Genomic DNA, 71,607 nt, shown 5'->3' with positions numbered 1-71,607 from the left:
CTGCGGAGCACAGGCTCTGGACGCGCAGGCTCAGCAGCCATGGCTCATGGGCCCAGCCGCTCCGCGGCATGTGGGATCTTCCCGGACCGGGACACGAACCCGCGTCCCCTGCATCGGCGGGCGGACTCTCAACCACTGCGCCACCAGGGAAGCCACCAAAAAGGCATTTTTAAGCCAGTAAAGGTAAAAGGTAAATTGCATTGCAGATGGCAGAAGGAATATATATTTTGCGATATTTTGAGAAAAGGAGAGTGTTGGGCGACACTCAGGGAATTGGATTAACTCAGAGAATGATGTGGAACCTGCCAAGCGAAAGACAGGAGCAGGGAGCAGGCAGTGAGATGTTCACAAGGGGAGGCATGACCCAGGTTCACTGATGCTGTCCATTGGAATGGCATTGGCTTCATAATTGTGTTGGCACTAAATGATATATTTATTTGATTTTATAGTTGTATAAGATCTGCAAAAACTGAGATTTCTATATAGGTTTATATTTTTACATATTCATATTAAATATAAAAAAATTTTAATATAAAAAAACTTAACTGAGGGCTTCCCTGGTGGCGCAGTGGTTGAGAGTCCGCCTGCCGATGCAGAGGACACGGGTTCATGCCCCAGTCCAGGAAGATCCCACATGCCGCGCAGCAGCTGGGCATGTGAGCCATGGCTACTGAGCCTGCGCGTCCGGACTCTGTGCTCCGCAACAGGAGGGGCCAAAACAGTGAGAGGCCCACGTACCGCAAAAAAAAAAAAAAACTTAACTGGGTCTCCTGAATTCTTTTATTTACACACAGAAAAATGGGTTTTCTTATCAAATCTTACCATTCCTCTGAAACCTTCTTATCTGCCTTTCCAACAGATTGGCAGAGCAGGGACATTTCAGACAATTGCTAAATCATGACCAAAGCTGGGACCCCTGGCCCACATTTGCTGGCAGAAAATACAGTCTTGCAATGTATTCTTAAATATATAGATTTTTATCCAACAATATAATTGCTTATGGCTCTCTGAACAAAGGTTTCATAATGTGTGGCTCCAGCATTACAGCAGTAAAGAAAATAAAATTTATCATACTGATTTAATGTATTCGTTCATTCAACCATTATTTATTAAGTATACAGGACAGTGTAGTGGGTTCTGGAGATGCAGTGCTGAATTTTAAAGCAGCACCATGGCCTCTGCCTTCATGGAGCTTATGGTCTAGTGGAGAAAATCATTCGTAACCACACAATCACGCAGCCTACAAAGTAATAACCAACTATGGTATGAGTTCTGAAGTCACCTACTGCTGCGAGGACGTTGCACAGATAACCAAGACAGGCCATCAACCTGATATTCTACTGCCAAAAAGGGGCCTTTGCTCTGATCAGAAAGTTGATGTAGACTAGATTTCTGGCTGTCAACACAAAGAACACAACCTGAAAAGTCACACAAGTCACACTTTCCATAGTTGTTCTGAAGACCCACCAGTTGTCCAGGGACTTAGTTGACCTGATACTGCAACTTGAACAAAAGTTTCCCATTGAGGAGGAAGAGGAAAGAGAAGGAGAAGGAGAGAAAAGGGAGAAGGAAGGAAGGAAGGGAGAAAGAAAGAAAGAAAGAGGCTTCCCTGGTGGCACAGTGATTGGGAGTCTGCCTGCCAATGCAGGGGACACGGGTTCAAGCCCTGGTCCGGGAAGATCCCACATGCCACAGAGCAACTAAGCCCTTGCGCCACAACTACTGAGCCTGCGTTCTAGAGCCTGTGAGCCACAACTACTGAGCCCACATGCCACAACTAGTGAAGCCCAAATGCCTAGAGCCCGTGCTCCGCAACAAGAGAAGCCACCGCAATGAGAAGCCCGCACACCACAACAAAGAGTAGCCCCCACTCGCCACAACTAGAGAAAGCCCGCGCGCAGCAATGAAGACACAAAACGCAGCCAAAAATATAAATAAATAAATTTATTTAAAAGAAAAAAGAAAGAAAGAGGGAGGGAGGGAAGGAGAGAGAGAGAAAGAAAGGAAGGAAGGAAGGAAGGGAGGAAGGAAGAGAGAAAGAAGGAGGGAGAGAGAGGGAGGGAGGGAGAAAGAAAAAGAAAGAAAGAGAGAGAGAAAGAGGGAAGGAAGGAAAGAAGGAAGGAAGGGAGGGAGGGAGAAAGAAAGAAAGAAGGAAGGAAGGAAGGAAGAAAGGAAGAAGGAAAGGAGGAGAAAACTGTGCGACGCAATGAACAGCATCTTCCACACCCACGCTCTCCATCGGCTCCCATCTCATGAAGAGTGAAAGCCAGTATCCTTCCAGAGGCCACAGGCCTAAGTGAACTACTCCCCCAGCCCCCAGCCCCCAGCCCCTCGCTCTCCAGCCACGCTGGTCTCCTGGCTATTCTTGGAAGCCACCAGGAGCCCACCCGACCCCAAGGCTTTCGGGGAGTGATCTTCCCCTGGATATCCGCTCCCCCCGCAAATCTCGACTGCAACACCACAGGGGACCTCTGTCTTTTAATGTCACCCCCGTGTGGGCCAATGACGGCACACCAATGTGCAGTTAATAACTATGTTAAAATAGTTTTTGAAAATATATTGAGTACTTGCTAGGGCTCAGGCACTGTGCTAAATGCTGCGCATGAATTATTTGTTTAAGTGGTGCCGACACCCTGTCAAGGGTATTCTCACCCTATGCTGCAGAAGGGGAAACGGAGACTTAGAGCGATCAGGTAACTTGCCAGCGGTCACACAGGCGGCAAGGGGAATGACCAGGATTAGAGCAAGGATTCAAATCAGGAACACCCGTCTCCGAAGGTCAAGCTCTCAACCACTGTCTTATACGGCTCGCCCATTTAGGAAACGGAGCTCTACAAAACACCAAACGAATGCGGTGTGTGTGGATAGCACATCAGTGGGCCACCCAGTCCGAGAATGACTGCTAGGGGATCTAGCAAAACCTAGGGAACAGGTGCATTGCGTCACCTTTATCATAATAATAACAAGGAGGAGGAAGCAGATGAGAATGACAGTGAGTGCAAAACCTTCCACTTATGAAGGATTTCCATGGGAGGTACCGAGCATCATGCTTCAGACATACTCCTATAAATATTACTTCTTGGTTTTTATAAATATCGGTCAGCAGAGAGTTTGGGGTTTTACTCTGAGAACTATCTGAACTGCAGATTACATATTACAAAGTACAGGCAGGTCCACACCCCTTCACTTTGTCAGTTGGCTTGTGGGGGGCTAGGTTTAGAGAATAAACTACAATGTGCACAAGCAGAAGGTCGTTCTCTCTACAAGGAGGCAGCCCTGGAGGCAGCAGGAGACATGGTCTTCCCCAGAGGGCAGTGCTAAGTCTACTTCAGCCTGCAGACTAATGGACCCTTAAAGTCAAGTCGTAGGCCATGAACACCCGCGATAATTCTCACCAGGCAAGTGTCTTTAATGAATCTTACCAAACACTGTTTGTAGCCATTTTTTAAAATCTTAGTAAAGAGCTAGAAATGGCTTGAAACATTTTAACTTTCAAGAAGTTTAAAGCAATTGAGCTATGTAGAGTCGTTAGCAACAAGCCTTGAAAATGACAGTTTAGGGACTTCCCTGGTGACACAGTGGTTAAGACTCTGCGCTCCCGATGCAGGGGGCCTGGGTTCGATCCCTGGTCAGGGAACTAGATCCCACATGCATGCCACAACTAAGAGTTCGTGAGCTGCAACTAAGAAGGCTGCCTGCTGCAACTACGACCCAGCGCACCCAAAATAAATAAATTAATAAATTAATTAAATTTAAAATAAAATTTAAAAAAATAAAATGACAGTTTAGATTTTCAAAGAGACTATCTTATGTTCTCTGACAATAATTAGATGTCTATTAAGACAGCTCCTAGTTATTGATAATAAAACCATGTCATCAGCCTATGGGATAATGCTTTCTATTCCACTTTCCACAACTAAAAACATGTGACATCTAAGTTGAGAAAAATGTTAGACTAAAATATGAGAAGAAATATCTAAAGGAAAGAGCGGTTGAGGTTGACCATTGCTAGATGTCAAGCCCTGTCATAGGCATTAGTGATACAAAATGAATAGAGACCGATTGCCACCCCGGATAAACCCCAAGCCTTGTGGAGAGAAGAGATCTAGAAGCAAATTGTTACAATATAGACCAGCGAGTACCAGGACCGAGAGAGGGGCAGATAGAGGGCAGGGGAATGACCAATTTGGCCTAAGGTGTCAAAAGAAGGCACCATTACACTAAATCTTAGAGAATAGTGGATTTTCCCAAGAGAAATAGATGGAGGGAACCGAGACATAGAACCTGCACAAATCTGATTACCTTCTCGTAGAAAGAAACTCCTTGGCAGGAAGTGGAGGGAGTCAAATCGAAAAGCAACATCATGGTTGACACCCACGCACGGTTGTCCTCAACTGCAGTTGGTGAAAATGTCTGAAAACTGAATATGGCATCCCGGTAACCTAAATAAATCAGAACAAAGGATTTGAAAAAAAAAAAAAAAGGAAAATGAAGGCTGAGCTCTTGCCTAAAGGGAATTATTTTGTTGTGAGTAAGAAAGAGAACTGCTAACTGATTGAAATCGGCATACCTTAAAAACTCGCTGCTGGCTAATTTAGAGGCTTCCTGTCTGGAGCCTCTACAGGACTCTGCATGTAGGCTAAATACTCTATCCATATGGATCAGATTCGCGAACAAAGAAAGGAGTGTTCTTCCCTGCATCACCATTTCCACAGGCTCTGTGATGCAGGGAACTTCTAACTACACCGTGGCAGCTTCTAAGGGAGGGAACATGATTACTCGATGCAGTGGTCATTCTGGACTGGGTCCGTCTGCCGTAGAGGGCATCACCGGAACAAGAAGTGAAACTTGAACGGTATCTGAGGGTTACGCGATAGTGACGCACAATTGCCAACGTTCTGACTTCGAAGGCCGTCTAGAGCGTGGAGGAGGTGCCCTTGTCTGCAGGAAACACAAAGTACTCGGCGGTGCTAGCACCTCATAACAGCAACTAACTCAAAATATTCTGAAAAAGCTAAGGGCCTTGTACTATAATTGCAACTTTTAGGTAAATTTGAGATGGGTTCAAAATAAAAAGAATTTTAAAGTTTAAAACTTTAAAAAGTGAAAGATTATCTGTTCTCAAATGAACAAAACTAACAAGGTAATGGGCTCCTTTGGGGTGGGGAGGGGAACCCTTAATACTGTTCCAACCCACTCTGCTTTCCCATAAGTCCTGTTTATAGCAGAGCATGGAGGGGAGAAAAGCATAGAAATACTGCCACCTACTGGTGTAGAGCAAATATATTTAGGGTAAAAGAAAAAAAATCCTGAGGCTTCCTCTGGACAGGGGAAGAATAAAGCTTTTTATGGGGATTGACTTTTAAAGGCTGTTGGAGACCGAGGCAAACAGGCCCTTTAACCTTGAGGCCTGCGTTAGAATTAAACCTGAGACTCAGAGCAGATGACAGATGGCTCTTTGGGTTTCAGATGTGTCCTGGGCGAATGGGGAGTTTAAGAGGAAGGGATACATTCAAGGGGTACAATAGAGACACAAAATTTTTCACTCCCCATCCCAGCAAACTTGGAGAAGATGAATTTTCTAGGAAAAAGAAGAAATAGGGGAGCTTCCCTGGTGGTGCAGTGGTTGAGAGTCCGCCTGCCGATGCAGGGGACACGGGTTCGTGCCCCGGTCTGGGAAGATCCCACATGCCGCGGAGCAGCTGGGCCCGTGAGCCATGGCCGCTGAGCCTGCGCGTCCTGCGCGTCTGGAGCCCGTGCTCCGCAGCGGGAGAGGCCACAACAGTGGGAGGCCAAAATTAGAAATTAAAGCCACACACGCTTTCCCATCTGATTGTTGTTGTTTGGTTGGTTGGTTTTGTTTTTGGGGGGTAGGGGATGGGGGAATCTCACTTTTGGCTTCTCCCAGGCATTCTCACAGAAAGGCTTAACCAAATAAAAATAGGTTTTTTAGGAAAAAATTGCTTTGTAAGCAGTTTTCTGTTTTGGTACTGGGGAGGAAATGAAAGGGTGTAATTAAAACATGTAGATGGAGAAGTAAATCAAAACATTGGTGGAATTGCTTTAACAGATCTGGGTATTTCAGCTCTTTCCTAAATGAAGACACTTCCCCCGGCCCCGACTTAGAACGTACACATCAAGGTATTCTTTCAGAATATAACGCACTGTTGTGGAAAGCACACTAAAGCAGGTAGAGGACCCCAGAACAGGCCGCTAGAGTCCCAGGTACGAATCTGTCCCTGAGTCTGTATCCCCTCTGCCTTCCCTGCAGGGTGGCTGAATCAGACAAGATAAAAATTGAGAAGCCGTGTAAAACAACTTCTATGATAGCTATACTTAACAGTGCTCACTTCATGCCAGACCCCGTAAACTCACAGAAACCCGTTATGGTCAGCTGAGAAGCTGAGGCACAGAGAGGTCAAACAGATTGCTCAGAATCCCGGAGCAGTAGAGAGACTGGCTGTTTCTTGTCCTTTCTGGGCACAGGAGCAGAGCTAAGCTCTCTTCCCAGCCTTCCTTGTGTTGAGGTGCACTGTGGTCGCCAGTAAAACAGCAGACACACAGGCGCCACCTCCAGGCCTGGCCCATAAAACTTCATACACGTGACCCGCATGCTGGTTTGCACTCCACAGGCTCAACGACGGTGACATGAGCTCCTCAGACGGCACTTACTGGGACGGCAAAGCAGTAAAAGGTAAAGAGCCTGGACCCCCGAATCACTGCAAGGAGGAAAGCTCCGGCGCCAACCAGAAACACGTATACACTTTCCTGAGTGAAAAAAATCTATTGTATTTGAGCCATTATATATTTGGAGTTTGTTGTCAAAGCAGCAGTTTGTTTGTTACCCAAATTAATTCAAATACTAGGACCTTGAAGTGGGTAGTCCCAGCCAAAAAAAAAAAAAAATTCAGGGCACAGTGGTTGAGGGTCCGCCTGCCGATGCAGGGGACGTGGGTTCGTGCCCCGGTCTGGGAGGATCCCACGTGCAGCGGAGCGGCTGGGCCCGTGAGCCATGGCCGCTGGGCCTGCGCGTCCAGAGCCTCTGCTCCGCAACGGGGGGTTAGGGGGCACGGCAGTGGGAGGCCCGCGTACCGAAAAATAAATAAATAAATAAATTCAAACTATGTGGCATTGGCTTAGTGGCCACTGAGAAAATTGGTATCGGGAGCTGAAAAGTTGGAAAGCCGTGTTTCCCAGTGGCACATCATGCGGTAAACCTGCTTCCTGCGGTAACGTGAAAGGCACAGCCACTGCAGCTCTAGAATGTTCGAGAAGAACCAGACTGACCCTGTGTGTTGGCTTTTATCTCCCCCTTTAGCAAGATGTCATTGGTGCCTTCAGGAAAGAACTGGCCGGTCTGCAAGCAGAAATGAAAGGAAATACAGTTCAGAAATTTGGGTCCTGAAAGCCTGGGAAAGCTGACTACTTCTAAATCCCAAACAGTAAAAGACGTTAAGACTGAAAAAGGCTTTGAGCAAATGCTCAAGTCTCAGCCCCAAAGCAAAGATGAAGGACGTGGGCTTCCCCCACGAGCTTATTGTTTTAACTACCTTTAGCTCAAGGTAGCTGCTCTTACGCTGATGGGGTAAGGAAGCAAGGATAAAAATTACTCACATCTACGTGGATGGACCTAGAGTCTGTCATAGAGTGAAGAAAGTCAGAAAGAGAAAAACAAATACCATATGCTAACACATATATATGAAATCTTAAAAAAAAAAAATGGTTCTGAAGAACCTAGGGGCAGGACAGGAATAAAGACACAGACGTAGAGAATGGACTTAAGGACACGGGTAGGGGGAAGGGTAAGCTGGGATGAAGCGAGAGAGTGGCATGGACTCATATATACACTACCAAACGTAAAACAGATAGCTAGTGGGAAGCAGCCACATTGCACAGGGAGATCAGCTCGGTGCTTTGTGACCACCTAGAGGGGTGGGATAGGGAGGGTGGGAGGGAGACACAAGAGGGAGGAGATATGGGGATATATGTATATGTATAGCTGATACACTTTGTTATAAAGCAGAAACTAACACACCACTGTAAAGCAATTATACTCCAATAAAGATGTTAGGAAAAAACTTACATCTAGGATATCTAGTAAAAAATTTTCATTGTGGATGTTTATTGTGGATATCGGCACATAAAACTGGCTGCAAATGGGTTAGAAACCCACAAAGTTTTTAAGGCCAATGTATTGCCAAAGAAACGATAGAATCAGACTAAAAAAGTTTTTCGCCGTTTGAGTTTTTAAATAACCTTCAGACCTCTCAAACTTGTACTGGTAGAAATCAGGCCTTGAAAGCTATGCATTCTCCAAGTAGAGGAAACTGCCCATCACCTCCCCTAGATGAACCATGGAGACCCTCCAAATGAGAGCCTCCAGAAGGTGGAGCCACAGTCATGAGAACCACGCACAAAAGAATTCCTCCCAGAGGTAGAATTCATAAGCCTTCTGGGTTTTTAGAGTACAATTTCACCTACCTATTATTTATCATTCCTTTCCTACAGTAAAAATGATAAAGCACTGCAAGATTATAAATGTTTTTGACACACACACTTAATACAGACCTCCTTTGATGGTTAACAGATTCTTTTATTAATAATCAAAAAGCTTCACACTTACAATATGAAAATAAATGCTTCTTTAATGAATAATTAAGTGAAAACGCTCCAGGACCTTACAGGATTTTTAGTACGTACCATGCGTACCTTAGAACAGAGGGCATTAGCTTGCTGGGATCATTAGGGTGTGACTGAAAAAGAGAGACAGTAATTTATAAAGCAGTTACCGAACAGCTTTCCCAAACAGTAGTTCCCCTGAAATTAAAACAGGAAACAAAATTTGTATTTATACCTAGTTTTAGATATGACTGACAACACACATCAATCTTAATTTTATGATTTTGATGTTACTTTTTAAAGGCACTCCACAAAAATTCAAACCTCATTGTAGAATCATGAACCTGAGGTGTGTAATAAAGTTGTAACTTCTCAATATCAAAGTTTAATTATTACACAACAGTTCGAGCAACAGATACTATTTCACAGACAGTATTTGTTCTGCATCCTGTTCCCCTGCAGCACCAATCATGCTACGATTTTTGAAGCACGTCTATGACTACAGCAGGCACTGCTGATTCAGTCAAAAAATCCTTCCTGGGTGAACAGTACTTGCTCTTTCCAGAAGAAACGGTTGTTTTACCTTTTCTGTTTCTTTTCTATTATGAAAAACAGGGCTAAACAGAATCTTATAGAGTCTCATTTTCTGCTGGATGATTAAAATCTCTACTCTGTATGTTATCCTAGTCTCTTAAAATCCAAAAGTGCAGTGGAGGACAGTATGCTTTCCCTTGTTCTCACATGATACAATCAAAGCAAAAATAGAGCCCCATAGAAATTTCAACATTGATTTTTTTTTTATCTTAAAGCTTAATGAATGAGAGTCCAAAAGCTTTATATAAGTCAGTAGTCTCTGCATATCTTTGTTAGTTCATGATCTAGAAGACTACTTGTATTCAAAAGCCCATCTTTCAAAAAGGTCCTATTTTCTCAATGGTCTGTTTACAGAGTTCACTGCCTTGTTTATAATATATAGGCATATATATATGTGTGTATAGGATATACGTAAGCAGCGGTCACACAGCTGCCTTGTTTATATACACAGGCATATATATGTGTGTATAGGGTATATGTAAGTAGCAGTCACACGGCTCTCAGCTGTGCCCCATTAAAGCCATTTTACTGTGGTATAGAAAGGATGGCAATCATAGTCTCTGAAGTGTTTTCAATCCACAAGCACACACACATACACAGTTAACACTAGTCTCATCAACGCTGTGGACAATTCAGAAAGCCTAAATACTTTTCTAATTGAATTCTAAAAGAAATGTGCCTTGAATTTAAATTTTTTTTAAAACTTCAGTCTTTAATATTGAAACTGCTAAGTCACTCCATTTTTCCATGAAAAAAAAATAGGATAATAAAGTTAGGGGGAAATTTTTTTAAATGAAAAAATAAACTTGAGAAAACACCCTGTTACTAAAATAGGTTTAAGAAAAAAACCTACATAGAGAAAATATTCCAATAGAAGGTAAAACCTGTGTGGGGTATCAGAATAGCATTACCTGTAATCGTCAGATTAGAAACAAATGAAATCTTCAGTGACAGAACTGTAAAATATATTAGGAAATGTCCAGTTGATAAAAAAGGAGAGAAGATGATGAAGAACACGGAACACCCGACACTGTGAAGCCAAGTACAGAAAGGACCCTGCTGCACTGAACAGCTCCATTCGCAAAAACCCAACAGGAATGGAACTTGACTGCCCTGTCACTATATTAGGGATACGGTTTTCCCTTTATTGGAAAAACCAATAAAACAATATAAAGCTTCTATAGCGATTGTACATTTTCTAGAAGAAACAAAAAACATCAAAATGGATGAAATAACTCAAAAACAAATCTTTGAAAACAAATGTTCCTCACAGAGGCATGCTCCTGACTGCATCCTGAAACCAACGTGTCTTTCATTGCTTGGCAATGCAGGCCCTGACCCAGGTCTGGTTCTCTTGAGAGGGATGCTTCACGAGCAGGCCCAAAAGAAGAGGGGCAGGCGTCTGGCTGGCAGATGTGTGGCCCATCCCTATCATTGACTTTATTAACTAGGCCCTAATTTGTCCACTTTGAGCACTTAGACAACACACATTTCTATGTTTGAGGACAAAATTTCACAAAAGTCTTTTTCTGTCCACAGAAAAATTCAGAGGCACTACTATTTCCTTCTCATAATAAAGCAATTCGCAATTAGCAATCAAGTTATATATATTTTTAATGACAAAATGGTTAGTGTTAACCCTGTAGAACCTGTGATCATAAGTAACTAAAGACCACTGGGTGACGCCCACCCGAAGTAATACTGGACAGAGGATTACCTACAAAAAGAGCCATTTTCAATAGAAAACTGAGTATTTCCCTTGGGAAATAGATTTAATATTTTATTATTAAACAAATGGGGCAAAAGACCAGATTTTCTGTAACTGCAATAGAACAGGATTAGAAAGGCTTCCTTAGACACCCCAACAGTATAGGGATGAAACATCCTTCATGGTTTTATGATGAAAATTATAATCTCCTAATTATTGTAGCTCTCTGAAGAAAATGTTCAATCAAAAGATTAAATTATACAAAGCATTTAACATTTTCAAACAGTTGCCTAATAACAAGCTTTTAAAAGAGATTATTCACAGCAGTAAATTATGTTTATCAAATATTTGAATAAGCCACACTCAGAAACACTACAGTGGAGCAGCTTACTGGTATGCGTGGTTCTCTGCACTACTACAAACATAGTCATAAAGAGCCTGATGCACTCAGGGTAAGGCTGACGTTTCACTTTTTGCAGGCCGTGTATCTCGCAGCTACATTCTCCCAGCTGATTACATTCCAAATGGCTTTCAGATAATCAGGCCTGACATTTTTATACTGAAGGTAGTAAGCATGCTCCCACACATCAATTCCCAGCAGTGGAATAAGACCTATTGGAAAGAAGGGGAAAGAAACAAAAGCTATGAATTTCACTCTACAACACTGCATCTTCTCGCTTTAAACTTTAATTCTCCTATGCACACAAAACTACGCTTTACAACATTCTCATCCATTTTTCAGTTTCTTATGTAAATAGAAAATTTGCATAAGAATAAATATCCTAGAAAAAGATTTTAAACTTTACTCTTTGGAAGAAAATGTGATAACTAGTAAAAATAATTAAAACAGACTTGGGAAAATCAACTAACCACAGTATTTTAACAGCTATTCTTAAAATATCAACAGATTTATCCAAGAGCCAATTCTCAGTGGTCCTCACTAGGGTCTCAGGAAGGGTGTGTTCTCTTTGTGGGTGTGGCTGAGGACCTTCCAAAGGTGTTGAGCATTTGGGGGAGTCTATGGAAAACCTGCTCTGCTCCCCTGGGCTGATGTTAGTCACAGAGAATACAAAGCGTTTACGATTATACACATGTATAGCTGAGTCCCTCTGCTGTAGAGCAGAAATTAACACAACACTGTAAAGCAACTCTACTGCAAATAAATAAATAAAGAGCGTTTATGAGACATAATAAAAATTAACAAGGAAAACTGAGTAAGGCTTAAGAAAAAGATACATTATTTAGTTTCTGAAAAGTGTGTGAAGAAGTAGTTAAATCTATAAAACATTCACTTAAGAAACCTCTCCAACTGAAAGCGCTCCGCTAGGAAAACAAGCATCAACCAGCATGTCTAAATCAACTGTGAGGTGCGTCACTAATAACTTATAGTTAAGGGAACAAAATTTATACATGATTTTCCCCCTAGATAAATCACCATAACTTTCATTTATCTTTATTCCAATGGGCTTTCTTCAAGCAGGAGAGAAGAAGGTGTTGCTAGGACTGACCTGCCAATCACAGCCTCCTCGGTCAGGTACGTGACTCTTAGAGCACTCAGGGCTCACACATCTTTGGTTGCCTTTCCAAATTCTGTGGCATCTCACTCTCCCTAAAGAGCTGTTTAGATTCTGGCTAATCTGAACATATCCAGGTTAGTGAGTCTCCGGAGACGTGTAGAGGTAGAAAACATGGCTGAGACCTACTGCTGACGGATGCTAAGGTATCACCTCACATCAAAGTTCCAGCAAACTGCTGGATCCTTATGACTATTTCCTAAAGAGCTTCTACTTCCATCTGGCTCAACATAAAAAAGGATTTGGTGAGCCCGGCCTGCAGCTTCTAAGCCCAATCTTTCCCTACGCCAAAAACTCCTCAGGAACGCAGATGTCTGGAAAGCTGAGCTCTGGTCCCAGTTTAACCACAGCTGCTCAGCAGAGGAGTTGAGAGTCCAAGCTCTGAAGTCAGACTCAGACTATGTGTCTTTTCCTCCTTCCTGTTGTTTATCTAATTTCAGTTTTTTATTCTAGTGCATATAATTATTATGTAGGCTGATACGAATTCTCTGTCAAATGAAGCAGAGTTTATGTTTAAAACATGTTTTGTTAACATATCTGTAAAACTACACGTGCTCATTTTATAAAATATCAAGGACTTGGAAAGATTTTTGCTCCCACAAGACTCTGGGTATCATCTACTAAGATCTGTTCAATTTAGTACGTGCTCAGGTAGGTTTAAACACTGCTAGTCTTCCGTATTTCACGGTAAATGCTTTACAGTGAACCATCTCTCCCGAATAAACGTGTAATAATTCTTAAGCCTAACCTGTTGTCCCTTGCAGGGGATCCTGGTTAGAACAAGCAGCAATCTGTAAGCGTCCCTGTTCCTTACTGAAACCGAGCCAGCCCCAGCCTGAGCCTTGGACACCAACAGATACGGCGGTCAACTTCTCCTTAAAGTTCTTGAAGGAACCAAAGTCATGTTTGATGGCTTCCAGCAACTCCCCTATTAAAAAAAAAACCCCAAAACCACTCACAAATGAACAGATGGCAACAATTACAATAAAATCTTTTATTATATAAAATATGTCCCAATATTCTTGTCATATGGCCCCAGACACAACTAGAAACACATGGAAAACACTACATGACCCAGTGAGCCTACAAAACAGTGTTATTCCTGTCCTGACACCAGGGTCATAACATCTCACAATTTTAATTTACATGTTTGTTGCTGAAACATGTTAGAGGGATTTCTTCACTCACAGTGCTGTTTCCATAAGGAAAGAAATAATATTTTTCATTAGCTTTCTTTTTTCCCATCAACAGAAGATTTTACTTTGACTTCTACCCTACCTATTCTATGTTTCAATTTGGGAATAAAATGTTATGGGTGAGATTTGCTTCTTCTCCAAGGCAGCCTAGATCTTTCCTATCTCAATTATATCATTTTAAAAAGAGTGATGTTGGGGCTTCCCTGGTGGCGCAGTGGTTGAGAGTCTGCCTGCTAATGCAGGGGACACGGGTTCGAGCCCTGGTCTGGGAGGATCCCACATGCCACGGAGCAACTGGGCCCGTGAGCCACAACTACTGAGCCTACGCATCTGGAGCCTGTGCTCCGCAACAAGAGAGGCCGCGATAGTGAGAGGCCCGCACACCGCGATGCAGAGTGGCCCCCGCTTGCCACTAGAAAAAGCCCTCGCACAGAAACGAAGACCCAACACAGCAAAAATAAATTAATGAATGAATAAACTCCTACCCTCAACATCTTAAAAAAAAAAAAGAGTGATGTTGCCTATTAATGAACTAAGGGTGCACTTTAAGAGTTACCACCCTTTTTATTCTGTAGCAATACAGAATACAATTCGAGACTGAGCACATCAACTAAGTCAACTAGGCCCAAAATATCACTTCTCTTACTTTACTGGCTTAAAAGTAATCATCTGTTATAAGCACAAATGATGGAATAAAGTGGTACCAGATAACACAAAATGGCAGAGTACCAAAACCTGTTGGCTGAATACAGGCGTATCTGGTATTCTGGTAACTCACAACACCTCAAAAGTATTAAGTCACGGTCTGAAGACCTAACTCAGAAAAAATGAATTGTTCAGCTTCCCATACTTATTCCCCCATTCATCTTTACTTCCAAATGAAACTGCTTATTTCAAGTGCACAAGATGCCTTCTAGAACATGATTAAAAACAAAAAAATGCCACAGAAACTTAAGGTACTTGCCAGAAGAGCAGAAACAAAGGAGGAGAGCTATATTTGCACCCCACACCTTCCCTGGGGTGGGGAGGATAATTAAAGTTCTGGGTCTCTGCGTGCTCCACAGGAGGTCAAGTAAACAAGCAGTGGACAAGATCACCGGCTCTGTACTCCCTTGTTACCTGCAGTTGTCCTGGAAAACCTAATTTTCCGGGACAACTGACTTTTTATCAGTTAGGAAGAGTAGTAAACAACAGCAAAAGGCACTATTCTATAATAACACTTAATTTTTAAAACAGCCCTATTATTATCCCCATAGCATACAGATGAAGAAGGTAAGGTACAGAATGGCTAACATCTTGTTCCAGGGCCTAGAGCTAGTAAGTGAAAGCTCACCTTTTCTAAAAACGAAGTTTCTCAGTCTTTCCCTAATGTACAGTACGTTTCAACAGAAAGGTGACACTGTATGTGATACTGTGCGTGTGTATAAAATCTGACGATATAATTCCCTGAATGTATTCTCCACTCCTGCACGTGTCCCTTTGAAAGTTACAACTTTGTCGTACTGCTTGCTGTGAAACACATGCCATTATGACACCTCAGGGAGAATTAAAGGTAACTTAAGAAAATCAAGTCATTCCTATCGTGCACAAGACATAGCTAAGGTTGCACCAATCTAAACCAACCTTTGGGTTCTCCACCACCGTTAGGGCTCAGATTTGTCCAGAAAATGCTATGATTGATGTGGCCTCCGCCGTTGAACTTTATTGCAGGCTGTAGAGCTACCTGAGCTGTAACATCACCTGAAAGGTTAAAATAAAAACACATTTTTTAAAAATTCTTACTTTTTTGACCATTCTATACACTATTTTTTTTCTTTGTAAAACATTAGATAATTGGACCATTGTAACACCCCTATTGGTCCCAAAATTTCACAATTTCAAGACTCTACCCAAAAAAAAACCTTCCCCAAAATATTTGTCCCAGTGGATTTTCAGTTCAATTAATAATGTACCAAACAACTAGTGAGAAGCCAGCAGGGGTGACAAAGCTAGTAGAAAATTCACTCCTGGGCTTCAAAGAACTCGGGTCTCTTGGGTAGAAAAGATTTCAATAAATGAAATAAAAAGACAGAAAATAGTGGAATGCTATAAAATAGATGGTTCCATATACAGACCACATGGAAAATGCTCAACTCCCATTTTTTAGATAGACAACCATCCACTGGGAAATACTTCAACGTTACATTAACAAAAAACTCAACTTGTTCAAAACTGAACCCCTGATCTTCAACCCCAAACTTACTCATCCAAAGGCCTTCCCCACCTGAGTGAGTGCCAGCTGTTTTCTCAGGACATCTTTGATGACGCGGTCATTCTTCACGCTAGTCCTCTCACACCCCACATCAGCCCACCAGCACACCCACCAGCAAAGCCAGCTCCGGAAAACACCCAGCACTTCACCCCTTCTTCCTGCCCATGGTGCCACCAGCAGCACCTCCGCCCTGCACTCGTGCCCCTGTCTCTCACTGGTCCCCTGCTTCCACTCCTGCCGCTACAGTCTATTCTCAACAGTGGCCAGAGGGCTCCTCTAGACCCCCACTGATCACGGCACACGTCTGGTCAAACCCCTCTGCAGGCTGCTCTTCTCAGAGTGAACCCCAAGTCCATACGATCGGTACAGAGGTGCACGTCATCCGACCCTCTGCACCTCCTCGCTGGCCCAGCTCCGGCCACCACAGCCTCCTGGCGCTTAGGCGACAGGCCTGGCATGCTCCCGGCTTAGGGCTTCCACTGACCACTGAGGCCTTTGCTGGAACACTTCCTGGAGACAGTGTCACGGTTCACTGCCCCATTTCTCCTTCAAGTCTCCACTGAAACGTCAACCTCATCAGAAGGCTTCTCTAACCACAATGTAAGATGGGCAATCCCCGCCCCAAGCCCAGACCACTTCCCCTACTTTGTTTTTCTGTAGGACTTCAGCCCCGGCACGCTCCACATTGACTTGTTCACGTGTCTCCGCTAGGAGGGAGGCTCCAGCAAGGACAGGACTTTTGTGCACTGCCGTGTCCCTGAGGGCCAACGGGCTGCCTCACGTGCAGCAGGCACTCGTGGATGCCGAACGGAGCTCCACAGAAAGAAAATTCTGACCTCTATGCTTAAAAAGAATGTCATATTTGAAGCTGTTTTTACTACCTTGCTAAACATGGAGGCAAAACAAAATATTTTTCTTGATGCCTTCAAGAAGCTACAGACTAACGGAACTATTAGGAAAAATGGGAATTCCCTTATTCAGTTAAGTATTAAGTTCTTATGACTCACAAGATACCAAGAGGCAAAGTGAAGGGCACAGAGAACCACTGAGATCTCTGCCCTTGGGCGGCTTACATAATAGCAATACAAGTTCCCTATTTCTGTTGTTGGGACACATGCCAAGAACACATGTAAGAAATGTCGCTTTCTAAAAAAAAAAAGAAATGTCGCTTTCTGAAACAATAAAACCTCCAGTTTTTAGCAATTCAGAAAGGCGGAGAGGACCAATGATATCTGAATACACAGATAATCTCTGAGAGTTCTGTTTAAGATGTCAACTTTTGTTGTCGTTGTTATGTTTATAAAATAACTTTCTGACAGATCAGTGTTTCCCTTACTGATTTTTCTTGGAGAATCACCCTAAAAATAAATGTAGGCTTTATATTTTTTTTAATAAGTCAACAATAACTAAATATTTCTAATGGGAAAGAAACATGTTTCTTGAGAACTAGTTTAATCACAATCTCTTAAAGTTTACTTAATCATTTTTTAAATTTTAATAGAAATTTTGGGGGGGTTAATATCTGCTTTTAAGAACACTTTTCTGAAGCTCAACATTTTCACTGGCTTCAGGGCCAGTTTTCTCTGTTGAATACAATAAAAGTTAAGTACTTTTGTTTGAAAAGTATCTACATACTTAAATGCGGTAAGATTGATGATGTTATTTTTCCCAAATTTTCAAACATGAAAATTTAACTCCTTAATGATTTTTAAAATTATTTTTTAAATAAAAGAAAGCTCTACAGACATTCATTAACTTATAGGCAATACAGTACAATATAATATAGTAAAGCTTTTTTTCCATTGGCTTTCATTAAACAAGCAAAGCTTTGATTGCACAAGGACTGAAATTAAGCTGTTTTTAAAATATTGAAGAGAAGGGTTCACGGATGTCAGATGTTGTCATGCAGGAAACAGTTTCACAACTGGGAATTATCCCAGCCTCTCCCCATTACCACATTCTTCCCGCATTTGTTTTGTCCTAAATCACAGAACCTCTTCCCGTACTCAGAACCTTTTCCTTTACCGTACTTGCGGTCCCTCTGATGATCACAAGTAAATCTTGGAGAATGTGGTAACTTCCTCTTCTTTTTGTTTACCTATTACCTCACACACAGACTGAAATACTACATTTTTCCACTAGATGTCCCCACTCAACAAGATGTAACAGTCTAAAATTCGCTCAACAAATTTCACAGGACTGAAATTCGATAAAAACATATTTAAGAAAAAAAATACACTTTTAACTGAGCAGTTTCAGCCATACATATAGCCTGGAAACACGCCTGTCAATTATTTCCCTCGTGCAAACCACTAACATTACTAACATTAACAGATTCGAAGTGTAATGCTATTTTGTACAGAAAAGTTAAGACTCCCATACACGCCCCCAGATGCAAAACACAAAAAAAGTCCCCGCACGACTGGTTTTGTCACCTGAGCTCCTTTAAAAAACAAATACCAACTCCGTATTATACTTTCACTGAATTCCAAAGATTAGCAAATAAATACAAGCCTGTCTCAGTTCCCCCGCGAAACGGCTCTTCTCCTTGTGAATTCTGCTCCCTAAGTCAACGCGCGAACACGTGCAGCGGTCCTACTAAAAGCAGGGGTGGGGCTTTACGCAGACCCGCCTCGCCTCCACGGTTCCCTGTAACCGGTTTCTCGAAGTACGGCCGCCCGTCACCCACCCTTCTCCAGCGCCTCCCGATATTTCTCCTCGGCGATGTTCAGGTTGTTCACGTAGGCCGCGTGGTGCTTGCTGTGATGCAGCTGCATGATCTGCGCGTTGATGTGGGGCTCCAGGGCGCCATAGTCGTACGGCAGGTCGGGGAGGCTATGCTTCCGCCGGGAGCCCAGAGCCCCCAGGCCCGGCACCAGCTTCCTGCTTGCGCTGGAAAGACAGCAAACACAGCCCGATCGGCTGACGCGGGCAGCAACCGTTAAGCCGCGTGCCCGGCTCCGCAGACCCGGCTAGAAGGACCCGCGCCCCTGGGGGGCCTTCCAGTCGTTGGCCCCCTCGCTGTCCAGTCTTTGCCATTAAACTAACGCTGCGGTCCAGCGCCTCGGCGGCACCTGGACGCGCTCAGCGGACACCTGCCCTCAGGCCCGGCCTCTCGCCACGCCCTGCGACGCCGGGTCCCCGAAGGTGCCCTGGACCCCGCGGGGCCGGCGCGAGAAGGTAGGCAGAGCGGGAGGCGGTGGGGGACAGCGGCGGCCACCGCGCCGACCCGCCGAGGCCACCGCCCGCGCCTCTTCGCTCGTGGGGCCGGGGCCGCGTCCCCGCTGCGCACGCCGCCCGGCGCCTCACCTGCACGCCGCCCGGCACAACATGGCGGACGCAGCCCGCAGGCCTCTTGGAGCTCGAACCGCAGAGCCGCGCTGACAGCCGAGGACGGGCTTGAGCTGCGGGCTGCGCAGCAAGTACACCGCCGCCCCCCGCGGCCCCGCCCCCTGCGCCCGCCTCGACCCCGCCCCCTGCGCTCGCCGCTTCCAACTCGGGGCACAGGGGGCGAAGGGCCCCGAGCCCGCGCTCTGGGCCCAGGGAACGCGAGGAAGGGAGACCCGGCACTTTCCCCAGCGGCCAGACGAACCGCGGTGCCCCCCTGCGCGCTTCTGGGCGTATCGCCAAAGGAAAGGCCGCCGTCCCCACGCCGTGTGAGATGGTCCGGCCCCAGGCTCCGCCCCACGAAGGTACCGCCCAGCGCTGCCCGCAGGTGGAGACTCAGCTTGCGCCTGCGTGCGAGGGAATTGTTGGGAGCAGAGTCCTCGCAGCTTCTCTGCGGTTGCGGGAGCACAGCCTCGGGGTCCCGTGACCCCACCCCACCCCCGGAAGAAAGACTCGTGTTTCCCTGAGAGGCCTCGGAGCGCCCCAGCGGGCCTGTGAGGTCCCCCAGGAAGGCGGGCCCTGGCGCTGGTATGGTGTAGGGCCAGTGTCCCTCCAACCACTGCCCGGAGTGACCTTTCTTTCCCAGTGAACTGACCTTGGGATCTCCGCCAGGCCTGATAATAGTGTTACCGTGCGCTCACGACGTGTCAGGGACTGCGCTGCAGGGTTTACATACATTTATCTTTATTTCACCCCAGGAGAAGTATCATTTATTCCAGGTGACGGTTAATGAGCTCAAGGAGCTTGATGAGCACGTTGCCCTGGTCACACCGTTAATAAGTGAAAGAGTCAGGATTAGAACCCAAAGTTCATACTTTCTTGATCACCAGGCCTTAGCAGTCAAGTCTTCAGTGCTTGTTGGGAGAATATAAAAGAAGTACAACAGAGGATTCTTTCCTGCAGTGTCCTATATCTAATGAGCTGTAAGTATCAAATGCTTTCTCAACAATTAACAAAACAATCCTGAATTGTGTAAATCCTCCCTGTAAAGAAGTTAGGAAAGCTTTATACACTGTTACTGGCCTGAGTTGGGCCTTTACTGAATAGAATAAAATGAAAGGAAGCATATAATAGGTGCCGAATAGAGTTTCAGTTACTTTCCTCCACCCCCTTCACAACCCTCACCCCACCCCTGCCCCAAGGATGACTAAGCTTTGGGAGGACAAGGGAGACAGAAAGGGGAACCACGGAGCAGGGCTTCACAGAAAGGGCGGGGCTTCCTGACAGGTGAATGTAAGAGCATGTCACCAGATGCAGGAGGAGATTCAAGTTGGGACCAGCTGATGGATGTCCTTAAAACTCAAACATGTGATTGGTAACAGGAAACTGAAAAGCACTTTAGCTGAAGTGAAGCACATTGAAAGCAGTTTTTCAGGCGAGCAAGTCTCGCATTGATCTGAGGGGCAGGCTAGTTAGAAAACTGTTGCATGAATCCTAGCATGAGGTTCTAAGAGCCGGTTTTAGGGTAGTAGCTGTGGGAACTGGAAGGAAAGCATTCTGAAGGATGGGACAACAGAAGTCAGTGACAGGTCAGTCACTAATAAAAGGGCTCGTTCCAGTGAGAACAAAATACCACTATTAGGACACTGAGCCCGGCCAGGCCTCACCGATGTACTTCTTGTTTGTACTAATGATGACACTTCGAGATTCACATTGACCACGCTCCCCCCACGTGCCCTTCTGAGCATGCAACAAAGATTGGGGTGTGGGGAGGTGACATTAGCAGTCAAGTAAAAGTGTCTCTAACGTCATATCTCTCATCAGCTACATCCTTCCAGAAGACGACCCCAATTGCAAGAGTAACCAGGATTGTGACCAAGGGTTTGGGGGTTACAGGAGGTATTGAGAAATTTCTTACACTCAGTAAACAGGCCTCTTTTTCTTTTGTAGTTGACCACTATAAGAAGTTCTCATTCAGTTGGCCCAAGGTGTTAAATTACTGTTGACTGGAGTCTGTCCCAAATTCCTCTGGCCAGCTCAGGATGTCATCTGCCACATCTGGGCACCATAATTATGGATTTCCCTTCAATAAACTTCCCAAGACTACTTCACAGCCACCTTCAGACCCACCACAGTCTGGATCAACACATTGGCTGGAGGAGGAAAAATGTGGGTTGAGAGGAATTCATTCTGAGCCAGTTATTAATTGCAGTCGTATTCTAATAACAGATCCAGCTGCAGTGTCTCAAACACAGAAGAGCGTATTCCCTCGTAAAAGAGATCTGGAGTAGGTAGTCCAGGGCTGGGATGAAAGTGCCATGAAGTCATCAAGGAACCCGTTTCCTCTGTCCTCAAGTTGCCTCATGATCCATTAAAGCTTCTAGAGCACCAGCCATCTCACCTTCTTTCCATGAAGAGGGAAGGACAAAAGGTGGGCCTCCCTTTTGTCCCTGTCTCCCTTTTAAGGATCCACTCTAGTAGATTCACCCAACAAATTCCAATCAGAATTTAGGTAGAAGGCTGCACCTAACTACAGAGGAGGCTGGAAAACATAGTCATTTAGCTGTGGACATTTCCAGTCTGAAAAAATGTGGAGGACTTCCCTGGTGGCACAGCGGTTAAGAATCCGCCTCACAATGCAGGGGACACGGGTTCAAGCCCTGGTCTGGGAAGATCCCACATGCTGTGGAGCAACTAAGCCCGTGCACCACAACTACTGAGCCTGCGCTCTAGAGCCCGCGAGCCACAACTACTGAAGACCGTGAGCCTAGAGCCCGTGCTCCGCCACAAAGAGAAGCCACCGCAATGAGAAGCCCGCGCACTGCAAGGAAGAGGAGCCCCGGCTTGCCGCAACTAGAGAAAGCCCGCACGGAGCAACAAAGACCCAAAGCAGCCAAAAAATAATCAATTTTTTTTTGAAAAAAAGGAAAAAAAATGTGGAATTCCTTAACTAAAGGGAAAATGAATAGTGGATTGGAAAATAGTCTCTGCCACATATCCTTCTACAAGACATATTTTCACATGCTTGGTTATGAGCTCTGACCATTCATGGAATGACTTTAGCTACACTCTCTCTTTTTTCTCTCTTTTCCTTTTCGTCCCTTGTATCACAGATCTTACGCAGGCAGGAATCTAAGAGAGAACTGCCGGACCAACTTCCCTTTGCGTAACTGGGATTGCTAATAGGACCAAGAGTAGTACTTAAATTGCCAAAATGAACTCAGTGATCTAGGCTAAAAGAGAAAATGATGGTAGAGATATAGTATCATTAGCAAAGGTTTCAAAGTGAGCTTTTCCCCCACATCATCGGGCTAATTATAATTAGATTGCATCCTCAAAGAACACATTAACTACTAGAACGGAAAGGGGAAGCTTGGCTCAGAATGGAAGTGTTTTATTGAACAAGATGGGTGGTCAGTTGATGGTATCCACAAAGGGCAAAGGGAACTGATGCAATTGAGTAGATCTTTAGTGTGTGCTGGGTACCGGTTCTAATGCTCCACATCGTCTCGTAATTCACACAGCATCTCTGTAGAGTGGCTTATTATTCCTCTTTTGCACAAAGATAGTGACTTGACCAAGGTCACACACAGAGCCAGTAGGTAGTAGAGCTGGGCTTCAAATGGACTGCTCTATTAACACTGACATCACTGTGCCTTTAAACAGCTGTCACACCCTCTGCCACATCCCTTGCACCCAATAAAGTTGAACTCAACCCTGTCTTGTTTGCAGTTCAGTGTTTGAAACTTCCCCCTCCTATGCTGTTTCCCAGCTTATTCCTGTCTTCTCAACTCCTGATTCATCTCCGGCCTCATCTCTTGCAAATGATTCAGGTCCTAGCTCTTGGCCCTGAGGCTTGAACTGGTCCTCTGTTCTCCCTTGGGTCATTTGCCCCTTCAATCACATTTGCTTCTTAGCCTCAGGGAAGACCCTGCTTCCTGGAGCTTCCCTTGGCACCATCCCACCTGACTGACTTTCCCACCCTTGTCTATGGAGAGAATTAGACTGGCTGGCCATGAACCTGAGAAACCAGAACAGAATGGAGGAAGGGTGAAAAGAAAGGTGGTCTCCTACTTAGAGTCCAGGAAATGCCTCCATAAGATCCCTCCATAAAAACGAGGCAATGTCCACCCCTTTAGGGGAAAGAACAACCCACCATCATCATCACTCCAGGCGCGTCAGTCAGGGTTCTCCAGAGAAACAGAACGGCTAGGCTGGGTGTATATATCAAGAGAAAGATGTATCATAAGGAACTGGCTCATGCAATTACGGAGGCTGGCACAACCGAAATCTGTAGTGAGGCCCAGCAGGCTGGAGACTCAGGAGAGCCAGTGGTGCAGCCAGTGTGAAGGCAGTCTGATGGAGAATTCCCTCTCGCTTGAGGGAGGTCAGTTTTTGTTCTATTTAGGCCTTCAACTGATTGGATGAGGCCCAGCCACATTTGAGAGGACAATCTACCCAGAAATTCACTGACTTAAATGCTAATCTCATCCAAAACATCCTCCAAGTTGACACCTTAAACTAACCATCACACCAGGTAAAACACAACATGGGCAAGGCATTCTGTGTAAGGGGTGGGGAGATTTGTTAGTCATTATACCACAGAATTCCAACTAATAGCCCAGGATTTATCATGGAGTGAGGTTGAATTCACGGGCACAGTTCTAAGAATAACTCTCAAGAGCTACCCAAGATGAACTGACACTGACCACTGAGGGCAATGACCAAGCACAAGGAGCTCAGGCCAGCTACGTCTTCTGGCCAGCATACGCCAGGGGCTGCATCCCCACCCTGAGGGATGCAGAGGAGGAATGCAGGATGCACGGCCTCACATACCACGGAGGTTCATGCCAGCACTTGGTCCATCTCAGGCACGTCCCAGCACACTCCCCATCCTGGCCTGCATCACCTAACTCTGGTGCTGGCTTTCATCTGCACTGGCCCTTTGGTGGGTAATTGGATAAAATCACATACAATAAGCCTACAGGTATTTTTAACCTTAAGATATTAATTTAGTTTAAGGAACTAGTCAGCTTTTCGTTGGTATAAGGTGCTCCGGCTGACTATGAAAGAAGGCTGATCAGTTACTCTTATTGCGTTTGAAGGGTAGCCTCTCGGTGATGCACAAACCAGCAGACCTCCTGCTCTCCACATTCGCCCGAACACTCCGGTCCCCCTTGAGCAGGTATCTTAGTTTTGTCCCAGACCAGTTTAGAACTTAATTCAGCTATCACGGGCTGTATTGTGTCCCCACCCAGATGCATGTGTTGAAGTCCTAACCTCCAGTACCTTAGAATGTGGCCGTATTTGGAGACAGAGACTTTTTTTTTGTATCAGGCACTTTTAATTTTTTTTAATTTAATTTTTATTTTATATTGGAGTATAGTTGATGTACAATGTTGTTACTTTCAGGTGTACAGCAAAGTGATTCAGTTATACATATACATTTATCCATTCTTTTTCAGATTCTTTTCCCATATAGATTATTACAGAATATTGAGTAGAGTTCCCTGTGCTACACAGTAGGTCCTTGTCGGTTATCTATTTTATATATTGTAGTGTGTTTATGTTAACCCCAAACTCCCAGTCTATCCCTCCCCGCCCCGCCATACTAAGCAAGTCAGACAGAGAAAGACAAATATCATATGACGTCACTTATATGTGGAATCTAAAAAAAATGATACAAATGAACTTACAAAACAGAAACAGACCTACAGGCTTAGAAAACAAACGTATGGAGACAGAGCCTTTAAAAAGGTAGTTAAGGTAAAATGAGACCACTGGGGTGAGCCCTAAACTAGTGTGACTGGTGTCCTTATAAAAAGGCGTAAGGACACAGACACACACAGGCCACGTGAAGACACAGCAAGGTCTACAAGCCAAGGCGAGAGACCTAAGAAGAAACCAACTCTGCCAGCACCTTGGTCTCAGACTCCCAGCCTCCAGAACTGTGAGGAAATAAACCTCTGCTGTTTAAGCCACCCGGTCTGTGGTGTTTTGCTACGGCAACCCAAGCAAGCTAATACAGCAGGTCAGTAGTTTCTGTAAGCCAATCTGGTTATCAAAATGTCAGCCATTGTGGAGTTTATCATCGCAATCACAGGGTCTCCTTCCCACCTGGGACTCCCACTGGCCCTCCCCTCTCCTTCAGAGGCTGGCTGCACCCACCTGCAGGGAGAGGAAGGGGAGTCTGCACTCCGGAGGGATGGCCCTTCTCGGAGGGCTCCCACCTAGGTGTCACCTGGCCCCAGGTCCTAGCGACGCCAGCTCCAGCCACAAGGGGCTGAGGGAGAAGTGCGTTCTCTCTTGGCCTGACTCAACTGCATTTTAACGGTCCCCACATATGGCGAGTTTTCGTAAAGGAGACATGTCTGTTTCAGCCTCACCCTGACTGCCTCTCAGCCACAGACCCCCCCACCCCTGCCCAGGCAGGACCATGTCTCTGTTTGGCCCCCGGCCCCTGTTCCGGGTGAATGCTCCTTTGACCAGTCATGCAGCGTCCAGGGCGGCCTGGTTCATGCTTCCTCACCACGCTCCCTTTAAGACCAGCTGGTGCCCACACCTTCAGAAACGTGGTGACGAAAAGTGGGCTCTGAGGACTTCCCTGGCGGTCCAGTGGTTAGGACTCCAGGCTTCCACTGCAGGGGGCACGGTTCAATCGCTGGTCGGGGAACTAAGATCCCACATGCCAAGCGGCGTGGCCAAAAAAAGAGAAGTGGGCTCTGGTGTCCAAGTTCACCCTCAATGAACAAGCTGCATTCACCCCGACCCCCTTTCTCCAAGGGCGTGAGGGGGGAGCAAAATTGGGAAGGAGCAAGCCCGACACTGTTAAAGCCCGAGGCAGCTCTTATTTCTCCTCAGTCCCTCTTCTGTATTTCCTGATGGGAAAAGCGACCAAACCTGCCCAGCGCGCCCAGAACAAGAGCCTTTCCGCCTCTGCGCCAGGCTTCGGGGATTTCATAATCTTGCTTTCGGTAGCAGCTGCCACTATTGATTGAGTTGGAGGGTAGTCGAGAATGGATTCCAACGAGTGCTTTAAACTTCACGTTCTACTGTTGCTCATTAAACAACCTGCACGGACTGTCCTCTGGCTGCTGAGCTTGCTGTGAGCTCGGGGTAGAACGAGCCATTGCCCTCATCCTCGGGAGCTCTGTCATAGTCCTGCGGAGCCTGTCACCCAGGAAGGATAGTGGTGTCTGGGGGTGCTGACAGGAAGGCCTGAGGCCACTCAAAGACTGGAGACTGGGGTCAAAGGCCAGAACCTAGAGAGCAGGGGGTTCAACCTCAACCTCAGCGCTGCTGACACTTTGGACCAGATAACCGTCCCGCTGTGAGGGCTGTCCTGTATATTGTAGGCTATTCACCTGCCGCCCGGCCACTCCACACTAGATGCCGGTAGCCCTCACCCACCTCCACTCGTGACAATAAAAATGCCTCAAGCGTGGCCAAATGTTTCTTGGGTGCCAAGTCATCCCAGTTGAGAACCACTGTCCTAGAGGTAAAACTGTTAACAAAAACGTCAAACCAAGTGAGTTAGTCGGCAAAGAGATGCCAGATCACGGAAAGCAAGGTTGAGGAATAGAATGAGGGACCAAGAAGGGCTCAGAAGGAGATCAGAGAGGTCCAGGCGCCAGGTGGGTGATGCTCTGGGCACAGATGGCCCGTTGCATGGGATGCTACCCCAGCCTTTCCATGTTCAAGTCTTCTCAGCCTCAATACAGTCCTGGCCTGAAGCTTGGTCTGATGAACTTACAATTAGTAGCAAGACAAATAACTTCTAAGGGAGATTAAAGAAGTTTTTAGTAACTGTTACTAAGAAAAACATAGTTGCAGAAAACCTATAAATTGGAACAAAGTTAGGCTAAACGATGCCAACAATCTGGGAAAGAATGTGTGTACCTGCAAAAAAAAACAACCATACATCATCACCCACAAGTTTCTCAATCAAAAGGGTAAACACAGGTGTGAAAAATTACTAATGTCCTTTGGGAGGCATTATTTGAGCAGCTGTGAGCCAAACACTGGGGCACTGGGCAAAGTGGGCAAACAGGACAGTGAACCAGATTTTCTTTCTCTTCCCCTTTCCTTCTTTCTTCCCTTTCTCTTTCTCTTTCTCTCTCTCTCTCTCTCCCCCTCCCTCCCTCTCTCTTCCTTTCTTTCTGACATCAATGGTTTAATGGAAGCGGGAGGGAAGCAAGGTCCTGGAGCAACACCCCAGGGTGCTCGGCAGGACATGGAGGCAGCCGTCACCCCCAGAAGGGGAGATGACCAGTTGTAGCGGGAATTGACTTCAGGTGGACTCATTAGTTACCAGGGAAACCAGCAGAAGGGCAGGCCCCTCACCACCCCTTTGATAAGATAATCACCAGCGGGGGGCCTGGGGCTAGTAGTAGGAAGGTCAGTCATGTGAGTAGGTTTAGGTGAAGCAGGCCCTGGTAGAGCAGGGGATGGACGAGAGCAAGAGAACTGCCATCCTGAGTGGCCTGGCCACACGCTCCACCCCTACGTGCCCTGCACGGCCCTTATGATCCTGGTCCACTCCTCTTCCGCGACATCCCTGGGGTCAGGTACGTAGGGGGCCCTGCAACCAGATACCACAATACAATCCAGACAGCGGCAGCCAAGGAGTATCAAGGGTAAGATACCTAGCATGCTCACAACAGTCATCTGCCAGGATGTGGGCAAGTTTGGGAGCCAAGCACTTACTGGGTCAACGGAAAGGGAGTCAATGGCAGCAGCATCCTGTCCAGCTATAAGGAAGGCAAGGCCACCCCTGGTTTTCACAAACCCAGAGCCACCTCCACGGGGAGGGGAAGGCCTGGCTTCAAAAGAAACATTCTGCTGCATGGCACAGCCAAAAATAGCAATAAATAAATAAAAGAAACATTCTGGTGGCCTAGCCAGGGGTCAGCAGTCACAGTACAGATCTGTCACCCCACGCTGTGTTGAGTGCCATTAGGGGTGGACCCATTAGGTCTTTCCAGACAAGAAACCAGTTAACCCCACTAGCTGGACTTGTGTGTCCAGAAGCCAGCCTATTCCACTCCACATAGCTTATCCTCGGGGGGCTCACGGGCAGCCAGTGGTGCAGCAACATTTACCAGCGGGGGTCCTTCTGATGTACCGGCACGCGGGACGGGAAGATGGTGAGAGTCCTTCTCCCCCACTGTCTGTAACCACCACGTAGTCAGTCACAGTAGCTGCGTCATGGAAGTCCAGAGGAGGATGACAATGCCAGCTGGCTGCAGACCCAGGAATCAGAGTCATTTCGCAGTGTGGCCAGCCCAGCTAGGGATGAAATGGAAGACATCTAACTGGCACAGCAAAACCAGATTTTTGGTTAGGTGAAGACCAACAGGTAAACAACCGCACATAATAATAAAAAAATAACAAGAACAACAGCAGCAGCTATTGTTTACTGAGCACCTACATACCAGAACCTTTACTAATTGGTTTTGTCTATGGTTTTTATTTGCCACACCACGTGGCATGTGGGATCTTACTTCCCTAACCAGGGATCGAACCCGTGCCCCCTGCATTGGTAGGTGGATTCTTAACCACTGTGCCACTAGGCAATTCCCCTAATTGATTTTGTTGAACTCTCATGAATAGTTTACCAATTGTTACAAATAAAGAAATTGAGATTCAGAGACATTAAGTAGTTTTCCTAAAGTCACTGAACTAGAAACAATACAAGATTTAAACCTAGGTCTGTTTGACCGCAAGATCCATGCTTTTTCCACTATACCATGCTGGTTCAGGCAGAAGAAATACAGTAGAAGCTTTTTAATAGACAGTCTATTTCAACAACTTTCTAGATTAACAGACATTCTCCTGTTCGTCTGTAGAGCATTGGGACGGATGCCCATGGCCCACAAATGATCAGGCCAGAGCACTCACCACTGCCCCCAACAGTTTGAGTCACTTTATCAGGAGTCAGGTGTATTTGCTCCCAAAACAGATTCACTTCTAGTCTTACTTATTTACTAGTTATTGAAATTATGTAATTTAATTAAGTACTCTGTAAACTGACAAAATGAGTGTGAAAAGAAAGGAAGTTATTTTAATGAAAACTAAATCGAATGCTTTATGAAGACAATAAAGGTGAGCCACTAAAAACAATCGCTGTTCAATTAGATGTGGGCAAAACAAGTATACAACATCGGGAAAATCATGAAACAGATAAAGGATCAGATTGCTGTTTAGGTGTCTAAGTTCCCACTCCACTTCAGAGAACTGAAAATGGAAACCACAGGCCATGCATCAATTCTGTCTCTTCATTCGAAAAGTATTGAATGAATATGCATTTGCTTGTTTAAATTAAAATGCATTGTTGGGACTTCCCTGGTGGTGCAGTGGTTAAGAATCCGCCTGCCAATGCAGGGGACACGGGTTCGAGCCCTGGTCCGGGAAGATCCCACATGCCGCAGAGCAACTAAGCCCGTGCACCACAGCTACTGAGCCTCTGCTCTAGAGCCCGCGAGCCACAACTACTGAGCCCGTGCACCACAACTACTGAAGCCCGCGTGCCTAGATCCCGTGCTCCGCAACAAGAGAAGCCACCGCAATGAGAAGCCCGTGCACCACAACGAAGAGTAGCCCCCGCTCACCGCAACTAGAGAAAGCCTGCGTGCAGCAACAAAGACCCAACGCAGCCAAAAATAAATAAATTAATAAATAAAATAATAATAAATAAAATACATTGTTTAAGGTAACTGTGTGACATTTTATTCTGACTCCAACTTTTTTTTAAATTAATTAATTTATTTGGCTGTGTCGGGTCTTAGTTGCGGGACACGGGATATTCATTGCAGCACGCAGGCTTCTCTCTAGTCGTGGCGCGTGGGCTCCACAGCGCACGGGCTCGGTAGTTGCGGCACACAGGCTTAGCTGCCCCGCGGCATGTGGGATCTTAGCTCCCCAAACAGGGATCGAACGTGCATCCCCTGCAGTGGAAGGCGGATTCTTAACCACTGGACCACCAGGGAAGTCCCCAGAAGTATAACTGATTTACAATATTGTGTTTGTTTCAGGTATACAGCAAAGTGATTCAGTTACATATGTAAATATATATACACACACACACACACACACAAATATATAACTTTTTCAGATTCTTTTCCATTATAGGTTATTACAAGATATTGAGTATAGTTTCCTGTGCTATACAATAGGTCCTTGTTGTTTATCTATTTTATATATAGTAGTGTGTATCTGTTCATCCCAAACTCCTAATTTATCCTCCCCACCCTTTCCCTTTAGTAACCATAAGTTTTTTTTTTTATGTCTGCGTGACTCCAACTTTTCTGATCACATGGAAGAAGATTTTCATCTATTCGTGCTAAATGAAGAACAAATATCTCTGTGATCGCACTTTGGAAGTTGTGTTTAAAGGTCTGGTCTTTGGGACATAATGTCCATTTTGTTAAATTTTGAGTTTCCATTGGCCTGGTTTTCTTTTGGATTCAGCCTCAACTTTTCAAGTCCAAGGCAGAGATTTGGGCTTCTTTTCTCGTGTCCCTGGAATGTGATGCAGTCCCTCGGTTTTCAGACTGAACTCCAAGTGAGAAATCCTCAGCATCAGGATGGTCTCCAAAACCAGGAGATAAAGAGTCCACTTTAAACAACGGCCAGGCAAGACAGTGGTAGTCAGGTAAGACACCCCCCCGCCACGAATCCCCCCACTCCACCACCACGAACAGTACCAGAACCTCCACATTCCCGCAGCTCGATCCCTGGAGAAGTCTGAAGCCACAATGCGCTTGCTAGAAAAGGAGAAACGCAAGAACAAGGAGGGAAACCTAACACCCACCGGCTTCCCACCTTTCTTTCGCTGCGGGCTGCTGGCTTCCTACAGGCTTGTGCTGAAGGAGGCAAAGTCCCAACTTTAAATCAGAGTTTTATGACACAGGACTGGACATTTACAATAGTGCCTATGTTCTGACTTCAGGTGATTTTATGACTTTTTATTACCTAAGAATTTTTTTTAAAATGGTCATGGGGCCAGCATTTTGGTCCAGGGGCAAGGAAAAAAACAAGTCCACCAGGCCAATATAATGACACAGTTGGGGACAAAAAGAAAGTCACTTTATGACCACATACTATGAGTCACTGTTACTCAATGTGATGGTAACACATCAATGCTACATCTACCAGAAATCCCCCCATATTTCTGGCCTTTGAGTGGCCTCCAGATTTCCAGCACTAATCTGGATTTTTTTTCCCCATAAGTCTGTCCCATGAGTCATTTGGTGCAATTTTAGAGGAGGAACTTTGCTCATGCCAGCATCTTGCCTAAGAGTACCCATCCCCAATCAGCCCAGACGTGACCTTTAAATTTATAAAGGAGTATGCAAAGTTATAACTTAGATGCTTCTAGACATTTAATGGCTTCCTGAGTTATTTTCAAACATTTCTTGAAATTTCTTTAGAAGACTTTTAGTAAGAGTAGCACTAGCTGTTCTGACAGACAGACTCCCACTTCTCCAGGGCTTACATCACATAGGCCAGCATGCATGCTCCTGCCTTCTGCTCCACCAGCGGGCAGATGGCAAAGAGAATGAGAAAGGTGGTAATGGGCCCAGCCTGGAAGTGCTATACATCCCCTCTGCCCACACACCATTCTCTGCTCAGCCACGCACCGCATCTGACTGTAAGAGAAGCAGGACCATGTAGCTGACCTCCGTGCCAAGGAAGAGGAGGAAATGGGCTTGGTGGGTATTTAACAGGTGTCTGTCACACACACAAATACATATATTAAGGATTCTATAACTGGTAATTGTAATAAGTGTTAAGATGTCGATGAATATTCACAGGATACCAAGAAATATGATGATAATTCTATTAGTCACTTTCTAAAGACATTAGAAATGCAATCAATGCACACTTTAGTTGAATGCCTAATAGCCAATTGTTATGATCAATGCTTGGTCAACAACAAATAGCACCATCACAGAAGGAACCTTTGAAATTCAAGAATAAATCTGAAGTTTTATTCAAAATAAATTAAATTATTCTCTTATTAAAACATTCAGCAGTTGTTCAAATTTAAAGTAATGTTAAATACTTCATATTATAATAATTTCTCAGCATGTCAGCTGCTAGATTACTGATGAGGTCATTGCTATACCTCATGACAACTGTCATTGTCAATTGAAGTATAAGTGTGTACTTATTACTGCAAGGGTTAAATACCATAATATTTAATGGTGATTGTGAAAGTTAATTTTAATCATGCATCTTATGTACAAAGATAATTATTAAGAACTTTTAAAAGGTTAAATACATTTGAAGATAGGTTGAAAGTTATAACAATATTAAGTAGGTAACTTTAAGAAGACTGTTGTATTCTTTTGAGTCAATAAATGTTTATAAGAATTTAAATAATGATATTTAATAAAGGAGATGTATTTAGCTCCTTTAAAGTTCTTGTATAATGAATATGCATTTATACAACTAACTGATAGAATTTCAGTGAACACAGAACATAGGAAGATTGTCACCCCATGCTATATCTAGGAACTCTCTAGAGTTTCAAATTAATCTGAACAACACGCCTTGATTATATGGCTGACGTCATTACTCCAGTTCAATATGGTGGTAACCTTAGCTGTTACACAATCACTTCTCCAGCACGAGGTCAGGGATGGCCCAAATGACAGTGAAGATAGCACTTGACTCCAGATTTTCAAAGGCCAAGGCTGAAGTCAAGTACGTAGTGGAGCTTAGAAAAATGCCTTGGTCAACGCCATACCGTGGTTTATCCTTTAAAAACTTATTAAATACTTACCTCATTTTAATGCCTTCTAGTAAGATTCCTTCCCACAACAAGCACATGTGTCTGCTGGCGTTGATCCTGTATGTATTACTCATTCCCCTTTTCCAATATATGAGGCCTGCAAACACTTCCTGGCCCTCACCTGTCCCTTCTTCTAGCAGCTTGGTCCCCTTCTCTGCATCGGGGCTTCTGCCTGTGGTCTTACTGGGAATGTAACTAGCAGGTACCACCACATGGCTCCCCCTCAGTCCTACATCACTGCTGAGCCCTGCTCCCAGAATGGGCCTCTGAAAACACTTGTTTGCCAAGACACATCTAACTTTTCCATGCCTTCTGCACGTGGCCTTGGACAGCCTGGTTTTCCTTATTAGGAAAGACTCTGGGGACACTGCAGCCCCTCTTACCTTGCCTCCAAACCTGCCCTCAGTACCGTTTGGCTATTCCTCTGTCTGGGGCAGAAGCACTACTCAAACTTATTGGATTGCTTGGCTATATTCAGCATTTATTTCCCAGGACCAAAAACAAAATCCCCTTCCTCTGTATCTAAGGTTTCTTCTGCTGAGAGGGAGACTTATTATTCAGTTCAAGGGTCTGCGGGCAGAAAATAAGGATGTCCCAAATAGAGGACATTTTATCTAAATATCAGTCTGATGAAATTAAACATATTCTAGGTCACACGCTTCGCCGTAGTTAGACCATTATTTTGCCAAAGGTTTCTATTTTTGCATATGTCCCTAAGGGAAGCCTGTTGTGTACATTTGAGTGGACTCTGAAATCAGCTTAACTTCATCCGAGTTGACTACCCCTCCTTATCTGTGCTGTTATTGAATCTCTGTGCCTCAGCTGTCCCATCTGTCAAACGGGACAAATACAAGCCTTTACTCCTCTAGATGTCTGGTTGTGAGGACTAATGAAACAACGTATGGAAACATCCAGCAAAATGTTGCCCATAGTTTCCCACCTCTCTTTCTGCCTATACTTTCCTCCGTATTTTTTTTCCTCTCCAGAAACCCAGCCACACCTTGGATTTCTCTGAGCCCCACACTGGGTGACACATCTCATACAGACTTTTCCCATCCCAAGAGGGATGAGCCCAGCTTTGAACTGCAACATTCTAGCACATTCCATCTGGGCTTCATCAGTCCCTTCTCCTGACTGCACACCCCCGCCTGCCTCCCCAGGTTGGGATTGGGTAGTGATTTAACAACCCACATTGACTTGGCTTTGACCGAGGGCTTGGAAGCACAATATTTACGTTTACATTTTTTTGCTTTTGGTTCATCACTAGGTGGTGCTCTTTCCCAGAGTACTATAAAGCACTTTCTCTTTTGCAATTTGTTGAAAAGTTGTACCAAATGACTCTGATTCCAGTGCCAAGGTTGTGGGGCAATCCAGCCCTGGTGTCTTCTCCAATTAATCACATCCAGGCTCACTGGGGTTTAGATCAAGAGCCTTTGCAGGAGTAAATGATGGAGACAGTGGTTGCTGTCTAAAGGCTGTCTTGCTGGGCTGCCCCTTCCCTGGTCCTTTGGTTACAGGCGGCAGGCTTTTGTTGGGGCAGCATGTTTTGTCAGCACCTGTTGGTTTTTCCAGCTTAAGTTGTGCTTAGACAGAGTAACATGGAAAAGTCTGTCTACTCCGTTTCTCCAGAGGTGGAACTCTCCCGGAATTGTATTAGTGAAACCGAGTCTCCCTAAAACTGAGTTCCCCTGCTGAGTTCATGATTAATCTCTCATCCCAAACTTTATTGCCTTGCTTGTCTCCTCTGACCTCAATTCCTTTCTTATCTCCTCCAATCTCCATCCTGTGCTAACTGAACACTAACCAACCAGAGTCAGATGCCTGAGATTGCTGTATCGATAACGTCGTTAATGTACTAAAGTTGTAGTAGATCTTATCATTAACGTACTAACTCGGGTTGTTTCTCTGGGGCAAGTTGAGCTCACAGACCCCGGAGCCATGGACCACCTGGCCAGGGAATGGTAAACCGCAGACATCCTGGCTCCTAAAACCACGATTAGGAAATGTCACAAATCCACGGCCATACCACCCTGAATGCGCCCCATCACGTCTCGTCAGAAATGTCACAAAACGATGATTAATCCCAGGTTCTTTGTTCTTCCCCTTTAAAACATCCCTAACTCAAAGTCCAAGACAGAGTGGACCTGAGGCTTCTCTCCCACTCTCTTGCCTGATACCCTGCAAATAAGCCCTTACTTTGCTGCAAACACCCACTATGAGTTGGGCTTTCTGCACTGCGGCCACGTGAGCCCTTGCTCAGTTACATTAGAAAAGGGCTTGCTTCCTGTGTGCAAGATGGTTTTGATGGGCGGCAGGGAACCAACTAGGAGAAAAGATGAAGGCCTGGACTTGGCTGGCAGCACCAGACACAGATGAGTGGGACAGAGGAAAATAGTTAGGAGGTTAATAAAGGCAGGAAAGAGCAATGAAAATAAGTCTGCGATTGTTCCTAACAGACATCTGTAGCAGGTGGTCAGCACGGTCAGTATTAGAACAACTGCCCAGAGTCCAGTGCACTTCTCTGGCAGAAGCACAGACCTGCAGTTTGTCTTGGGGAATCGGGCATATGGTTTCCAGATGGACCATCTCCTGAGCTAGTAGGTCTTTAATTTGTGGGGAACATACAGCTTTCCTTTTTAAAAATTAGAAGAGGTTTCACTGAGTGTTTGACCCAACAGAATTTACCTGTTGCTCCCATAGGTTAAACACAGTTTGTGAGCATCAGAGCAAGCAGAATAGTATTTTGAAAAGTTCTGAATATAAGGTTCTCCAAGCTCCTTATATTTTTAATGTACCTAAGTCTGTGTCTTGTAAAGTCTGATTTTCTGGAAGTGAATGATGGAATTGAAATGTCTGCTTTATCGCACTGCTGAACAATGAGGGCTGTAATCATAAAGTAATGTCAAAGCAACAATAAGGCAAAATGCTGCAGGAAGGACAATTATTTTGATGCGTGGGTTCAGTAAAGGAAACACAATTCATATCTTAAGACTCTGAACAGTTAACTCTCTGCAGGTAAATTCCTTTATTTTATACATATATATATATATATATTCCTTAGAAAAACCTAGCTTTGTTGGTAATTTTCCATTTTCTTTAACTTGTTTATCATGTAAATATGCTTTTTCTCTGTGTAAGTCACAATGTGTTTGGCAATGGGCAACAGGAATCCTATGGACAGTGGTTTCAAATATAAGAACATTTCTATTTTACTTCATAAAAAGCCCAACAGCTGGCAGTCCCTGGGTTAGTTTGGAAGCTTACCAATGTCATCTAGGACCCAGGGACTTTCCACCCTCTACTCTGCATTCTTAGCTGGCTGGCTTCTGTTTTCCCACCTGGTACGTCATGGTCATAAGATGGTTTCTACAGATGCAAGGATCACAGCCCCTCCCAGCCAGTTAAGAGACAAGAAGGGAGGGGGAAAAAAGCACTTTCTCCTCATGCGCATGTCTCTTGTCATGGAGGAAACTGTTTCTCAGAAGCCCCAGGAGATATCCGCTGGTCCTGGCCAGAACTGGTCAACTGGCCAATTCTGCCTGCGAGAAGACCGGGCGCCACTATTTGGTAAAGACCACAATGCCCACAATTGACTAGGGTTCTCAGCAGGGGCATCCTGCCCCTCCAGAGGTACTGGAAATATAGAGGGGGCACTTTTGGTTGTCACACAGAAAGGGGCTACTGGCATTTAGTGAGTTAGTCTAGGGATGTTAAATGTCCTAAGATGCACACTACACTTTTACACACACAAAAAGATCTGTCTTACTCAAAATACCAATAGCATTCCTACTAAGAAACACTGGCTCATGGCATCCTTAATTCATCTCACGGGCTGATGACTCAAACACAATGAGGGGACCAAGAGCAAGAAGCACAAGGCTCCCAGCAGTTGTGCCATGGTACCCTGGTGGGGGTTGGAAGGGGGATGGTGTTGCTTAGTCAATGCTGGCACACTGATTCCTTTTCAGAAAGCGCTGTTATTTACAAGGAATGGAGATCAAGACACGGAAGTTATCTCCAAGGGTCACCTTTATTTTTCCTAGTGAAAGGACTTCCTAGTAATTGGACAAGCCTGCTTCCAAGAACAGGTGAGTCTGAGTTCCCTACACCTCTAGTATCTCTGCTCCCTGCTACCACCAAGGATTCAGAATGATTGAAATCCAAATATATAGCTACTATTTGGGAGATAAAATCTCTTTGAAGACTGTACTTAATACAATAATGGCAGGTATCTAGTGAATATCTTTTGGGTATATGACAATTTTTTTTTTTTTTTTTTTTGCGGTACGCGGGCCTCTCACTGTTGTGGCCTCTCCCGTTGCGGAGCACAGGCTCCGGATGCGCAGGCTCAGCGGCCATGGCCCACGGGCGCAGCCGCTCCGCGGCATGTGGGATCTTCCCGGACCGGGGCACGAACCCGTGTCCCCTGCATTAGCAGGCGGACTCTCAACCACTGCGCCATCAGGGAAGTCCATATGACAAATATATTGATTCAAAACAATACAAGGAAGCAAAGCCTGGAAAAGTGTTCAGCCTTATATTCAAAGAGATAGGTACAATGAAACAGCATTTTAAAAATAGTACTAGTGGGACTTCCCTGGTGGCACAGTGGTTAAGAATCCACCTGCCAATGCAGGGGACACAGGTTCAATCCCTGGTCCCACGTGCCACGGTACAACTAAGCCCGTGCACCACAACTACTGAGCCCACGTGCTGCAACTACTGATGCCCGCACACCTAGAGCCCGTCCTCCGCAGCAAAAGCCACCGCAATAAGAAGCCTGTGCACTGTATCGAAGAGTAACCCCCGCTCGCCACAACTAGAGAAAGCCCACACACAGCAACGAAGACCCAACACAGCCAAAACTAAATAAATTGATTAAATAATAAACACATAAAATTTTTTTTAAATATATAAAAAATAGTACTAGTAAAATTATAGAAATCTAATAATATATAATTTTTTAGAGTACCTGTGGAGTTCTTTGTGGTCTGCAAAGACAAAGAAGACTAAACACCATTAGCTTTTTCTTTTTTAGTAAATTTATTTATCTTATTTATTTTTATTTTTGGCTGCGTTGGGTCTTTGTTGCTGCGCACGGGCTTCCTCTAGTTGCGGCGAGCAGGGGCTACTCTTCGTTGCGGTGTGCGGGCTTCCCATTGCGGTGGCTTCTCCTGTTGTGGAGCACGGGCTCTAGAACGCGGGCTCAGTAGCTGTGGCACGCAGGCTCAGTAGTTGTGGCTCACGGGCTCTAGAGCGCAGGCTCAGTAGTTGTGGTGCATGGGCTTAAAGGTTTTAAAGTCCATTAATAATCCTTGCCTGAATCAATTCTTTCTTTAGGACTTGCATAATAATTACCTTCTAATTATATCATTTATTCTGTATTTACTTGCTAGCACCCTATTGTTCTTTTGTTTGTTTGTTTTTGCGTTACGCGGGCCTCTCACTGTTGCGGCCTCTCCCGTTGCGGGGCACAGGCTCCGGATGCGCAGGCTCAGCGACCACGGCTCACGGGCCCAGCCGCTCTGCGGCATGTGGGTCTTCCCAGACCGGGGCACGAACCCGCGTCGCCTGCATCGGCAGGCGGACTCTCAACCACTGCGCCACCAGGGAAGCCCGCTAGCACCCTACTGTAAAGCAGAGTTTTTCCTCAACCACCCAGAGTGAACCACAGTTTTCCTTTTTTAAGGAAGGCAGAGCAAACGATATTTTTCCTTTTAATAACTAATTTTCAGAGTAAGAAGCTGGTGTGATAGCCATTTCCAGTGATGGAAAAATAGTCCCCCTTCGTCTCTCATCAAGTGTAATTGGAGAGTCACAGATTTTTAACTATTCAGTATCTATAGTCAATTGTAGTCATTTGCTTTTTGATGCTAAAATTTGCCTTAAATTTGGCCTGTGGGAGACCCTTCAAGCTGGTTCCTGTGTCTTTTAAAAATTTACTTCTGGGGACTTCCCTGGGGGTCCAGTGGTGAAGGCTCCACGCTTCCACTGCAGAGGGCGAGGGTTCGATCCCTGGTTGGGGAGCTAAGATCCCACATGCCACGGGGCATGGCCAAAATAAATAAATAAATAAAAATAAAAATTTACTTCTGAAGACTGAATATACAAAAGGACATGGCCAGACCACAAAAGGAACAAGAATTCTGACCCACAACCTGCAGCAGCGTGCACAGGAACCCAATCCCCTCCGCTGCCATAACCAGCCCCGGAAGCCAGCCTGCTGTCAGTCACACTTGGAGGAAGTCAGATTGCTATCACAAGTAACAATCCAGGAAGATAAACAATGAGTATAACAATCAGCTCAAAACGGCCAGGACTTGATTAAAATCTGACTGCTTCTCTAATTTTTGTCCCCACTTCCAACTTGGAACCAACGAGAGAAAGCCGAATATGCAGCCCTATCCAACCGCATAGAATGCCCTGCTTTTTGTTAGCCACCTCCAGCTCCTCTGTGCCAACAGCCTCCAACAGGGCACAGCTGAAGCCCTTCTTTTTTCCACTGTGAAGCCTTCCCACTCCTCTGCTTGCCTTTGAGTCTCTGCCAAAATGCAAGTGATCATGGTTGACTCTCTTCCTATAGCAAGCTCTGAAATAGCCTTTGCTTTTCTCATTGGGTTGGTCTTCACGCGTTACTGAGGTTCATTTACATACACATGAGGGTAAAAGTTATATGAGGTATAACAAATCTGAGGTATAATTTACATTAAACGCACTCATTAGTGGGACGGTTTGATGAATACTGACGAATGTATATACTGGGTAACCACCATTCTAATCATGATTTACAATATTTTCGTCAACCCAAAAAGTTCCCCCGTGTTCCTTTCCAACCGATTCCTGCTGTTTTCCACTCCTAGCCAAGCCCAGATTTGACTTCTATCCCTATAGATTAGTTTTGCCTATTCTCCTAAGTCCTGTTGACCTATCTTTATTAACCTAAGCACTACCTTTACATTCAGGCACAACAAAATGTCTGATTCATCTTGCACGTTCCCTGCTCAAGAACAGGAATCCGCCAATTCTCCAAGGAGCTCTGGTTCTATTTAGTGGAAATGGAATTTAGAAACCAAGGAATGGCAAATGTGCTTATTGTTACTGTAAGGCGACCAACCATCCTGTTTGCCTGGGACACTTTCAGTTTTAACACAAAGTGCAGTATCTGGGGAAATCCCCTCAGTCCCGGGGAAACTGGGACAATTGGTCATCATCCTAGTGCTTCTAGGCCCTTTCGGTGCACAGAAGCAGTAAATATACTTTTTAAATCATATGCTCAAATTGATATATCCAATTTAAATGTAGTACAGGTTTTTTCTGAACTTCCTTGATCTTATATTTGTACCTCATTTTCTCTTACACTTAAAGTTTTGTACATTAAAAATGAAAATAGGGCTTCCCTGGTGGCGCAGTGGTTGAGAGTCCACCTGCCGATGCAGGGGACACGGGTTCGTGCCCCGGTCCGGGAAGATCTCACATGCCGCGGAGCGGCTGGGCCCGTGAGCCATGGCCGCTGAGCCTGCGCGTCCGGAGCCTGTGCTCCGCAACGGGAGAGGCCGCAACAGTGAGAGGCCCGCGTACCGCAAAAAAAAAAAAAAAAAGAAAAGAAAATATTTGTATTACCCTACAATATACATACTTTCAAACCACAGCAACAAAATTACCATTAATTATAAACCACTGAGCAAAGCTGAAGATTCCTTTGCAGTTCTTTCTCAACCTTAGAATATATCTCACCACAGATAATTCTCTTAGAGTACTATGTCCAAAAGCCCTGGGGAATTAATTCCTTTCTCTAACAAGATAGTTGCATTACCAATGTGACTTACAGTTAAGTTTATTTTAATTTGCTATCAACTTTGGGTTTGTTTCCTTTTCAATGTACTTTTTGGCTATATAAAACTTCAAAAGTTCAAAGTCAGAGAGGTCTTGCTTTTATTTCTTTCGCCTCCACCTTTCCCCACCACTCTCTATAGGTAACCACTTTTATTGTTTCTAGGATATGCTTCCAATTTTCCACATAGCCTGGGACGCATTTCAAAGCAACATATAAACAGCATCCTCATTCTTTTTTTTGGGTGGGGGGGGGTGCATTGTATTTCATGTTATGGATGTACGGTGTCTAACCAGTTCCCTATTAATGGACATTTGAGTTATTTCATAATTTTTGCTATGACACTACAACAAGTAACCCTGCCTACATGTTGCTTCTATAAGTGAAGGTGTATTTTCAGAATAAGGTTAGGGTTAGAAGTGAAATTGCAAGACGTAAGAATAAGTGCATATATAATTTTGGTACTCCACAGGGCCTGAATCATTTTCCCATTCCCACCAGGAAATTTACGAGCACTGTTTCTCCACTGCTGTGTAATTTCAATGTGCATTTCCATTATAAGTGAGGACGAACAGACTTTTACGTTTCGGACCATTGCTGGTCTTTTGTGTGAAATGTCTGTTCATGTCCTTGCCCATTTTTCTCTTCGGATTTTGGTCTTTGACCATCTGGAGTATAGTTTAATCTCAACCCCATAAATCACCTCATTCCAGAACACCTCCTTTGGGGATAAACGGTTTTGGTAAAATTGGATAAGGGCAGCCCAATCAAAAGATTACCTGACCCCTGTAGGAAGTATGAGACTTGTTTCACGTCTACCAGGTAACACCATCGGTCTTACGCGACGGTCCGGATGACACACAGCCTTGCGTAAGGGCGTATATTCGAATTAAAAACCTTATATTATCGGTTCCATTAAAACCTCACAAGGTTCGCCTTACCCTCGCTTCTGCGTTAGCAAGGTGCCCCTAGAGCTGCTGACATAGGTAAAACCTCCACGTACTAGACAATAGCTCCCCGGTTTCGCCTCGAGATTTCAAGGCGGGGACGAACCAAGCGTCCAGGAAGCAGCACTTCCTGACGGAAGAAAGAGCATCGGTTTCCAAATTCTCAAAACTTCAAACAGCAAGGGCTCACGAAGCCTCAATTGCTCGCACTCCCCGCCCACGATGTCGCTCCTAAGGTTGCACCTTGCCGACAGCGCGCGGAAGCATCACAGATGGGTGCTGTACCAAAGGATAGCCAATCACACGCCGCCTTCGCCCAGATTCCTCCGCCAGAGGCAGCGCCGCAGCCGCAGGTGGCCCGGCGAGCTTGTCCGCCCGGGGAGCGCGTCCACCCGGCGCCGCCAATCGCGACCCCCGCCGCCCTTCCCGTGATGCCCCGCGGCTGACCTGCGACCTCGCGGCTCACCACTCCCTGAGGCCCGCTTCCCTCCCCGCCCCCGCCGAGGTCGCAGCGCTTCAGCGGCCGCGGGGCGTGCCACCAGGCGCAGCTCCTCCTGTAGCGACTCGAGGCCCTCAGCGGGCGCCCTCCTTTCGCCTTCCCTCCCCGCGGCTGGGCCCGGCGGGCGGGAAGCTGTGGCCGCGTCCGTGAGACAACTGGTCGGTGAGTGGGCCGGGCGCTAACATGGCGGGGCGGAGAAGCGGGCGGGGCGGAGAAGCGGGCGGGCGCCGGCGGCGTCGCGGGGCGGGGCGGCGGGAGGAGCGGGAAGGGGGTGGGGCGACGGGACCTCGCTTCCTCCCTCAGCGCCATTTTGTGGCAGCGAGACCTGCAAATAAAGGGGAGAGCCGGGGCTGTGGCGGGAGGAGGAGCGCGGGGGCCGGCGGCAGCGGGGTCGGGCGGCCTGGACAGCGAGCGGGTAGCGCGGGGTCAGCCTATGTGACTGGGCGGCGCCGGCGCGGCCTCCGTCAGGAGAGGTAGGTGCGGGCCGCTCGCCGGAGCGGCGGCGAGGATCTCGGGGTCCCCAGGGCTGAGGCGCGGCCGCCCGGCCCGGGAAGGCGCGGACGGAGCACAGGGGGCGACTCGGGGTTCCCGGGCCCGCCGGCCTCCCGTTAGCCGCGCCGCCTTTCCGCCTGCAGGGACACTTCCGCCACCCCGAGGCCATTTTACCTCCGTCCTCTGGGTCCCGGGGGCTAGGTGGGCGCTCCCGCGGGGCGGGCGACAATCGGAGGCCGCCTTCTCGGTGCGCGTCCAGTCCCCGCCCCGGTGTCGCCGGCTCCCACCTCGGCCGGAGCGCGAGGACTGGCGGCACGAACGAGTTCAGCAGGGGAAGGAAAGCAGCGTTCGTTGACCAAATCGCACGTCGCGCAGTAGCTTAATATTGCAGCTGCGTTGTCTTGTGGACTTCCATTTTTAAATGATGGCATGCGTTCTGAATTAAAAAGAGAAAAATTATTTATTGAATTAGAGGTTTTCGTGAAATTTTAGAGTCTCACCTCGGATCCCTGTAAGGCTGTTATTAATTTTTTAAACCATATTTCATGGGAGCACATAGGAAAAGTCCAAGTTTGTTTTGATGAAGTCAGTTGGATATTTGATCCTAGAGGACTGTGTTAAAATCCTTAATAACCGTGTTTATAAAGCAAGAAACGATTGTTCTGTCCGAGATTTAAAAAGATAAAGAAATACTTTCATGATCATGTTACAGTCCTGAGTTGTCCATGTAGTTTTCCTTCTCAGAATTTAGTTAATTCCATTGCTGAGGAGGATACGTAGAAGTCACGCGTCTGTCACCACAAGTCCTACCGGGTTTTTGTTTTGTTTTGTTTTTGAAGTATAGTCGATTTACAATGTTGTTAGTTTCAGGTGTACAACGAAGTGATTATCGACCGGGTTTTTTATTTTAAAACTTTGACCATTAAGACTTCTATGACAGATAAACATGTTGTAGACATTTAAAACCCCGTATAAAGCTACCGTGAAAATCTTTTCAAGATGCCTAAATGTTATATATGTACACATGACATTTAGTAGCATCTGATTAGGCAAGTTGGGGAAAGAAATTGCGGTGCATTAGAAATTGGGAAAGAACTTGGGGCTTGTGATAAAGAGGAGGTTCAATTTCAAGGGTTTTGGTGGCTGTATTCCTAGAGTGCGTTCAGATTTTACGTTATCTTAAGCAGATAGCTATAGCTAAGACATCAGTATTTTCACTTCTCAGTGGCGGAACTTAGGCAAACTACCTAAATTTCTAACTCCCAGAGGACAAAAGTACTGATAAAAGTGTATCGCAGGCACTGCTATTTTTTACTTAGCTCATGTAATTTATAGAACTTCATAATATATAGCTTTCCTGATTGAATTTTGAGTATTTGTCAGAAATGGGTTGGTATAATACAGAAAATCCGTAGCAGCCTTGTGGCATGGAGATGAGAGTTGTAATAATTGTATTTGTACAGTACGTTACAACTTTCAGAGTCCGTTACACTCTTGTATGTATGTATAGGTGTAATATAGAATTCCCTTGAAAATATTCTTTGTTTAGAGGTCTTGATCATTTTCATTCAATTGTACATTATCTTGCTCTTGAAAAAAAATATTTTTCTTGCTCTTAAAAATTTTCTGTTGCTTTGCTTTTGCAAAGCAAGATGTAGATAGTACTTGGTTTTATTCTTGTTTTTATTACCTTCCATTTTTCTGCATCTAAGTATTTTCTATTACTAAGCTTACTAGAGCAAAACTTTTCAATATTCCTATAACAGTATATCCCATTAGATATTAAGGTGGTGTATCAGGCTAGATTCAGTGCTATAAATAAACATTCTCAACTCTTGAAAATGTAGTTGGTGGAATTTACTTTAATATCTCCTAAATACACATTAAAATTCTCTTTTATGTTAATGTTAGTATTTTATTTGAAATATCTTTTGTTTGTATAGTATTTTTATGGCACTTGAAACACTGACATTTGTAGCACTTTGTGGGGCAGGCAAAACTGGTATCCTCTTTTTGCTGATTTGGAGACTGCAATCTAGAGAAAGTGACTTGCTCAAGATCACATGACTGATACATAGTCAAGAAAAGTTGGTCTTCCAGTTCCTAACAAGTACACTTCTACTACAGTGCCTAGGCTAATACAGTGTCAGATTATTAGTTTCTTACGTTTAGTTGTGATGAGTTTCAGCAAGGTACGTGATTTCTTACTGAAGTGTTGGCTGGTACTTGCTTCTCTGTTAAGGGAGAACTGAGTTGCATAACTTGGGATCATAATGCTAAGAGCCAGAGAAGTACTGGGATCTGGGATGCTAGGCTCCTAGCCTACCAAAACCGAACTCTCCATCATAAGGTGTTTCTCAGTGTAAAGGCATCAGGAGTAGATGGTGGTTCTGATGGTCTAAACTTAAGAGCTATATTACCTCTGAATTATCCACATGGATAACAAAACTTTACGTAAAACATAAAACCATGTTTTAGCCAGTCCTCTTAAACTTGCTAAAAGGTAGCCAAATTGGTCAATTTTTGCTTTTTTTCTATTTTGCTTTTCTGCATTCTCTACCCCCCCCCATTTTTTAATAAGTAGCTGTTTTAATCTGAGCTAATCACCTAATGATTCATAACCCTTTTCATCATCTGGAAAATGGAAACTAACTTCGACTTTAGAAGTTGTGGTTATTAAATAAATGATTCATAGCACTGGGTATATATTCATTTTTTCCCTTCAAGACTCAGGGTTCAACTCCAAATGATATTTCAGTCATTCTGTTTTTCTGATATGAAAATAGCTTGTTCTAAGAACCTGGAATATCCATTGTCTTTATGAATGTAGAATTAACTTTAGATGGTATTGTGCTTGTCAGTTATGCTAAAAAAAAATTGCCTTGGGGAGTAATAAATTTCACAGCACATGTGCAGTGGGAGAGTCAGAATTGAGAACCAGGTTCTATTTTGATTAAATAGTTGAATGTTGATGCTTTCAAATTTTAAGCCTGTTTCTAATTTGCCTTTTGTCACACTGTCCATTTAACTGTTGTGGCATATCATGAAATCTCAAGCAAAGATTGACTTTTCATCTGCTAAAGATAAGGGAGGAATTTCTTACTAAATGCTTATGCTTTGATTTCCCAAGTCACATATTCCATAACATGTGGAGTGACTTGTGATTGAGAGTCAACATGTGAAACGCAAACATATACAAAACGTGGATTTATCCCTGACTTACATTACAAATTTAAACATCTATTTTTATAAAGAAAATGTAGGTATTCTTTAAGCAGTGTGTAATTAGAATCTACCCAGCGTCAAGCTTTTTAAAAGGAGAGAGAACATAAGCCAGTGTTAAAAATGTAAATAACTTGCTGTTTAGAATTCTGAGAATTGGAGGTCACCAAGAATTCTGCAGTGGGGCTTAAAGACAAAAACAGGAGACTCCCCTGATGGTACAGTGGGTAGGACTCCGGGCTCCCTATGCAGGGGGCCAGGGTTCGATCCCTTGTCGGGGGAACTAGATCCCACATGACACAACTAAGAAGCCCGCATGCTGCATATGGCATTATTACATTCTTTTTTATGGCTGAGAAATATTCCATTGTGTATATGTACCACATGCACAGTTTTGAGATGGGAAGCCTTTAGAAGGATTTAACCAGAAGACTGACATATAGGTACACATTTATATACTATTTAAGTATGTTAAAAGTTCAAATTTTCTTGTACCATTTTAATACGTTATTAGTACGTTATTGATATTTACCTAGTATTTAGCATTGGACAAATGGGAAGTTCAAAGGAAATGTTAAACTTGAGTTGTGGATTCCAAGAGGTTGCAGTCTAGTGGAGTGAATGCCCATTAAAACCATTTTAAAATATAAGTAGTCAGGCCTCTGGAGGTGAACATGGTGAGCGTTTGTTTCCAAATGCTTGGATTCACTCTAGAGTCATGTTAGGATAATCAGTCACTAAGCAGCTGTCTGTAACTTGCAACAGAGATTATAAACTGGGTGATAAGGGGGCTAAAGTAGGCAGGGGCCAATTCAGAGAAAAAATACCGATTTTTAAATCTTAGAAATATGGTCATGTCTTCATAGGTGTTGGTTGGTCATAGAGACTTGATCAACTCCATCAGCTCAGAAACTAATGATATATGCTCAGGTTTTTGTTTTACATCCAATGATAAGATTATCAAAGAGGGAAGAATTAAGGCAGTTAATTTATGATATGATCAATATATAATTTTTTTCCTTAAAATGTACTGATTTTTTCAACTCAGTGTACCTAATATGAAAATCAGGGTTTAGTGACAGTATGATTAGAATATTTGAATTGGGATTGTATGTAATATAAAAAATGGTATAGAAAATCATCTCCTTTTGAGGAATCTCAGATATTCATCAAGAAGTCAAGTAGCTTTTAAAACTCAGTTTTACACTGTAAATTCTTTGATTAAGTTATTTTTATTGCGTATAATTGACATGTTATTTTCAGGTGTACAACATAGGGATTTGATGTTTGTATACATTGCAAAAGGATCACCACATAAATCTAGTTACCATCTATCACCATACGTAGTTACAAAACTTTTTTTCTTGTGATGAAGATTTTGACTCTTTCAGCAGCTTTCAAATCTACGTAATACAGTATTATTACCTATAGTCACTGTGTTGTACATTATATCTCTGTGACTTATTTACTGGTTACTTATTTAATTGTTTGGAGTTTGTAGTAAGTATGGGCAGGTAAAATAAACTAAAAAGAAAGTTTAAGATGTAAGGGAACATTTATGACTTTGCTGCTAGAAAGGATACCTAGGAATAACTTTAAATTAGCTTCTCTTTGTTAAATTTGAATATTAGGAAATAGCACAAGTCTTTTCAGTAAGCATAATAAAGTTAATGAGAGTATTTCTGTCATTAATCTTTTTCAACAGGATTAAGTGAATTTTATGTAAATTTATAAAAGAAGCTAATTTTGAGATACAAATTATTCTGTGACATGAAGTTAAATAATGTAGGGATATTTTTATTAAGGTGTAAATACCTTCATACCTGCATTGTGTAGTGATGAATTATCATGAGGATGATAGATTTGACCTTACTATAACAATGTTAATTCTGTAAAAGGAAAGGCTTAGCAACTGGTCTTACCCTTCCTCTGTCCTTTCAACAAGATGCCTGAGATACTGCCTGAGGCCAGTATCGGACTTCAGCACAAACCTATTACTTCTGCTGCCAGATTTGTCTTTCACAGGGCAATTGTAAGAATGCATTGAAAAATTGTATTTCTTTGGGACGTCCGTGGTGGTCCAGTGGTTGATTATATTTCTTTCAATGCTTTGTGGCGACATTACAAAGAATGATCAACTTTTTTATAAGAGAGTTTAAAAAAAACCTAATAGCAATAGTAATGTAAGATGTTAACAAAGGAGAAACTGGGTGCAGAGTATATGGGAACCCTGTAATATCTTTGCAGCCTTTCTGTAAATCTAAAACTAGTCTAAGAGGTATATAATTTTTTTCACATCTTTATCGGAGTATAAATGCTTTACAATGTTGTTAGTTTCTGCCGTGCAACAGAGTGAATCAGCTATATGTATACATTTTATCCCCATATCCCTTCCCTTTTGAGCATCCCTTCCACCCTCCCTCTTGAGCATGCCTCTAGGTGGTCACAAAGCGCTGAGCTGATCTCCCTGTGCTATGCAGCAGCTTCCCACTAGCCATCCATTTTACATTTGCTAGTGTATATGTATCAGTGCTACTTTCTTACTTCATCCCAGCTTCCCCCCCACCCCACCCAATGCCCTCAAGTCCGTTCTCTACGTCTGCGTCTTTATTCCTACCCTGCCACTAGGTTCATCAGCACTGCTTTTTTAAATTCCATATATATGCGTTAGCTTACGGTATTTGTTTTTCTTTCTGACTTACTTCACTCTGTATGACAGATTCTAGGTCCATCCACTTCACTGCAAATAACTCAATTTCGTTCCTAAAAGGTTTATTTTAATTTAAAAAAATAACCGAATGATTTGGTCATAACTGAGTTCAGTAATAAATTCGTTTGAAAAAGCCAGTCTTTTTTTCTTCCTACCTTAACTGGAAGAAAATCAGTTGACTTTCCTCTCTTTATTCCTTTTTTCTAGGATTCAAGATGACCAACGAGGAACCTCTTCCTAAAAAGGTTTGTTTTTTCAGCAGTTTCTAAGCACTTCTTTTGACTAATAGAGTTGAAGGCACTATCCATATTGTTTGCTTGTTGTTTACTCCCTTGCCTTATATTAATAACATCATGAGTGTATAATGTGTGAGACATTGTATCTAATATGTAATATATTTTAGAATATTTTCAGCCTTTGGAAAACTTTTGTAATAATGACATCCCCATGGTCAACTTGTAGCCTTTATCATATGAATATTCCCAGCTATATAACTACAAATAATGTCAAAATAAGAGATTATTTTACAAGATCCTGTAAGTTACTTATTTTCTTTTTTTTCCTAACTTAAATCCCTTTGGTTGTAATGCAGAACCACTTCCATATTTTTCAAAACAGTTTACAGCTAGTTGGTTCTTAGATTCTGCCATTTCCTCTGAAGTTTTATTTTCTAGTCTCATTTTCCCCATTTTTTCTTCAGTTTAGTCACTATGACACACACACAAAAGAGGTTACAAAAGAATAACAGTTTCTAAGAGGTATTTATAATTCAGTTGGGAAAGTAGGGGTATGTGCTTATTAACCAGTGAATATTTAAGTGGACAATTTAAATAGTAAATGTTACGGAAATTTCTGTCCTAAGTTTTGGGGTCAAGTGCTTTAACAGTCTTGAGAATTACTGGGTGCTTTCTGTTAGGCTTTTAATATATTCTGGTATAATGATTTTCCCTTTTCTGTTTTCTGATAGTAACATGTTACTGGTAAATGCTACAATTTGAAACATTTTTATAAAGAAAAATGTTTTAATATCTTATAAGGGAAATTAATAAGACTTAATTTTATATTAAAGTAGGAGAGGTGCCTCAGCTTTACAATCTTCTTTTGGTATAGAGAAAACATTTAATATTTCTCAATTTGCAAAACAATTTCATCTCATTAGAATATTATGCCCACTTTAAAGAACTTTTTATTTTGAAAAAATTACTGATTCATAGGAAGTTGTAAAGAAATGTACAGGGAGGGGGCTTCCCTGGTGGCGCAGTGGTTAAGAATCCGCCTGCCAATGCAGGGGACAGAGGTTCGAGCCCTGGTCTGGGAAGATCCCACATGCTGTGGAGCAACTAAGCCCGTGCGCCACAACTACTGAGCCTGCACTCTAGAGCTCACGAGCCACAATTACTGAGCCCATGTGCCACAGCTACTGAAGCCTGTGCACCTAGAGCCCATGCTCTGCAACAAGAGAAACCACCGCAATGAGAAGCCCATGCACCACAAGGAAGAGTAGCCCCCACTTGCTGCAACTAGAGAAAGACCACGCTGCAACGAAAGCCGATGCAGCAAAGAAAAAAAAGGGGGGCTTCCCTGGTGGCCCAGTGGTTACGAATCCGTCTGTCAATGCAGAGGACATGGGTTCAAGCCCTGGTCCAGGAAGATCCCACGTGCTGCAGAGCAACTAAGCCCGTGCACCACAACTACTGAGCCCTCGTGCCACTACTGAAGCCTGCATGCCTAGAGCCTGTGCTCTGCAACAAGAGAAGCCACCGCAATGAGAAGCCAGCGCACAGAAACGAAGAGTAGCCCCTGCTCACTGCAACTAGAGAAAGCCCATGTGCAGCAACAAAGAGCCAACGCAGCCAAAAATAAATAAATTTTAAAAAAAACAAAAAACTTTAGGGCTTCCCTGGTGGCGCAGTGATTGAGAGTCTGCCTGCCGATGCAGGGGACACGGGTTCGTGCCCCGGTCCGGGAGGATCCCGCATGCCATGGAGTGGCTGGGCCTGTGAGCCATGGCTGCTGGGCTTGTGCGTCCGGAGCCTGTGCTCCGCAACAGGAGAGGTCACAGCAGTGAGAGGCCTGCGTACCGCAAAAAAAAAAAAAAAAAACTTTATAAAAAAAGAAATGTATAGGGAGGTTCTGTGCACTCTTTACCCAGCCTCCTTCAGCGTTAACATCTTGCATAACTGTCAGACATCTTGCATAAGAATATCAAAACCAGGAACTTGACATTGGTACAATCCACAGAGCATATTCAGACTTCCCTGGTTATGCGTGCATTCTGTGTGTGGCTCTGTGCAGTGTTATCACTTGTAACTTAATGTAAACAGCACCACAACCAAAATAGTTACCTGAACCATTACCACAAGTCTTTCTTACGCCATTTTTTATAGCCACATCCATCCTCTCCCACTCCATTCTTAACTTAACCCCTGGCAACAACTAATCAGTTCTTCATTTCTAAAATTATGCTATTTCACAAATGTCGTATATGTGAAATTATGCTGTATTACATATCCTTTGAGTTTTTTCACACTGCATAATATCCTTCAGCTTTATCCAAGTTGTTGCATATGTCAGTTGTCTGTTTCTTGTATTGCTGTATTTCATGGTATCATAGTTTACTATTCACCTGTTGAAAGGCATCTGGGTAGTTTCCAATTTTTGGCTATTACAAATAAAGCTGCTGTGAGCATTTGTGTACAAGTTTCTGTGTGAAAATAAATTTTCATTTCTTTGGAATATGTGCTTAAGAGCGCAACTGTTGAGTTGCATGGAACATCCATTTTTAGTTTTAAAAGGATTCGCCACACTATTTTCCAGAGCAGGTGTACCATTTTACTTTCTCACTAGCAATGTATGAAGGCTCAGGTTCTCTGCATCTTCACTCAGTATTTGGTGTTACCACTATTTTTTTATTTAGCCATTCTAATAGGGTGTAATGATAGCTTATTGGGTTTTAATTTGCATTTTCCTAATAATGATACCTGTTTTAAAGATAAATAGTCCGCCTTTTAAAAACTTCGTTCCAAAAAATAAGACTTTTTTTTTTTTAGATGTTGGTAGGAGTTTATTAATTAATTTATTTTTGCTGTGTTGGGTCTTCGTTTCTGTGCGAGGGCATTCTCTAGTTGTGGCAAGTGGGGGCCACTCTTCATCGCGGTGCGCGGGCCTCTCACTATCGTGGCCTCTCGTTGTGTAGCACAGGCTCCAGATGCACAGGCTCAGTAGTTGTGGCTCACGGGCCTAGTTGCTCCGCGGCATGTGGGATCTTCCCAGACCAGGGCTCGAACCCGTGTACCCTGCATTAGCAGGCAGATTCTCAACCACTGCGCCACCAGGGAAGCCCAAGACTTTTTTTTAAAAAACGTCGTAGTATGTACTGAGCCATTTAAGTTTCAGACATTTCAGTACAGGCTTCCTTTTGGGAGGAGCTTTGTGTGTCTTTGGTAAAAAGGGGATTCCTAATAACAGAAACCAGCAGTTGAGGGATTAAAAGTATGATCCTGTCTTCATAAAAATAAGAATATAAGTGCCAGTGGTATTTAATATTTAAAACTTTAAGAAAGAGCACTTAGTTTGTATCATAATTCTCTTTATAGGTTCGACTGAGTGAAACAGACTTCAAAGTTATGGCACGAGATGAATTAATTCTCAGGTAAAATGTTCTTTTACCAAATAAAAATCTTTCTATAGAACATTATGTTGTGATTCTGTACTATAGTGTTTTATGTGAGGTATTGTTTTGTTTTTAATGTTAATACATCCTCAAATCATTTAATATATTTTTTGAACCTCTTTCCTACGGCCACGGCCTATTTCTTCATTATATAAACATTGGGGAAAGCATAACACTAAAGAACTAAAGCACTAGCTTGGGTAACTTCTAGACTGATAGGTAACTTAACTTTTTTTCTTGTAGAGGGCAAATATTCAGAACTTTAACTTGAAAAGCATTTGTACTTCATGTGTATAACTTGCTATGGGGAAAGACCCTGTTCTCAGGAAGCTTTCAGTTTACCAAATGAATAGACTTGTTTTGATGTAGTTAATTTTTTTACTTTTCTGCGTAACATATGGAAAAGTTGTACTCCTTAAGGATATTCTTCTCGTTGTGGAAGAAATATATTATTTACTGGTGAAGCAGAGTTACTCTTTCTCATAACTGTGACCTTGGTCAACTCATTTAACTTTATATATCTTTCATTTTATTATCTGCAAGTTAAAGCAGTTGGATTAAATTACTTTTAAAGATGACTTCCAGCTCTGAATTTCTGTGGTTATCTTAAAATGTCGTACTAAAGCAGATTGTCAAGTACAGCATTATATTATTTGTTTTTCAAATGTAAGAAATCAGAAAATGGGATCACGCATGTTTTGTATTTTATAACTTAAATATATTCTTTTTGCATTTTATCACTATGGTAAGTTTTTTACGAAGTAACTTTTAGATAAAAATAAAATGAATATTTCAGAGCAACCTGCAAGTTCATTGAACTTTTTCCTCTAGAAATTTCAAGGAATTTTTACTTGAGGAACTGAGTAAATTTAACAGAGTGGAAGTTGGGGAGAGAAAAGGTGGTTTTATAAGATAGGGAAACACAGATGACATGCTCCATTGTTTCCTAGAGCCCGATAATTTCCCACCCTTGTTTACTTAACTAGCTACACTCTATTGCAGACATGCTCTTTATTTTCCTTTACCGTAATCTCATGCATAGAAGTTTTTCTATTGCATACCTTCATTTTCCTGCACATAAAATTTAAATACTTAGTATTTTAAAATACTTTTGCCCTTTCCTGCTGATGTAGACGCTTGTGATATACTGTTGATGTTCTCTTTGTACCTCTGATATGGTACACTCCTTGCCTTTTATCCTTTCTTAGATAATTCCTCTGGTTAGTATGTGCCGTCTCTTGATTTAACTGTTGGGGGAGAAATCGGTACTATAAGCTTAATTTAAAAATCAGGAACAATTTTTTTTGTTAAATTACCTTTAAGGTTTTAAAAATCATGTGCAATTTATATTCTTGAGGTAGTTTAATTTATTTAGGGACTTCTCATTTATGACTTTTAAGTAGGTTTTTTCCTCATTAATTCTCTTTGTGATTTTAAATTAACTGCTACTTAGTCTCTTTTTTCTACTTGATGAGGATGTTTGTGGTTTGAGCTTTTATATATTTTTGTTTGTTTGTTTTTAATTAAGGCTGCATTGGGTCTTCGTTGCTGCACGTGGGCTTTCTCTAGTTGCGGCGAGCAGGGGCTGCTCTTCATTGTAGTGCGCGGGCTTCTCATTGCAGTGGCTTCTCTTGTTGTGGAGCATGGGCTTCAGGCACTCGGGCTTCAGTAGTTGTGGCTCGCGGGCTCTAGAGCGCAGGCTCAGTAGTTGTGGCACACAGGCTTAGTTGCTCTGCTGCATGTGGGATCTTCCTGGACCAGCGCTCGAACCCGTGTCCCCTGTATCGGCAGGCGGATTCTTAACCACTGCGCCACCAGGGAAGTCCCTGAGCTTTTATATTTCTCGTTTCCTCTAAAATAAATAGTTCTCCACAAAACATCTTTATTCATCCCAAAATGTTGAATGAACTCCTCTTTGTGTCCTAGGTTGTAGAGGCCGTAAAAATGAGCATGCCCTTGGCCTAGTCTTTATGTAGAATGGATTAGCTTGATATTATGCAATATTTTTGTTCATTGTGTTGTAATGTTAATAAATCTCACAGCAAACTTGTCAGAGGTTTTAAGATTATAAAAATATTTTCTAAAATCAAAGTAAATTTTAATTAGCTGTAACTGAAGAGCACCTTGAAAACAGCTCTTCAGTAAGCAAGGTGGCAGACAGCTTACTTTCCAGGAGCAGTTGCTTAAATGTAAGACTGGGGAAAGTTTGTTAACTGCAGTAATTGCCAAGAGCAGCTAATATGGCCTATATTTTGAGGGTAGAGGAATATAATGAAGAAAGGTCCTGATGGCATATGGCATGTATGGAAGTTGTTTCTGCTAATTAGATATGCTTTTGAAAAATAGTATGTTCTCTCCCCCCCACACTTTTTTTTTGTTGTTGTTACTTTGAGAGAATCACGTGGTATTTTCACGTAAGAGCCGAGATAACCTTCAGTCCCTTATAATCAGGCACTTAAAAAAATTTTTTTTAATGTTTTTTAAATTTTATTTAACTTTATTGATTTTTGGCTGCGTTGGGTCTTCGTTGCTGCGCACGGGCTTTCTTCTAGTTGTGGCGAGCAGCGGCTGCTCTTTTTTGCGGTGGGCAGGCTTCTCATTGCAGTGGCTTCTCTTGTTGCAGAGCACAAGCTCTAGGCACGCAGGCTTCAGTAATTGCGGCATGCGGGCTCTGGAGCGTGGGCTCAGTAGTTGTGGCACACGGGCTTAGTTGCTCCGCAGCATGTGCGATCTTCCCGGAGCAGGGCTCGAACCGATGTCCCCTGCATTCGGATTCTTAACCACTGCACCACCAGGGAAGTCCCTAGGCATGTTTTTTAAATGCCTTTTGTTTGAGGTGGAGAGCATATCTGAAAAGTAGGGTTAAGTTTTTCAGTCAGCTTCCATAATCCAGGCAACATGCTGAACATCAGTGATACAAAGTCCTGTATGGTGTGTGATCTGACCCACGGGAACACTGGTGTATTTTCAGCAGGGAACACTTTTCTCTGTATTTCCATTTACCTAACTCCTGTAAGTTGAGAAGGAATAATTTTGAAGTGACTCATTTATTATGGGTTAAACTAGATTTCTGGTTATCTCAAAATGGAAGAGACATTAAAATTCATGCAGTGGAATTCTCAGTATTATTTAAAGCTTATGGATGTGGTTTTCTAGTATATTTAATAAAAGCAATTTAAACCTAACTAATATGGATTTATTTTTGTACTAGGTGGAAACAATATGAAGCATATGTACAAGCTTTGGAGGGCAAGTACACAGATCTTAACTGTAAGTTTCAGTTTTAGCTTTCTAAAGACTATGTAACAATTGCCTTTTAGATTGTTGTTATAAGCACAGGATAACTGGTTTTACTAAGTAATTTTTATTCAAGCATTTTATTGAGGAACTCTGTCCAGGCACTATGCTGGGTGCTAAGAAATAGGTGAATGAGACATGCTGTCTCTTCTTGAAGAGTTCGCAGTCATTGGAGAAGACCAACATGCAATAATCTTATAATAGCACTTCTCTTTTAACTGAAGGTTCCGAGAGAGCATAGATAGGGAAATTCACAACTACTTGAAACTTTCCTTGATGTGTCCCTTCCACAGAGAAATTTCAAGTGAAGCATGAGTTATTACTCTAGAAGAGAGAAGCAACCAGTATTAAATTTATGATAGCTTAAATTGTAACAATAGGATATAGCTATGTATTTATGGATTTTTCAACATCTGCTAAAAATAATACAACGAAGTTTATCATTTCAGACCAATTTAGTCTTTGTCACTTTTCACTGAGTTAGAGTAACATAATATTTGTGAGTATAAAAACCAGTACACTTTTCCAAGTTCAGAAAGCTTAATATCCTAAAATCTCAATTATTTTATGATTACAGTATAATCCATAGAAGATGTGAACATTATGAAAACTTAAAGTAATAATTGTCTCTGCAGTTATGGGCATGTTTATATTGAATAGGTTAAAAACGGTACTAATCAGGACTTTCTGAATACTTCATAGTATAAACAAATGCAAATAACGAAGTTTCCTGGTGTTTGTTGGCAACAGATTAGACCATAACAACGTAATCCCGTCTAGCATTAAGTGGCTGTGGACCCGTATAACAGCACTAACTCCTAAAAGAGCACTCATGATCAGGAACAGATTTCATTGTTACAGAAGCATTGGTAGAATAGAAAGTAAAGATTTAAACTTGTTACCATGGTTTTTATCATCTGTTCAAAGGCAATCAGAACTTTCTTTTGGTTAGTTCAGTTTGATCTTGAAAATTATATTTCATGATGTTGGGGTTTTTTTTCCTTTAATCATCAGCTAATGATGTAACTGGCTTAAGGGAATCTGAAGAAAAACTAAAGCAACAACAGCAAGAGTCTGCACGCAGGGAAAACATTCTTGTAATGCGACTAGCAACCAAGGAGCAAGAGATGCAGGAGTGTACTGTAAGTATTTCAAATGTTTTAAAGTCTTTTTGAGGAATTGGGTTTTGGGTCACATGATGACATGTATTAATTCACATTAAGCTAATTTTGTTACTTAATAGGAATTATAGATGCACATTTTGTTAAGGTAGAAATGCTTTGAGCTTAAATGTGCTAAATGTAAAATTTTGATACATAACCTTTCATGATTGGATTTAAAGTAATTTTTCTGTGGCCAAGAAGTCAAAAATCTTAAATTATTCTCTGAAATCTCCATGATTTATAAGAATTAGTATATTGGTTCAGATATCTTTAAGTAACTGATATCTGAGGGTATAAGCAGCATTTAGTCTTTACTAAGCAAGCCGTCTGATTAGTTTCTCCTCTGCTGTCTTTACCCCTTTCTGCATAAAGTTATTTTTCTTAGTATCATCAACTTCTACCATGTCTTTTAATTGTTAATCTTTCATTTGTACTATTTGCCATGTCTACATAGATCTGAAATCTAATGATATATTTGATCCTTTAGCTCTGGGGTTGAATTTAGAGTCAGTTTTATGCTGTCTTTGACAGTCTTAGCCCTTTCTTTTAGTGTTTGTATATGTCAGTTATATAAAATAGGGGCAGCTCTATTCCTGTTGTTCCTAATAGTTTTTTTTTTCTTTCTTTCTTTCTTTCTTTGGTTTTTTTTGTTTTTGGACTGCACTGCGCGGCTTGCAAGATCTTAGTTCCCTGACCAGGGATCAAACCCAGGCCCCTGCAGTGAAAGTGCTGAGTTCTAACCTCTGGACCGCCAGGGAATTCCCTGTTGTTTCTCATCTTAAAAGCTGAAATTTTCCTGAATTTTTTTGTGTAATCTCCATTTGATAGTTATTAAAATCTAATGCATAAGGCAATATTCTGGTCACTGGAGACTAATAATCTGTGGGTCACAGTTCTGTTTCTTCTCTCACCAATAAAATGTTCTTTAGGGCTTAATCACAATCCTTATTCTTCTTGTGCAGATGCTGTCTGTTGTCCACATTTCCACAAAAGTCTTTAGTCCCTTTTCCTTCTTTTTTTTTTTTTGCTGTGCTGTGCGGCATGTGGGATCTTAGTTCCCCGACCAGGGATTGATCCCACGCCCCCTGTGCCCTGCGTTGGGAGTGCAGAGTCTTAATCACTGGACTTCCAGGGAGGTCCCATTCACTTCTTCAAAATGACTTCTTTACCTGTTAAAGAGTAGCCTCTGCTATTTTCTCTATCTTCTCACCATTCCTTTTGTTTCTACCAATTTAGTTTCCATCTGCACTGCCACTGATATTTTTTCTGTAAAGTCACTAATGAACGTATTAAGAAATTTCTCTTTCTCAGCACTCATATGCCTTTACTTTCCCTAACTTCAACTATTGACCATTCCCACCTTTGGCTTTTTTTTTTTTTTTAACCTAGATACCTGGTTCCAAGAAGTCTTACCAACATTTTGAATATAGGGTTTTTGTTTTTGTTTCTTTTCTGTAACACCCACCCATCCCATTCAATTTTGGTTTTGCTTAGGATTTTCACGTCTAATGTCATGAGTACTACTTCTCAAGTGCCTAGTCTCAAAACCATTTAATTCTTTCTTTTTGTGATATTTAGGACTCTAGGTTCTACCATTTACTCATTAATAGTTTTAGGTTTCCCTGTTAACATGGCACTGTGCCAGATGCTTACACATGCAAAGGATGAATCTTACCTTCAGAGTGCTAGCACCTGGTAGATAGAGTGTGAATGGATGGTGCTGATGATAATGTCTCATAAAACCAATGCATCTTGATTTCTTTTTATCTCTTGAATCCTATTCTTGACATTCTAGTCCAGATACTTCTTAACACTTGCCTAGATAGTATGTGCTGTTGACTCATCTCAGTGATCCTGCAGCCATTCCATATACACTGGCAGTTTTGATCATATTATGCCTAATCAGGGCCTTTGGTGATGCCTCATCACCCTTTTTGTCATCTCAACCTATATTTAAGAGTTTTTTCAAGTAGAACCTAACTTTTTCCAGCCACATTTTTTTACAGCTCTTCTCTGTACAGGCCAGCCGAAGAAGTCACTGCTCTTTCAGTTAAAACACAGTGAAGTTTTGCAGAGAGGGCAGCAGGAGCAAACACAAGGAAATGGCAAGCTTATGTGTAGCAGATGAGGGCTGTTCACTGTGTAATCTAAATACTAGTAACTATGTTCGTGTAAGAGAGGCAGTGTTTTCTTTAGTGATAGTGGTACATGCTATATGTTACATGGCTTGCTTTATTCCTGTTAGATTACCTCAGCAGCTTGCATTATATTGAATAAATAGGTGTACTTTTTGGTTTAAAATGAGTTACTTTTAAAATTCCTTAAGCTAAAAGAGGAAAAAAATAGTTCTGTTTGCTCAGTGAAATACTAATTAAATGTATCCTACTATATTTGTATGTTTTATGGTAGAAATTAGCTGCTTAGGAAATGTTAGTTTCAGTCCTTTTTTTTTTTTTTGCGGTACGTGGGCCTCTCACTGTTGTGGCCTTTCCCATTGCGGAGCACAGGCTCTGGACACGCAGGCTCAGCGGCCATGGCTGCCGGGCCCATCCGCTCCGCGGCGTGTGGGATCCTCCCGGACTGGGGCACGAACCCGTGTCCCCTGCATCGGCAGGCGGACTCTCAACCACTGCGCCACCAGGGAAGCCCTAGTTTCAGTCCTGTTTAAGGTTTAGTGTGGAGCAGGATCTTGAACCAGATCTACTTTGGGTGTGAAGAAAGTGATGCATTTAATGATGATACACTGTATCTCATATTTTAGAAATGTATTTTTAGTGTGCTAGTAAATAGTACAACCAAAGTTGAAGTTGAAGGTTTCATATGTAAGCAGAGGGTTTTGGTATGGTGGGAAGAGCCCTAGTTTGGGAGTCAGGAGGCTTGAGAACAAGAATTCTGGTTTTAGTACTGGCACTGAGCTAACTATCCTTGGGCAGTTGGCTTATTTAATCTCTCAAAAATGAGCAGTTTGGACCAGGTCAGTCACCTTCCAGCCTTACAATGCTGTGATTCAAATCTACTTGGAGGGGGAAAAAATGCTTAATTTTGGGTTAAGGTGCTGTTTATAAAGCTGTAATGCCAACTCATGTAAATATGTAAGTACTATACATTTTTAAATTTAGAAATGCAAATATGTTTTAAATGATAACCTTGTAACCTGGTGTATTTTTAGGGAACTTGTGTATAGACTAATTTCCCATAAGCACAGATTTACTTACATAAGTAATATTTTAAACTTTGCTTTTTTTCCCCAGTGGGCATCAGCATTTTTAGTAAATATAACAGTGATTGATTGATTGATTTTTGTACTGTTTTGGTTGCCAACGTGTTAGTCTCCTTATATTTGAAGTTTCTAAATACGGAGTGCAATCAAATGGCCTTTATTTCTACATGGATAACCTTAAATAGTTTTGTGGGGGGGTTTTTTCTTCTTTTTTGGCTGCAGAGCGTGCGGGATCTTAGTTCCCTGACCAGGGATCGAAGCCAGGCCCCAGCAGTGAGAGTACTGACTCTTAACCACTAGACCCTCCTAACTAAGGAATTCCCAAATAGTTGTTTTTAATTTGTACTTTTTTTAGAGGATTTTATGATCAAGGGGGGAAAGGACTTAACAAACAAGTTGGTAAATCCAGTGAATGAAAGGGATTTTATCTCTTCTTAAGTATGTTTCCTTGGATTTGGTAGTAATTGGTGTTTTTTTGCTTTGCACAGACTCAAATCCAGTACCTCAAGCAAGTCCAGCAGCCTAGCGTTGCCCAACTGAGATCAACAATGGTAGACCCAGCGATCAACTTGTTTTTCCTAAAAATGAAAGGTGAACTGGAACAGACTAAAGACAAACTGGAACAAGCCCAAAATGAACTGAGTGCCTGGAAGTTTACGCCTGATAGGTAAACAAATCATACTCCCCAGTCAAGACTTCCCTGACAGTCCCACTACGAGAAAGCTGTGGTGGGACAGCCAAGTACTCGTTTCCACACCAAGACTCAGACTTTTTGAGCCAAAAAGCCACATTCTTATACTATCCAGCTTGTAATGGGTAATGTAAAACTTACCAGATGAACCTTGTGTTTCAGCTTTTTTCTCTTCCCCCTCCCCTTGCTTCAGAGGCCTGATGGCGTCGGACTATTCCGAAGAAGTGGCCACCTCCGAAAAATTCCCCTTCTAGAACATGTAGACACTTGAGAAGTGTTTCTGTTTGAAGAAAATAGAGGGAGAAACAGAAGTCTTAAGTCTGTGGCACACTGTGTCTTCAGACAGTTTGGAGGAATGAAAACCTAGAGATTTAAAATCATGAATTGAACATGTAAAATTCCAGTAAATGTAAAGATGGAATATGCATCGCTCTTAACCTTGAGCATAGTGACTTAGAGACACTGTATATCAGTTTTGCCAATAAGACTGTGGACTTCGTGATTGTTGTTGAACTTCTGGGTCAAACTCAAATGAGGTGAATTTTGCCTTTAAAGGGTTTATTTGCTAAGAACCAACTTAATAGTCATGAGAGAATCAAATAATAGATGTCAGTACAAGTAGTTCATATATTTAACCATTTAGTTTGGGGCTCCATATTACTTGATTGAGCCTTAAATCAATGTGGTTTTACTCAATGGTTTGTTCTTTGAATGGTTGCTAATACTGTAGATAATCTTATTGAGGACTGTACAAATAATGAAGGTGTGGTATCAAACTTCAGGTCTAAACTGTTTGAAGCATTATAAACATTCATTTCACAACTAGATTGTATAAGGATATTAGCTGTGATGAGACTCACTGCGTTATTTTTTTCAGTAGTGAAATTTATTAAATCCCCATTCCATTCAACAGGCACATGTTGAAAGAGCATTGTCGTTGGTGTTAATGGGGGAATGTGTTCCTTCATTGTATTTGGGCCTTTTGTATTGCACTCTTGATATTAAATTAAATGTGCCTTGAAATAGTTGGTTTTTTTTTTTTGTTTTGTTTTTGGTTTTGTTTTGTTTTTTAAGTTCAAGGATTACTATGATGATTTTGTTGTACTTTTAACATTTTGGTTTTGGGGGGGCTGTGAGAGCAGATTGATTTCGAAAAAATTGTTGCTGTGCTCTTCAAAGTGAAGGAAAAGGCTCTGTCTCATTTTTTAAAGACCTACTTTTTTCCAGCTGGTATCATAAAAGACAAGGAGACTTGACACTTGTTGCTTTTTGACACCTTGTCCCAGGATATTGCAGTAGACATTAATGTGGGACAGCTTCACAGGGTGCCTGCCAGAAGATTGGGGACAGAATGTATTGGAACTGTGGGCTGGCCTAAGTGAGACATTTTGTGAATTGGAAAAAAAAAAAAAAACAAGGTATAGTGATCATTTCTAGCAAATTCATTTGATCATTTAGATAAATGAGGCATTATTTTCTTCATGCTTCCATCCAATCCTGGAGGTGAATTTTTTCGTCAGATCATTCTATAAGTCACCAATTCGAATTTTCACTTGGTGATAATGGAGTCTAAGATGAGTGGAAGATAAATGTTCCAGATTGCCCCAACGTTTAAGTGCAGTTTTAACAAGGGTGACTTAAGTTCTCTCTTAATCATTCAAATAAATTGTAAGTATCTTGTATGTGTGTGCTTTAGGGAACTGGTTGTGGGGCAGAGGGTGGGCTGGAGAAGTGGTTTGTGTGACTTCACGGCAAGAAATCGCTTCTAAAATTCTCACTGCTTGTGGGGGTTGGAGGGTAAGTAACCAAATCTGTTTGAAATTGGCTTCTTGTGCCCAATTTAAGGCTTTTGTGTATATGTTATGCCATTTAAGATCACAGTAGAGAAGACCTATGTATTCTCAGTAGGTCAGGAAATAATTCATAAAAGGTATCATTAACATGTACTCAAATTTAGCCAGGCATCTTTCTTTGCCACTTAGGTAACAGTCACCTTGAAGTGGGTTTTTTCTTCTTACTGTTAAAAACTTTTTTTAAATTAATAAGGTAACACATGCTAATGTATAAAATTGAAACAGTGTAAAGAAAAGTGGAGGTGAAAAGTGAGTTTTACTCCTGGGTGTGACCTTGCCCTTCCCTGTTCAATTCCGCAGGGGTAGTAAGCACTTTTAAATTTCTTGGGTATCATTAAGATAATTTGTGTGCATATACAGTAATTATATATATATATAGAGAGAGATTTTAAACAAATGTGACATGTATACAGACATACAGATGGTTTGTGCCAGGGCTTTCCCCACCCCACTTTATCCTTGGGCATGTTCCCATTTTTTACTATATTTAAATTACTTAACATTTTTAATGGTTATATAATATTTTCATTGTATTAGTAAATCATAATTTACTTTAATTACCTATAAATGGGTTTTTATTTTGTAAAAAGTAGGCTATAAGCCAGAGTTCATCAGGTGGTATAAATACATCATTAATTTGAAACAAATAGTCCTCAATCAATACTCTGTCTGGAATAATTCAAATAGAATGGGTTATGTGGGTTTTGTTTTGTTTTCCACTTTTTTATTCTGTTTTAAGAAAGATCTCATGAATTATGTTGTCCACTTCAGTTAAAATATTTCATACATGTGACAGTGCATATATTTTAGAGTAGTTAGGGGGATATATTGCAGTGTTTTGACAGTTTTCAGTTTGCATTTAAACATTTAGGTACTTGTGTGTACACCTCTTCAGAATACCCTGTCTCCCTTCCCCTTGATGACAAAGCAGTGTACAGTGTCCGTTCTTTTTTATAAATCATTCTCTTAAATTATTTCCTATTGTATTTTCTTTGTGGGTTATTTGATTTTTAGGAATGAGTTAGATTTTTTTTTTTTTTGTAAAATGATTCCAAAGACAAGTTACTTGTAATTGGATTCTTACCATCTTTTGTGATATGATGAACACAACACAAATTTTGCATGACATAGTAAAATTACAGAATGTTTAAAGAACAGCAGTTTTTTGAAGATTTGTTTTAAAGTGATCACTAAGTTTAGAAGTGGTAGGATTATTTTAGAACAGGCATTTATAAAAAGGCATGACTTCATAAATTTTTTTTGCATTAGAATTTGTGATACTTTATATGAGGTTAAGTCAGGTCACATGTATTGATTTTACTATTGTCTATGTTTTTAAAAATTCATATAAAAGATTTCTCAGATTGGTAAACACTGATGCTATATACTTTGCAAGAAAGCAGTGTTGTGGGAGCATAGGCAAGTAAAGTGGAAGGAATGCCCCTGTCTTAGATGATGGTGCGTGTTTCTTATTCCTCATTTGATTTGTAAACTCTTGTTCCCTAGAGACTAAAGTCTGAGGGTGCTTATAGGAAATGGGGGATATCTGGAGCTGTAATAACAATGAACAGAAATATCAGCTAATAAAGTTGCCATGTAGAGAAAAAACCCTTACCACATGCTAACTCATGGTTTTCATCTGAGGCTCCTTTGCGCAGTGGTACCCCAGGTTTTACCAGAGATTTGTGTAAGGAAAGTGTATTTAAAACTTTTGCTTGAAAAAAAAAAAAAAAAACTTTTGCTTGAATCATACTGGGTTAGAACATGTGCTATTGATAAAAGAACCTTGCAACACTGAGCCAAAGAATGAGAAACATTTACAAAGTGCTCCCATCTTAAAACATTTAAAAAGTGTGTGTACAGCAATTGCAAAAATGCAACCAAAAGCCCCAGTAACAGTGTCTCAATAAAACTTCACTGCTTTTCTTTAGCCTCATTAATAAGAATAGAAAGAATCACTTTTAAAGAGTTCTAATTTAAGTATATAATTGTGATGTTACCTTTGAAACTTGGATAGGGACAGTTTGATATTCTTGTGATGGAGTAAAGTTCAGAATGACCTTACTGGTTAAAGAATTTTTTTGCTGACACTTTTTATTGTTTTCTTCTTTTAACTCCTTTAATAGGGCTTTCATTTGCCTGATATACTACTTCAAATTCATCTCATCCTTAATAGTAATATAGGGGATGAACATTGATTGCATTTTTGCAATTACTGTGTATATGCACAGAGGTCTATAGTACATTGCACTAGCACTTGGTAACTAATTTGTTGAAAGTATGGCACTCCTAATTTGGCACACACTTACATATTTGCATTATTTATGATAAGTAACTCCAACCTTATTTTTGTGTCCTAAGGGTAATCTTTTCAACATGGATAAAATCTTCACCACATACCAATATTAAAATTTCAAAAACTTTCATCCCAGTTTAAGACAGCTCAAAAGTATATATATCATATGAAATTAAATGAGGGATTGGTGAATAGGAATAGTCTGAAGGCTTTTTAAAAACAGTAACTGAACAGGCCTCACTTAATGCAGTAAATAAACATTCTTGTGAGAACTGCCTATTAAGAGGCATCCTTAAAAATGCTGATCTAGCAGGAATAAATATACTCTCATTCATTATATATTTATAGGTGCTGATTTTTATATATTAGGTATTTTAAAGAAGTTTACATTTGAGGTTGATGTTACATTTACCCTTTCAAGAACTTTTCTGTTCCATAAAGCTAAGTACCTTAGTGCTTTACTAATACTGTATATCTAAAATGTGTGTTAATTAACTGGCCTGTTTCTATTTCAAATTATAATTTGGGATAAAAATAGATTTCAGAATCAGTTATTAATAGAAACAAAAAGTGGCCATTTAGGTACTTCTTTAGGTTTTTAAAATTTTTGCTGCTGTATTGGCAAAATACTGAAATGTACACGATGGATGTGTTCCAAAAAGAAGATGGTAATTGTAGGGAGGCATCTGCTGTGACATAGTGTTATGTTCTGTACGTGTTACATCTATCGTTGTAATAATTGCAAGCAAAGAAGGTTGTAGAGAGTTTTGTCTTCATTTTGTGATGAATGGCTCTTTCCTTTACAGCCAAACAGGCAAAAAGTTAATGGCGAAGTGTCGAATGCTTATCCAGGAGAATCAAGAGCTTGGAAGGCAGCTGTCCCAGGGACGTATTGCACAACTTGAAGCAGAATTGGCTTTACAGAAGAAATATAGTGAGGAGCTTAAAAGCAGTCAGGATGGTAAGGGGTTTTTTGAAAAGTTTGGTTAAGTTTGCACTGGCTTTAAAATACTGCCAGGCATGAGTATTATAGATTAGAGTGTATATGCTCATCTCTGCCAATGGTTCTATAAAATTATAAGTGAAATATTTCCAGTTGAGTCAGCAAACAAAGCCATTTAATCTTAGCGGTCCCCTCAGCCTCCCCCGCCAGCCCCTGAATTGTTTATTGTGCAAATTTCATAAGAAGTTTTTGTTTTTTAGGGGTGGGATTTGGCAAAAGATAGAAAGGCTGTTGTATTATGTAGCTATATAAATTTATATTCAGTGCTTAAAAGAGGGAATATCTTCATTCAACCAATTTCTGTAAGTGTAAATCTTGGAAGTATTTGGCTATTTCCAGGGATCTGAAAATATATATAATTGATTGTGGAAATTCCCTGGTGGTCCAGTGGTTAGGACTCGGTGCTTTCATTGCCGGGTCCGGGTTCCATCCCTGGTCAGGGAACTTAAGTCCCTGCAAGCCGCACGGCATGGCAAAAAATAGAAAATAATAAATAAATAAAAGTATATAGTTGATTTTACCTTTTAAGATCCTATTTAGTGAATAAGATGTAATAGTTCTTTGCTAAGACAAACGCAACTTGTCAGCCGCCATCTCTTTTTTCACTGGGCAAGTATAGTTTCATCCATGCTGTTTCTCCTTTGTGAGGAAGATTAGTAGTAAGAAAAATACCCAAGCTCTGGAGATTAGATTAATTGCAAACTGTAGTTAATTGCAAAGAAGGTCGCTAGTCAAGCAATATCTTTAAAACTGCCTTTTCAAAGTGATGGTTCTTAGCTCTCACTGTTTATAAATATAGTAAATAGGAGGTTTTGTATAGTAGTAAATGAACTCCCCCTCCACCCCCAAGGCCTTTTTAGAACTTAATAGACATCTGTATTTTTATCAGTTTTCAAGAGTTATTTTCTCTGAATTTTGTTCTTGGGTGGGGGATAATCCTTGATGACTGCATAGGCTTCTTTGGAGTATTAGAGTAGAGGACCGCACTTCCCCAGGGGCTAACCTGCTGTGGAGCTGAGACATTGGCTCGGAGGATGAGGAGTAAGGGGCTGGACATGAGGCCCCAGCTCAGCAGACGTGGAGCAGCTTCTGTGGGCTGTGACCAGTTTTATGTGGCTAGGTAGTTTGAATAAATTTAAATTTGGTTGCTTTAATATATTTATTTTAAGCTTTTGCCTTCCTCCCCAAAACAAACTCATTGTTGAATGGCTATTTTAACATTCCAAGCAAAAGTTTAAAGTACTCTTGTGATTTTATAATTGTATTTGTTTACTTAAACATTTACTGATTGCCTGGCTTTGTGCAGGCACTAAGAAATATTTTTAAATATGTTAAGAGATATTAAAGTAGGTTTGACTCTCCTTTGCACAGAACTGAATGACTTCATCATTCAACTTGACGAAGAAGTAGAGGGTATGCAGAGTACCATTCTAGTTCTTCAGCAACAACTGAAGGAGACGCGCCAGCAGTTGGCTCAGTACCAACAGCAGCAGTCTCAAGCCCCAGGCCCGAGTACCAGCAGGACTACATCTTCTGAGCCTGTAGGACAGGCAGAGGCCACAGGTAAAGACTGCAGTCGTCTGGCCAACGGACCAAGTAATGGCAGTTCCTCCCGGCAGAGGACGTCTGGGTCTGGATTTCATAGGGAGGGGGACACAGCCGAAGATGACTTCCCTTCTTCACCAGGGAATGGTAATAAGGCCTCCAACAGCTCGGAGGAGAGAACTGGCAGAGGAGGTAGTAGTTACGTAAACCAACTCAGTGCGGGGTATGAAAGTGTAGACTCTCCCACGGGCAGTGAAAACTCTGTCACACACCACTCAAATGACACAGACTCCAGTCATGACCCTCAAGAGGAGAAAACAGTGAGTGGGAAAGGTAACCGAACTGCGGGTTCCCGCCACGTTCAGAATGGCTTGGACTCAAGTGTAAATGTACAGGGTTCAGTTTTGTAAAAATTTTTCCAGCAAATTTTTATACAGTGTCATTTAATTTGGGAGAGGATACTGTCCAGAAAATTAACGCATACTTTTGTCACAATTTGCCTTTTTTGTGGGTGTTTTTTTTTTCCTTTCCCTTTTTCTTTTTTTCCTTTTTTTTTTCTTTTTTTTTTCTTTTTGCTTCAATACCTCTGCCACTTTGGAAACTGTAACAGTTAATTACTTTGAATGTTGCTAAAAGGACATTTTGTGTAGGGTCAGGTTATTTTTATATGAGTTAATGTGAAGTTGTAAATGGAAACCTTTCCTTAAAGTGTAACACAATGATGTCTGTTTAAATCTGTGTCTATCCTAGAACCTGTGCTGTGTAAGGGCATTCTTATTCATGCTGTTATTGTACTTACGCACCGTTCAGACTTGTTAGCATAGCTGTGGGTTTATGACTGCCAGGTCTGCCCAGTACAGTAGTTTTATCACTGAAAGTTGGACTTGTTGAAGGAGTCCTATAGTAGTTTCAGTGTTAGATACAGTTTTTTCCACCATACATCTGTGCATTTTCTCTTTAGGTGACTGAATGTTTAAGAAACTGTGTGCATAGTTACTCAGTTTTTATGAATTGTTGTATCCTGTTAATGCATATTGCTCTGTGACTCCAGTATATCTCACCTGTACTGACCAAACTTAAATAAAGATTTTTATTGTAACTCCTTACATTAGTTGTTTTTTGTTTCTTTATGTGTGTTTAGCATTTGTCATTTCTTTTCATTGGCTTGCTGAATGTCTACTCGTTATTCAACATACCACAAAGGTGAAACTTAAGTCCATGCATAAATTTAATCGTGAACTTAATTTTTTTTTTAATTTATCCCTTGTTTTGGAAAATGAACTTGGAGTTTAGGACTACACTTTAATGTTTTTTCCTGACTTGTAAAAATAATTGTTAAAATACTTGAAAATACAAAAAATATAAAGAAGAAAATAGTCACCTAAGTATTCGTTAGGTTTTAATTGGAAAAGTAGACTTTGTTTTTGTGAAATGATTTCAGGTAATTAGGTATCTCTGTAGTCAGTGATGTTTGTGTTAAAATATTGGCCACTTCTGATTTGTACTAATAATATCTGCTAATGTTACATAGTAAGGGTGTAGGGTGTTAGAATGAAGGTGAAATGTTCTAAACAGATAAGACAAAATTTGCTTCTTTTCCTGTCATGTTAAACATTAAGTATCAAGGTCTATGGAATTGAACGGCTTTAGAATAACTTTTCACATATGTGGTTGAGATGAAATACAATTTTTGCTGAAAGCAAAATATTTTCTCATTTTAGATATTACTTGTAATATAACCAGGGAACCTCAAAAGTGGAGATAATGACATTTGAAACTGAGTTACAACTTACTTGAAAATAACTCCTATGTTTCTGCTTGTTTAACTGGCATACAAGTGTATCTGGTCTTCATGGTGTATGTAAAATACTGCACTTCTTACCTTTTGATTAACCTTTTGTGCAGTCTTCAAATAAAAAGATGCTACACAATTTTAACTAAATTTGCTTATAAACATTTTGGTGTGTAATAAAATACTAAATATTCCCTTGGTTTTCTTAAGTACCATGGGCTTTAGCTTTAGTTTTGGTTATGTATATCCTTTTAACTTGCTCAATTTAAACAAAGATGGAATTTCTCTTCCTTTTGGTGTTATGTAATCGTTGGTGTGTGCAAAAAAACTATTCAACTGGTGATAAAATTTTATGACTAAATTTAATAGGCTTGTTATGTGTCATTACCAATTTTCAGATTTCTGTTGAATCTGCATTAATGGATGAATGACTTGGGCAGAGTCAGTATTCTTCATTTCTGGAATTGGATGCTTTATTTGCTGGTATGACTATGGTAAAAGAGATGGTAAATCATAATCTAGGTTGAGAGTGACCTAGATTTGAATGGGTTTGGATCCTGGCTTTACTGTGTGTCTACTTCATGGCTTGGGCAAACTACTTTCTCTCTCTCTGGCTCAAGTTTTGCCCTGTAAAGAGCAATAAGTTAATACGTGTGAAGCCTCGCAACGGTGCCAAGCATGCAGTGACTGCTAGTAGATGTTCGCCAGTACTGTTGTCTTGAAGTTCCAGTCCTGATAACAAACTGTCTGCCTAGGTCACACTACTCCAAATATAAATTTTTATCGTTTGGGTAGTTCCCACCGAAGGATGAAAGACAGTAGCTTTAATTGAATGGATTGTAATACCCTTGATGGAAGAGTGAAAAGCTGCCTGTATTTACTTCAATTCGAGTTACAAGTGTGTCTGTTACTCCTTACGCTGGACAAGTGCAAGTGCCTAAGCATTCTTTTGATGAATCCTGGAAATGGAGAAATGCAGCTTTTGGCGGAAAGCTTGCTGAGTACTGCCGAAGGGGTAATATTATGGGCGTCAACTTGGATAAAGCCCAAGATTATAAGAAAGTTCCAATGTCTCTACTGGAGCATTAGTTCAGAGTTTACTGTGAAGGTAGCAAAAAAATGCCTTAACGTTTTTTGACGTCTATTGAGTACTTACATGCTGGAAACTGACAGGTATTTTATATGCATAATCATTTTTATCATCACCCCATGAAACAGGCACTTGTTATCCCCACATACAGAATAGGAAATGCACTTAAAAGGGTTACATAAAAAGCAAACGGTTGGTAAACGTTGGAGCTGCCCTCCAGGGTGCTGTCATTAAAGCTCCCTGGACAATACCAACCTCAAAGCTGGCAGCTGAACCAGGCCAGGTGCCAAGAGCTGACTTGGACACTGCGCCATTCTGCCTCCCTTCATCTTGAGGAGGAGGGAAAAATGTACGTGAGCTTCTAAGGATGACATCTCACAAGCCGTCTGGACGGTTGCTGTGCTAAATTAAACGATAAGAATCACGAAATCGCAATGCAGTGATGGAAAAAATGCAGATTACGAAGATTCCAAGTACGGAGCTCAAGATGCTAGCTTGCTAAGGTAAGAGGGTTTAGGTAAGCATAATCTCTCAGAAGTGGTTAGTTTAGCCCTTAAAGGAAATGATACCAGTTTGTGGACAAAAGGATTGAGACAATTTCTAATAATGTCTGGCACTATTAGAGGATGTACCAGTTCCCATCTCTTCACATAAGATTCAGTGGATACTTACTGCTGGGACCATTTTAATGAGAAAAATATGTACAAGTGCTTGTTACGTAGGGCTCACTAGACTTCAGTTATCCTGGCCTCTCAGCTGTATTGGATGCAACTGAGCACTCTAGTTTCTGGGACACTTTTGCAAACATAATGCAAAGCCATTCTTTCTGACAATTTTCTCTCAGATGTTCCTTATTTCTCACTAATAGTGGTTTGTCCCCTGTACCCATTCATTGCCTACTGCTCTTCTCTGATGACACTTCCTTGGGAGTTCACTTATTCCTTGATTATAGTGAACACTTCTTACAACGCTGGGTAATGTCATTTCATTCCCTTTGAAGCTGGATCATGAGGGAGATGTAGTTTTTAAAAGGACTGTCCCCCTCTTTCACCTCTTCTTTATTCTGAGTCCCTATCTGGCCCATATGTAGCTTGGAATAGGCACGAGGACTCCCTCGAGGCCAGGTGTTGAGCAGCCAGTCACCAAAAGCAAGCAATTGTCTTTGCAGTTTTTGCTGTTAGGTTGGTTCTGAATGGAGCCTCCAGGTAAGAAGTGA

At 42.2% G+C, this 71,607-nt stretch overlaps 2 protein-coding genes across 6 annotated transcripts; one reads left to right on the top strand and one right to left on the bottom strand.

The window, feature by feature from the left end:
- Window positions 1-8,627: 8,627 nt before the first annotated feature.
- On the bottom strand, window positions 8,628-19,395 carry SOD2 (superoxide dismutase 2). 2 transcript variants are annotated; one of them, XM_082855916.1, is made up of 5 exons: window positions 19,252-19,395; window positions 18,632-18,834; window positions 15,315-15,431; window positions 13,244-13,423; window positions 8,628-11,533 (listed from the first exon to the last, which is right to left on the bottom strand). In XM_082855916.1, exons 1-5 carry the CDS (start codon window positions 19,272-19,274, stop codon window positions 11,388-11,390), a joined length of 669 nt encoding a protein of 222 aa, XP_082712042.1. In that variant the 5' UTR covers window positions 19,275-19,395; the 3' UTR covers window positions 8,628-11,387. The 2 variants fall into 2 exon arrangements, with proteins under 2 accessions (XP_082712042.1, XP_082712043.1); XM_082855917.1 differs by lacking the exon at window positions 19,252-19,395 and adding an exon at window positions 19,232-19,238 and having other exon boundaries at window positions 18,632-18,837.
- A 22,945-nt stretch (window positions 19,396-42,340) lies between these two features.
- WTAP (WT1 associated protein) lies at window positions 42,341-68,606 on the top strand. Of its 4 annotated transcripts, none has more exons than XM_082855690.1 (8): window positions 42,341-42,502; window positions 48,976-49,013; window positions 52,365-52,420; window positions 55,653-55,711; window positions 56,753-56,880; window positions 60,610-60,788; window positions 65,768-65,922; window positions 67,336-68,606. In XM_082855690.1, exons 2-8 carry the CDS (start codon window positions 48,984-48,986, stop codon window positions 67,917-67,919), a joined length of 1,191 nt encoding a protein of 396 aa, XP_082711816.1. In that variant the 5' UTR covers window positions 42,341-42,502; window positions 48,976-48,983; the 3' UTR covers window positions 67,920-68,606. The 4 variants fall into 4 exon arrangements, with proteins under 4 accessions (XP_082711816.1, XP_082711815.1, XP_082711818.1 ...); XM_082855689.1 differs by lacking the exon at window positions 42,341-42,502 and adding an exon at window positions 42,677-42,817; XM_082855692.1 differs by lacking the exons at window positions 42,341-42,502; window positions 65,768-65,922; window positions 67,336-68,606 and adding exons at window positions 42,677-42,817; window positions 61,006-62,229.
- The last annotated feature ends 3,001 nt before the right edge of the window (window positions 68,607-71,607 follow it).

Source organism: Leucopleurus acutus (assembly GCF_964270905.1).
Source record: "Leucopleurus acutus genome assembly, chromosome: 15".
In the NCBI taxonomy this organism is placed as follows: domain Eukaryota; kingdom Metazoa; phylum Chordata; class Mammalia; order Artiodactyla; family Delphinidae; genus Leucopleurus; species Leucopleurus acutus.
This window is presented reverse-complemented; position numbering and strand designations above follow the sequence as displayed.

Excerpts from the sequence above, each read along its gene's own strand:
- SOD2 (XM_082855916.1), bottom strand. The coding sequence starts at position 19,274 with ATGTTGTGCCGGGCGGCGTGCAG. Across the intron at positions 15,432-18,631 it reads TCGGGAGGCGCTGGAGAAGG|GTGATGTTACAGCTCAGGTA; the intron begins GTGGGTGACGGG and ends TTAACCTTTCAG. Across the intron at positions 13,424-15,314 it reads CGGTGGTGGAGAACCCAAAG|GGGAGTTGCTGGAAGCCATC; the intron begins GTTGGTTTAGAT and ends TTTTTTTAATAG.
- WTAP (XM_082855690.1), top strand. The coding sequence starts at position 48,984 with ATGACCAACGAGGAACCTCTTCCTAAAAAG. Across the intron at positions 55,712-56,752 it reads CAAGTACACAGATCTTAACT|CTAATGATGTAACTGGCTTA; the intron begins GTAAGTTTCAGT and ends TTTAATCATCAG. Across the intron at positions 56,881-60,609 it reads AAGAGATGCAGGAGTGTACT|ACTCAAATCCAGTACCTCAA; the intron begins GTAAGTATTTCA and ends TGCTTTGCACAG.